General features: G+C 32.9%; 11 protein-coding genes across 12 annotated transcripts in view; 5 read left to right on the top strand and 6 right to left on the bottom strand.

Annotated features, from left to right (window-relative positions):
- The window catches only part of LOC128181127 (intraflagellar transport protein 80 homolog), a 10,985-nt gene extending 2,063 nt beyond the window's left edge, over positions 1-8,922 (bottom strand). Inside the window, exons 1-18 of the mRNA XM_052849396.1 lie at positions 8,811-8,922; positions 8,208-8,436; positions 7,816-7,926; positions 7,495-7,563; positions 6,978-7,087; positions 6,742-6,831; positions 6,482-6,619; positions 6,024-6,148; positions 5,643-5,816; positions 5,193-5,267; positions 4,889-5,052; positions 4,652-4,716; positions 4,410-4,545; positions 3,953-4,100; positions 2,663-2,834; positions 1,966-2,055; positions 1,581-1,753; positions 1,230-1,353 (exon numbers count right to left, since the gene is read on the bottom strand). Coding sequence (XP_052705356.1) covers positions 1,230-1,353; positions 1,581-1,753; positions 1,966-2,055; positions 2,663-2,834; positions 3,953-4,100; positions 4,410-4,545; positions 4,652-4,716; positions 4,889-5,052; positions 5,193-5,267; positions 5,643-5,816; positions 6,024-6,148; positions 6,482-6,619; positions 6,742-6,831; positions 6,978-7,087; positions 7,495-7,563; positions 7,816-7,926; positions 8,208-8,436; positions 8,811-8,846 — 2,229 coding nt within the window. The 5' untranslated portion in view covers positions 8,847-8,922. The remainder of the gene's footprint in view (positions 1-1,229; positions 1,354-1,580; positions 1,754-1,965; positions 2,056-2,662; positions 2,835-3,952; positions 4,101-4,409; positions 4,546-4,651; positions 4,717-4,888; positions 5,053-5,192; positions 5,268-5,642; positions 5,817-6,023; positions 6,149-6,481; positions 6,620-6,741; positions 6,832-6,977; positions 7,088-7,494; positions 7,564-7,815; positions 7,927-8,207; positions 8,437-8,810) is intronic.
- A 24-nt stretch (positions 8,923-8,946) lies between these two features.
- Positions 8,947-17,632, top strand: LOC128181125 (uncharacterized protein CXorf58-like). Of its 2 annotated transcripts, XM_052849393.1 has the most exons (11): positions 8,947-9,132; positions 9,402-9,701; positions 9,958-10,057; positions 10,157-10,251; positions 10,779-10,890; positions 14,283-14,414; positions 14,934-15,009; positions 15,772-15,925; positions 16,168-16,312; positions 16,470-16,490; positions 17,151-17,632. In XM_052849393.1, the coding sequence occupies exons 2-11, from the start codon at positions 9,427-9,429 to the stop codon at positions 17,355-17,357; spliced, it is 1,317 nt and encodes a 438-aa protein (XP_052705353.1). In that variant the 5' UTR covers positions 8,947-9,132; positions 9,402-9,426; the 3' UTR covers positions 17,358-17,632. The 2 variants fall into 2 exon arrangements, with proteins under 2 accessions (XP_052705353.1, XP_052705355.1); XM_052849395.1 differs by lacking the exon at positions 16,470-16,490.
- A 2,991-nt stretch (positions 17,633-20,623) lies between these two features.
- On the top strand, positions 20,624-22,027 carry LOC128181260 (extracellular tyrosine-protein kinase PKDCC-like). Its single transcript, XM_052849596.1, has one exon. The coding sequence runs from the start codon at positions 20,914-20,916 to the stop codon at positions 22,009-22,011; it is 1,098 nt and encodes a 365-aa protein (XP_052705556.1). The 5' UTR covers positions 20,624-20,913; the 3' UTR covers positions 22,012-22,027.
- A 535-nt stretch (positions 22,028-22,562) lies between these two features.
- LOC128181261 (uncharacterized) lies at positions 22,563-24,025 on the bottom strand. The gene is made up of 2 exons (XM_052849597.1): positions 23,614-24,025; positions 22,563-23,268 (listed from the first exon to the last, which is right to left on the bottom strand). Exons 1-2 carry the CDS (start codon positions 23,758-23,760, stop codon positions 22,570-22,572), a joined length of 846 nt encoding a protein of 281 aa, XP_052705557.1. The 5' UTR covers positions 23,761-24,025; the 3' UTR covers positions 22,563-22,569.
- Positions 24,026-26,709: 2,684 nt separating this feature from the next.
- On the top strand, positions 26,710-32,504 carry LOC128181834 (thioredoxin reductase-like selenoprotein T1b). Its single transcript, XM_052850375.1, has 5 exons — positions 26,710-26,914; positions 29,027-29,264; positions 30,473-30,560; positions 30,710-30,835; positions 31,326-32,504. The coding sequence occupies exons 1-4, from the start codon at positions 26,751-26,753 to the stop codon at positions 30,814-30,816; spliced, it is 597 nt and encodes a 198-aa protein (XP_052706335.1). The 5' UTR covers positions 26,710-26,750; the 3' UTR covers positions 30,817-30,835; positions 31,326-32,504.
- Positions 32,505-34,959: 2,455 nt separating this feature from the next.
- On the top strand, positions 34,960-36,858 carry LOC128181537 (ctenidin-3-like). Its single transcript, XM_052849973.1, has 3 exons — positions 34,960-35,105; positions 36,043-36,603; positions 36,752-36,858. The coding sequence occupies exons 1-3, from the start codon at positions 35,075-35,077 to the stop codon at positions 36,769-36,771; spliced, it is 612 nt and encodes a 203-aa protein (XP_052705933.1). The 5' UTR covers positions 34,960-35,074; the 3' UTR covers positions 36,772-36,858.
- A 3,431-nt stretch (positions 36,859-40,289) lies between these two features.
- Positions 40,290-42,232, top strand: LOC128182274 (uncharacterized). The gene is made up of 3 exons (XM_052850862.1): positions 40,290-40,664; positions 41,638-42,119; positions 42,219-42,232. Exons 1-3 carry the CDS (start codon positions 40,315-40,317, stop codon positions 42,230-42,232), a joined length of 846 nt encoding a protein of 281 aa, XP_052706822.1. The 5' UTR covers positions 40,290-40,314.
- A 6,639-nt stretch (positions 42,233-48,871) lies between these two features.
- Positions 48,872-49,286, bottom strand: LOC128179643 (uncharacterized). Its single transcript, XM_052847145.1, has one exon. The coding sequence runs from the start codon at positions 49,256-49,258 to the stop codon at positions 48,872-48,874; it is 387 nt and encodes a 128-aa protein (XP_052703105.1). The 5' UTR covers positions 49,259-49,286.
- Positions 49,287-50,093: 807 nt separating this feature from the next.
- On the bottom strand, positions 50,094-55,857 carry LOC128179282 (uncharacterized). The gene is made up of 5 exons (XM_052846669.1): positions 55,527-55,857; positions 53,387-53,571; positions 51,679-51,839; positions 50,358-50,545; positions 50,094-50,223 (listed from the first exon to the last, which is right to left on the bottom strand). Exons 1-5 carry the CDS (start codon positions 55,855-55,857, stop codon positions 50,177-50,179), a joined length of 912 nt encoding a protein of 303 aa, XP_052702629.1. The 3' UTR covers positions 50,094-50,176.
- Positions 55,858-59,891: 4,034 nt separating this feature from the next.
- Positions 59,892-62,735, bottom strand: LOC128182522 (shematrin-like protein 1). Its single transcript, XM_052851200.1, has 3 exons — positions 62,718-62,735; positions 60,157-60,791; positions 59,892-59,986 (listed from the first exon to the last, which is right to left on the bottom strand). The coding sequence occupies exons 2-3, from the start codon at positions 60,782-60,784 to the stop codon at positions 59,973-59,975; spliced, it is 642 nt and encodes a 213-aa protein (XP_052707160.1). The 5' UTR covers positions 60,785-60,791; positions 62,718-62,735; the 3' UTR covers positions 59,892-59,972.
- A 4,937-nt stretch (positions 62,736-67,672) lies between these two features.
- LOC128182273 (uncharacterized) lies at positions 67,673-68,323 on the bottom strand. The gene has a single exon (XM_052850861.1). It carries the CDS (start codon positions 68,321-68,323, stop codon positions 67,673-67,675), a length of 651 nt encoding a protein of 216 aa, XP_052706821.1.
- Between the last annotated feature and the right edge of the window lie 2,341 nt (positions 68,324-70,664).

The raw sequence follows: 70,664 nt of genomic DNA, 5'->3' as shown, positions 1-70,664 counted from the left end.
CAACATTTAATTTAATCCACAACTTCAGAAATCAGTAAATACACATAATTGCTGGGGTATTTATTTTGTCGCAACTTTATGGGGGAGGAGTCAGGGAAACATTAAAGGCCGTCAAGGGCACTGGCTTAACCTGGTTGTCTCTGCTCATCTGCATAAAGCATGAGGGGGTCTCATGGCGGTGTGTTAACATGGAAGTTAAATGCCATTGAGCAAATGTGTGTAATGTGTTCCTAGACTGCTTGGGGTCTGCAGCATTTCAGTGCTCAGACCCCCTCTACCTCTATAAAAAGGAGGAGAGGCTACAAGCTGGTGGTGTTAAAAAGTTAAACCAGGTAGCAAGCCAGAGGCAGGGTGTAAAAGCTGTGCAGCTTGTGTGCCTAGCCACCATGCGTGTCAGGCATGGGGTTTCATGGCACTCGCATAAGCGAGGCCACTAGCTTGCCCATTTTGTTAAGGTATCCTAGTTGTCTCCCTTGACTCCTGCAAAATTTGCGGCCATTTCAATCCAACTATTATGTATGTGTTTTTTTATGGTTGTTTCAGTAATAAATATCTAAACATACTATTGGTGTTATTAATTACTATTGGCTGGAAGTCAATCAGGAAGAAGAAATGGCAATGGCAAAGAATGTAGTTGGCTGCAATATTCAATTAATAAACGATAACATCAGATACTGTGGAATAATTTATATTCGTGGGGGGCCAATTTTCGTGGATTATGACTTTTTTGCTCATTCGGGGGGATGTTATTTCGTGGATGCGTCGGTTACTGTTTCAGTAACAAAGATAACTCTTTCTAAAATTGTTTTCGTTGAGGATTGTAATTCGTGGGGGAGGGCTACCCAGGAATACCATGAAAGTTGAGCTACCACGAATTCTAATGATTCCACAGTACATTTGTAAAATACAATTTTACTGTTACTCATTCTTTTCATAATAATTGATAGTTACAGTTATTGATTATTTTAAAACACATCATGTTTTGAATTTCTTTTAGACTAATCATAACACATTACTTATTTTAATGAATTGTCATTTGAATTTTGAATTTCTTGTAGATTAATCATGTAACGTCTTTGTAACAATTCATTTTGCAGCACAACTTTCTCTCTGATTGTTGCTGTGTTTGAAAAATGTTCATGAACATAGAGTTTTTAAATGATCAAGTCCTAAGATTTTTTTATGAGTACATTTCAATAAAAATCTAAGTAAAGGGCTTAGACACCTACCCCTTCACTGTACTGTAAGAACCGCTTGTTTTTCTCCTTTTTGTCAAACCTCTCAAGGTATCTCTGTCGGTATCCCAGTACTGTGTCTACATGGGTTTTGTGCTTTACTGCTAACTCCAAAGCCCTGTGAATAAGCAAGTCATAGCATATATAGCCATTAGATTTACCTGTACCTACTATTTCTTACCTCAATACAAAACAGAACATAGCACCAAATGTCAAAATTGTGAGAGATAAACATGCATATGAATTTATTTATTTTTTTATCTCATTCAAAACTATTTCTATTTAAAAATGAGCATAAATGTAGAAAAATTCTTCAAGTAATCCAATCATATCTTTGTCTGTTACCTGTCCCAGTTGTAGAGTTGAATGTTGAGCATGATTGCCCTGAAGATGAGTCCAGCAGTCAGTAAGATGGACTCGGCATCCTGGGGGCTCCCACACAGGAGGGCCATCTCAGCATTTCGTGCCTCCTTCACTGGAATGTCCTTAATGTTGACTATAAACTGCACCTTCTCAGCCTGCATGTAGGACATATATACTTATCATTTAATAAATAGATACATGTTTTATGATGTCAATTTACATGGGTAAGATTAGAAATAAAAGATTGTGTGAGTTCACAGAAATGTCCTTAATTCTTGATTTTGAATTTTAAGCATGCAAATGAGCCTTTTAAAGCTAGTACTTGGGTTAGATGAGCATATTTCACCAATCAAGAAGACTGACATACCTCTTTGATAGAAGCATAGGCTATTTCTGCTGTATTTAACTCCTTGGCATAGGCAGACATGGCAGCCAAACAACACCACAACACATCATCCTGTACAGTACACACAAAAGTTTAACATGTATATATATGCAAACATTTTAAAAATATATATACATATATATATATACATGTATGGTCAATGTTATGTTACAGTCAAAAGTGAAATTACTTCATTTTTAAACAAGAGATGTGTGTGAAACACTTATGTCCATCTCCCTTGGAAACATCCATGAGAAAAATGAACGGAAACTACAAATAATTGGAATTTTTCTAAGTTAAAGGGGCACAACTCTGTCGAAAATTGCTTGATTGTAACCAAAATCAAATTTAACCTATACATTATTGTGGTAAATCTGTATACCGAATTTCATTTCAATATGTGCAACCTCTACAAAGAAAATGAATGGAAACTGCAAATAAGCGGAATTATTTTTAGTCCAAGAGAATAACTCTGTCGAATATTGATCGATCGTACCCAAAATTGAACTTGACCTGGATATATTATTATATCGAATTTCATTTCAATACGTGCAACCTCTGCGAAGAAAATGAACGGAAACTATTGGTGGACCGACCCTTCTTCAAAGGGGGGCATAATTATGAAAAGATTATTATCTTTATAGAGCAAAATTTATTAAGAGAAAGAATACATGACTACCTTCACAAATCGACATAGCCGTACAGCATCATCCCAGCGAGAGCTTTGTACATAGCTGTGTAAGATGGCCGGGTATGGAGAGATTCCTGTGCCTACTAGCGAACCCTCTGCTCGACGAATGATGATGTGGTTTCCAATGAAGTTTAATAACTGTGGATTTTTACCAAATTCACTAAAAATATAAACATTAGTGCATAAACATAGGAGGTTTTTTTCTAACTTTTAAAAGAGAGGATTATCTACTGGTAAATTATATCTACAACAGTCACTATCTTATTACTAAAAGTTAACTCCCTTTATCTGTGAAAAAGTTTAATTTGTCACTTAACCTATTGATACTAAATTTTTATTTGCTCTGTGTTACTGCGAATGAATGAGACAGTACAAGAAATAACCCAAAATTGATCTCATAAAGATCAAGAGATAACATTTGATCTCTTGGGAGACATTTTTATATCATGATCATTTTCTTTCTCTCATGTGCTATGAGAAGCAATGGATTTGTTTATATTCATTTCACATGTAAAAAAAAAAATAAAATTTTTTTTTAAAGGTACATGTATTAGCAATTTTCATAAATTATGAAATAAAAAATAACCATGCATTCTTATTTAAAACAAAGATTTAAACTATATCCTAAAAGACATGCAAAGCACTATATTGTATATAAAATATATTTTTAAAGACACAAAAATAATGTTCAAACTAAATTTGAATAATCAATCAGTGTCATCAACATACATGTACATACAATGTTATCAAATTACCTTTAGATACCGATCAATGAGTGAATCTAATGTATATCATTGACAGATATTTAGAAACTAAATGAACACTGTAGATGTCACCTTTTCCAATGTGCTATATTTGTATTACAATAAAACAACCCACTAGGATTCCCAGAGTATAGAAGAATATTAAATCAGGATTGGAAGATACCATGTAACCTTGTGCAGCCTTTGGTGACTGAAAACTATGTACCATAGAACCAACAGAAAAGTGTACATATATAAGTTATTCATGTACCAGTATATGTAATGGTATTGATACAAATCTATTCTATTTCCTAGTTTTCAAATGAGAGCAGCTAAACAACTAATAATATGTGATTAAATGAGCTAAAGTGAATTTATCTTACCTCTTACTGATGAAGAGCAGATTTAAATGTTAACATTTGGTTAGCATTGTAAGTTAAATACACACAAGTTTTATATTACACATTAACATGATGAAGAATTCAGAATACTTTCTATAATCATGATGAGATACAGATGCCGTTATAATTCATACCTTGCTTCCTTCTCAAACACAGTGCGGCTGGCTAGGTCTCTGTCCACGTAGATCGTGTTGGGGTAATACCACACGGTGAATTTCCCATCGGCTAGAGCAGCTAACATGTTGGCCGAGTCATTCCAACACAGGGACTGTATCATGTTTCCTGTATAACAACAAGTATTCTCACCTATCAAACAATTACACTCATAGATGGATGACTTCCGATGTCAAAACTCCCTGTCCAATCAAAATGTACACGTTCATAGGTTAAAACCTCACCCTTGTTTCAAACAATTCTGTGTATACCTGGTACATTTCCTTTTACTTACTGATTTTTGGAAGGGGGAGTTTCATTTTAAAAATTTGTCAGTAAAATAATTATTATTGATACATAGCAAAAAAAAAAAAATAATCGCAACCCGTCCACCATGATGTATGGTATTCTACAATGTTCATAAACAACAACCCCTACCTAACTTGTTGGACTTCCTCTCGGAGCCGAACACTCTGACAGAGGTCAGGTACAGGTCTCTGTTTTTGTCAATGATGGCCAGTCTCCTCTCTGTTGCCGGTCCACACTGGTCCAGAGCGATCTCCATCACCTCCAACTGTAAAACAACGACCAGTGATGAGACATATAGAGCATAGAGACAAATCTCACTGACCGTTTCTGAAGCTTAAAGGAAACACTATGACAGTGATGTGGTAATGTACTTTGTGTGTAATAGGTTTTCCGTCTCCCAATGGTTTTCCATTTTGTGCATCAAAGACGTAAATTACTACAAAGAAAAACGATTGTCTTCTAAACAGTTCATAGGAACAGTATTTGCCTATTTAATAATCAATTTTTAATGAAAAAATTACTATGGAGCATTATTTTTCTTAAGCTTAAACTTTAAAAATAAGATACATTTCTCATGATATAATCTTTTATAAAGGGTGTGCTGGTACCTTTTTCGTCTGTTTTGTCTCTAATTGCTACTGTGTCATTACTCAGAGATACTGTTTGATAATTCAATATATCTGCCCTCATTCCCGGATACTTAGGAGAGCAGACCATCCGACCATCATAGGAGTAGATGTACACATTGGAGCTGTCCACCAGCATAAAGTGTCTAAAATAAAAGAATATACATGTTTTCTCTATTGTTTATATGTTGTAAGAAGAGCTTTCATCTTTGACTTAAGAAATGAGAAATGAAATAAAAACAACACACACTTATACATAATGAGTAAAAGTTTTATGGAAAATTACTTCTCTGCTTGAAGAATCAGTGATATGTTGCCTTCCTTCAAATCAAAAATCATAGGAGTATTCCAATTCTTTGTGCTGAAGTGAAGATAAAAATCTCTGGTAAGTACTGTATAGATTGAAAATCTTTTTTCTCATGCATGAACATTTTTTATTTTGATAACTTGTGATACATTATGTTGAAGGATTTATTTTTCTCAATTTCAAATGATATTTTTTGTACATTTTTTAAGTATCTTTTTTATGTAGCAAATTTAATAAAGCATGCATAATTATATCTAGAATTCTGAACTATACCCCCCCCCCCCAAAAAAGTGAAATTACAAAAAGTGACATGTACAAATAAAAATATTATTTACTTTGCTCTTGCAAATTTTGAAAACTGGGAAAAAACCCTCATATTTTGTTTTGTGTTTATATACACAAACTCAATCAGTAAAGAATAAAACACACTTGTAAATGTAGCACTGTGACGCTGTGGCCACCACAAGATGATTGAAACACAGCGAGACTTTGATGACCCGGTCTCTGAAGTCCAGTTTTTCCAAAGCTTCATTCATCACATTTCTGACATGGATTTGTTTGCTGCTTACAACCACTGCCTCATAATTTTTCCATTCCAGTCTCCTACAATACACAAACAAAGATTAACCTGAAGCACTGAAATTGCACAACTGTATGACAAAAGTTCACACAATAACTGAATAATGGTTTTTTAGGAGTATAACTTAAGTTACACATGTGCCAAGTAGCTACTGACATTGAAATATAATTTTTTCTTTATAGTAGCTTATAGTCACACATGTGCTGTAGTAGTTACTGCTTAATACTTACTTTTCAATGACATTGGCTATCAGTACCTGTCCATTGCCACAAGCACCTGCTACCTGTGTTCCATCACTGGACCATGCCAATTTGAACAGGCTACCAGTGTTTGGTTTCTCCAGAGAGTAGGACCACTACAACATTAAAATAATACACAGGTACTAAATCACAAATACTTATACAACTGTATCCAGTAATTAGACTTTAAAGATAACTGCAAAATGCTCTTTAGAAGAGCAATTCAATTCAGTTTGGCATAGTTTTAGATGGCACATATTAAAATTATGTTTATCAAACAATATCATATTTTACCAGAGCAATACATGTACTGCAACTATTTTAAAGCATTTTATAAAATTCTCACATTTCATCTCAATAACAACTCTTTCTAAATTTGCAAATGATAGCAATGAAACACTGAGCACAACTCTAGAATGATTAACAGTACCAATTGTTTGATTACTCACCCCTGCCTGATCACAGAGTCTAAGTGTGTTGAAGGAGCCGACAGCAAATAGTTCTCCATTGGGTGTCCAGGCTAATGAGGTGATTGGGTAGTCATGGGCAGCACTGCTGTACATAATGCGCCCGTATGTGTCCCAGACCTTAACAAAAGGACCAGTGTATGAACAGAAAAGATTGCAAATCTAAACCTAAAGAAGCACATTTACTGAATAAGACTAAATCATATACTGTTCATGAAAAATGGGACAGTTCAGTAACAAACCTTGTATCTACAATCTTCTCCTCCTGACAAAATGAGGTTGTTTACAGGGTTCCAGTCAACATTTAATATGACACCTTCATGGGCTTTCCACTGAGGAGAAAAAAAAACCTCAAGTGACCGACAATAACATATAAATGACTTTGTTTGGAAGTTATATATCCCACCTTTGAGATCAGGTACATAAAGGATGATGATTTATGAAGTACACAGCTTTAGTTGTTAATTAAACAACTTACCATTGTGGGTTTAGCATTTGCCTGCAGTGACTTGATGACAAGTTGTCTCCCATTGGTAAATAGAACTTGATCAGAGTCTGGTCCCCATGCAACACCATACACTGTGTTACCTGCAGTTAAATAGGTATACATAATTTAGCAACCTCCTCACTTGTTACACCAGCTCTCAGACATTGAATACTGGCATCAGTTACTACTTACTGTTCTGTGTTAGAGTAGCTCACAGCTCTCAGACACTGAATACTGTAATCAGTTACTACTTACTGTTCTGTGTTAGAGTAGCTTGCAACTCTCAGACACTTAATACTATGATCAGTTAACTACTTACTGTTCTGTGTTAGAGAAGCTCACAGCTCTCAGACATTGAATACTGTGATTAGTTACAACTTACTGTTCTGTGTTAGATTAGCTTGCAGCTCTCAGACATTGAATACTGTGATCAGTAACTACTTACTGTTCTGTGTTAGAGTAGCTCACAGCTCTCAGACACTGAATATTGTGATCAGTAACTACTTACTGTTCTGTGTTAGAGTAGACCTCAACATGCCACTTCTAGACCAGATTTTTACTTGTCCATCTTCACCCGCTACAATGGTAAATACAAGTGGTTACACATATAAGATATTCGAAATGTTATTAAATTTATACAACAGTTACTTATAAGCTAATCATTATCAATAACCTGCAGTAAATCACATCTATACTTGTTGGTATATATTCATCATTGAAAACAAGACCCCAATTAACAATTCAATCATAAAGTAAATTTTGTAAAACATTTTTTTGTAAAGTGGCAGTGACTGTAGTTATAAAGGATTTTATCTTCATTATGACATACCTGTAACCAGGGCAGTTCCATCCCAACTCCAACGGCCAGACAAAACAGCTCCTTTATGAGCATCAATGCTTTTCTCTACTCTTCCAGATCTGCTGATCAAATGGAACTTTCCTACAAAGATATAGTGAATCGAAACTATTTGTAGGTCAATGAACATCAAAAACATTTGCAAACAATGACATGCAATTACCATTATCAAACAAGTATCAGGATAAAATAGAAAAGTACTTATAACTGTCAAAGTTTTGATCTTTTTCTATAGAGTGGGCAAACAAAAACATCAACAGTTAGTATACATTTCTATAGATCCATGCACAATTAATATATTAATCAAAGTTTCTGTCAAATCCTGAAAAAGGTTAAAAACCCAACAGAAATTTTATTAGAATTACCATCAGTAGAAGTGAGCACAAACAGGTCTGATCCCTTTTTGCCAGCCCCTCCCCCTGCCGCTGATTTCGGGAACCAGTGCATATCTGTCGGGAACACATCTTCTGGCAGTTTGACTAATGTTGTTGTTTCATTTGAATTCAGATTCCACTTCAAAACAAGGTGGTCGTCTGCTCCAGAGTAACATTCATCTGGTGTTGTCCATCCAACACAACTAACAAGTTCTGAATGTGCTATGGTGTTAAGGAATGCAGCGTTAAAATGAAATAGGTCTTAAATTTCAACATAAACATCTACTTTATATACATGAGACATAAACAAGCAGTAACATATTATGTTAAGTCCTCAGAGTTTTGTAATTTTACAGACTCTTTACAAAATCCCCAAAATAACACACATGATATTACAAGCAAAATCCACTAAAATTTTTAGTGGATTTTGCTTGTAATATCATGTGTGTTATTTTGGGGATTTTGTAAAGAGTTTTTAGTAAAAACTTCACCACTTTTTAACACCATGTCATTTTTTTTTCACCAGATCAAAGTTATTATACAATTATAAATACATTTCTACATTAAACAATAGTTGTTGGAAAAAAGGATATGCTTTGCTTCTTTCTGTAACGAAGTTTTCAATCTCATTTTCCGGCAGCATAAAATCCTCACACTAGTTACAGAACATCAAAACATTCGCCGTCTGGAATTTTGTATCTACGCATGCGCACTATCTGAAAATATTGTATTATGGGACAGGTTTCTACGGAAGCTCTCGCAAATGTTTATAATAGAAACGCTAAAATATCAGTAATCAATCATGTCATTGCTTAAATCTTTGCTATTTTGAATGGGGAATACCACAACATGAAGTTTTATATAGATACCTAGAACTTTTGCCTATTTTGTTATGGTAAAGAACATCGAAATTGTGGTAAGCAACAATCCCGAATTTCCTCGATTGATTATGTTCACGCAGTTGTGTTATTCATATATGCACACGTGAAATAAAATGTATTGATTTCTTGCTTCTAGAAAGTCAGTAATCTGTACGAAACCAGTAATTGTTGATTGTCATTCATGTTTGAATGGGAGTGATATTTGTACAAGATGCATCAATATCAACAGTCATTATTATTTGATGCCTCATAAACATATGATTGCGTAAAAAAGTAAATGCAAAACAATTTTTCTCTATTGAAGAAATAAAAGAAACATTGCTTCAAAGATGTCTGAATCGGGGAGTGAAACAAAGAGTCCAGATGCCAAGAGCATGACCAGCAGGACTTCCATAAATGTAAAAATCCCATCAGCAGCAAGTAAAAGAGGTGGAACCCCCTCCAAAAGCCCTGGACTGGATGTTCCTGGACAGGATGATGTGGGGAATAGAGCACTGACAACAACGCCTATTAGTTCAAAGGATTATCAAGCTGGAAGCCGCTCAAATCTAAATCAAAGCACTTTAAGCAAAGGTCTTCGCCAGCCTCAGAAATCAGAAATGGAGTAAGACTATCTTTTCATGAATTCTGTAAAGATCCACAAACATTGAATGAACTGAGTAAAATATGTTGGGTTATTTTACATTTCTACAGAGGGTGTCAAAACTTTTTTTATGTTTTTATTTTTTGGAGTATTCAAGCTCACACATTAATATAAATCCTCTTGTCTCACACTAAAGTATTTTTTTTTAACTTTTTCTCAGCTTGACTTTGTGTAAACAATATGTTTTATCTATCATGCTTTAAACAATTTTGAACAGACTGATAAGGCAAGCTGCTGCTACCATAATAGAGAGACAGTGGATCGCTTACAGAGACAAACAAATGTTCCGATTGTTGAAACATGCTGTATGTGCAGCAGTGAGTATAGTTATATACATATTCAAAACTTTTCTGGTATACGTGCACATAAGGATTTTGATGTATAAATTCTTTAAATATAAAAATTGTCAATTTTAGGAAAATTCTTTATCTAAAGAGATCTTGAGGAAAGTTTGTCCCAAGGAGGCTGAACTTCTTGTTGACAAAGTTCAACAAGTCAGAGTTAGATTCAGGTAAATGACACACTTCATTGTCTTAATGACACACTCCACTGTCTTGATGGTACATGTATTTCAGCTCTGTTATTTCAGGGTACCTCAGAAAAAATGTTTTGTTTAGTCAAACATTAAGGCTTATCTTGGAGTAATATCCTGTCCCTCTTTGTGAAAAAATGTCTTAAGGGGTTAATTTCTTTATAAAAAATTAAAGACCCTTGAATTCTTATATTGAAGAGGAATTTGTTATTGCATTATGTGCTCCCCTCTAATGAATTATACAGTTGAGTTCTTTTAGATACTACATGTATGATATATTATTTAAGTGTTTAGATGAACACTGCAAATATAATTATTTTATATTTTCACAAATATATTTTCATTCATAGAAGTTGTGATTTTGCTTCAATTTGAAGAGAAAAGTTTATTGAAACTAGCTGTTTAAATTTTTTATCGATCATTTGTTTTCAAATGTTTGTACAAGTAGTAGTCGATTTTCTTGTTGACTAAATCTATCAATACTTGTCCCATATTCCCATACACAGATTTGGTGGACAAGAATTTCCTCCCATGATTTTCTTCAAGATATTTATTCACACAGAGGGAAAAGGTGTGAAATACCTAAGTGGAAAACGAGTGATCAAACCAGCCTCTGAGGTATGCATGACAGTTCTCTCTCTCTCTCTCTCTCTCTCTCTCTCTCTCTCTCTCTCTCTCTCTCTCTCTCTCTCTGTTGTGAGGTACATGTGTAGATAGGTATTTACTACACCAGCATAAGGATTGATTTTCACTTGCACAATGCTTTTTAGCTCACCGAGACAAAGTCAGGGGGAGCTTATGCTATACCCTCGGCGTCGGCGTCCGGACCTGGTTAAAGTTTTTGTTGCAGGTCCTGTATCTAAGCTATTACTTGTCCTATCTTCACCAAACTTGCATGGATGATGTATCTGGACCTACTAATGGACTTGAAACACTTGGATGCTTAATCTGAGTCCTAAATTTCAGATGATGGAGGAGGTTAAGGTTGTTGGACCAGGTTAAAGTTTTTGTTGCAGGTGCCCTTTGATAGCAATATCTAAGTTACTGCAGGTCCGTACTTCACTAAACTTGCATGGATGGTGTGTCTTATGATACTGATGCACCAGACAGGCTTGAGTGCTGAATCTGAGCTATAGGTTTCAGATTCTGGAGGAGGTTAAGGTTTTTGGAGCAGGTTAAAGTTTTTGTTACAGGTGCCCTTTGATAGCAATATCTAAGTTACTGCTGGTCTGTACTTCACCAAACTTGCATGGATGGTGTGTCTTATGATACTGATGCACCAGACAGGCTTGGGTGCTGAATCTGAGGTATAGGTTACAGATGCTGAAGGAGGTTAAGGTTTTTATAGCTGGTTAAAGTTTTTGTTGCAGGTGCCCTCTGATGATTATATCTTAGTTACTTCTTGTCCTAACTTCACCAGTTTCCGTGGATGGTGCGTCTTATGATACTGATGCACCAGACAGGCTTGAATGCTGAATATGAGCCATAGGTTTCGGATGATGGAGGAGGTTAAGGTTTTTAGAGCTGGTTAAAGTTATTGAAACAGATGCCCTCTGATGATTATATCTTAGTTATTACTTGTCCTAACTTCACCAAACTTCCATGGATAATGCGTCTTATGATACTGATGCACCTGACAGGCTTGAATGCTGAGTCTGGACCATAGGTTTCAGATGCTGGATATGGTTAAGTTTTTTGGAACAGGTCACATTTTTAATAGATAATAGTACTATTTCAAACTTGCATAGTTGATTAAACTGTAATATGAATGAATCACAGAGGAAGCTTCTGATGTAGAGCTTGATCTCCATTATCAAGGATGCTAAAAAATATATCTTAGTTATTACAAGTCCTAACTTCACCAAACTTGAATGGATGGTGTGTCTTATGATACAGATGCACCTGACAGGCATGGATGTTGAATCTGAGCCATAGGTTGCGGATGCTTGAGCAGGTTAAGGTTTTAATTGCTAGTGCCCTCTGATGATGATATCTTAGTTATTACTGGTCTGAACTTCACCAAACTTGCATTGAGATGCATCTTATGTATACTGATGCACCTGACAGGCTTGAATGCTGAATCTGAGCCATAGGTTTCGGATGCTGGATGAAGTTTAGTTTTTTTGGAACAGGTCACATGTTTTATAGATGATAGCTTGCATAGTTGATTAAACTATATTATAAATGAAAGGCAGAGGTTGCTTCAGATGCAAAGCCTGATCTCCATTATCAAGGATGCTAAAGAAATCTCCTACCTCACTCAAACCTGCTCGATAGATAGATAAATGATATAACATGATTCCTAAGATATAGTATTGTATGGTATGAAACAATATTGTTTAATATGATACAGTATAATATCATAAGTAATATTATAAAAAGTTATATGATACGATATGATATTGTATAAATTTTTTTATATTTTATGTTAAGATATTGTATCATGATATCGTTATGTATAGTATTGTGTATTATGATACAATATTGTATAATATTGTATTATTATATTGAATTATTAATTTATTATTTTATCACATTGTACTATTACATAAGATATTGCAAAATATAATATTGTATCCTATGATACAATATTGTATATTCTATAATATTGTGTCATACGATATTGTATAATATGATATTAGTTTCTGTAATATAGAATTATATCACATGAAATTGTATAATATGATACTGTTATATTATATAATATTGTATCATACGATATTGTATAATATGGTATTGCTTTATAATATGATATATTGTATGATATTGTAAAATATATTATTGTATCATATGATACAATATGTATTATATAATATTGTAATTTATTTAATATTTTACTTTATCACATAATATTGTATCATTTGATATGATTCAATGTTGTATCAAATTATATGGTATCATATGATACAATATCATATTATTTAAGAAATGAACCCAAATGAAGCGGATTATAAAAAAGCGTAAATTGCTCCAACCCAGGTTATACGAGTATAACTTGGGAAGATATTGAGTTCATTCCTTATAATTTAATTTTCTGGAATTTGCTGTACAAATTGAGTCCGTTTTCCTTTTAAAAATGATATAAATCTGTTCAAAATTCAAACGTAACGTCAAGTGAATTAGTACGTTGGTGCATTGTGACGTGTCTTGTGACGTGCAAACCAGGTTATACAAATTTAACTAAATTTTTCTATCCAATCAAATGCCGCGTTACAACCAGAATTAAATTATGTATCAATAATGATACAGTATCATACAGTATCATACTATATTATACAATATAATATCATATGTTTCTATGTTATGATGTATTATGATATTGTAATATAATACTATATTGTTTTATATATTATGATATTGTATTATGTGATCAAATACAATAACGTATCAGGATACAATACAATGTCATATCATACATTACAAAATCATATCTCATCATTGTTTATTATGGTATTTTATTGTATTATATGATATATGTTGTAAATATGATAGGATGCAATATTTAATTTTATATTATTGTATTGATTAACATATGAACATATGATTATCATACAATTTTTTAACAGATGATATACGATATTGAGTCAAAACAGAATCCATGAATATCCAAGATCATAAAGTATGATTTTCATTTTTATTAATATGATAAAGGTGGTATCATAAAGATGAAGTCTCATAAGGGTGATGTCTTGTCTCGGTGAGCTTTGTAATCTGTGATTACCTATGTTTGATAATGTGAAACATGCTTCATCATATTATTAATTTTTACATTTATATTATTTATTGTAAAGTTAATTGCGTAAAAATTTTTAAAAAAATTATTACTCAAAGCATGTTGATCTGACCACATCAAACTTAATTGAAGTGTTTATCATTTTTTGTATCTTTTAGAAATTATAGCAAATCTTCTTTTATTAAAATCATATTTAGATTCAATAATTGTGGTATCATCCAATGGATGATTGAAATTTTAATAAATCCTAATGATGTATAACAAATTCCTATGACAGGCCTCTGAAGACTCTTTGAGACACATGGGGAACAGGAGATTCTATGATCAGATGCTACAGGATGCCATGTATAACCAACAGTACAGAGTCACCGATGAAATTGATGTCACGACTTTAAAGGATTACATGCAGGTATAAAAATCTTTCAAGGGAAGCAACTTCTTAAGGGTCCTCAACACACCTGGAAAAAATTCTGCCTACAAGCCCATTCTTCAAAATTACCTAAAGATATGGATTTTTAGTATGTGTTTGACTTGAGAATGACCAAAAAAAATTCACTGTTTCAGGAAAAAAATCATTTTTTAAAATTTTACTGCTATTCATGAAAATAAAAATCCATGCAGTATTCGAACTAGTGACCTGCGGGTTGGTAGACCGAAGCAACATCCACTGCGCCACAGAGATACACAACAAAGTCTGGTGGTATAAACTGTTTCACAATGCGCTAAAATCGCCTTGTTGTGAAGTACTCTTATTAAAAGTAGAAGTCACGGGGTGTCGAGGATCCTTGAATCCATTCTTAAACAAAAACTTAAAAAATACAAAGTTGATTACAAAGTTGTAAACAACTCAAATGACCTTTAACTCTACACAAATGTAAGGATATCATGTAGGCCTTAACATTGATAAAGTGAATGCTTCTATTTTCAGTACCTTGCTAATGTTGATGAAGCTCCGGCATCACTGGGAGGCAAAGAAAACTACTGGAGAAAACTCACATTAGACAGTATGTAAAGTTCACTAAAAGTCCATGAGCAATATCTTAAAATAATAAAATGGAAAGACTTTAATCAAAAGGTTAAAATTTATCCTTAATCATAATCACATTCCATGGTAATATTTTTTTTGGGGGGGTGGGGGGGGGGGTGGTTATATTAGAATCACCGGCCATGTCCGTCCATTTGAATTTGGCACCTCATAAAAAAACTTTTATGATTAAACTATAAGCAGAACCTATACAGTTGACATAAAGGTTCTTTGAGGGTTGGAATGGGGAGAGGTTGTCATAACCCTAATCTGAGGTCATTGGCCAAGGTCAAGTTCACATAAATGCTGTGGAATCATTAATTTTCGTGGGGGTCAATTTTCGTGGATTGCTAGAATTTTACAGGTTCGTGGAGACGTAATTTCGTGTATTCTCTTATATCTACAAAAGGAAACATTACTTTATTACTTCAATTTATTTATTCGTGGAGGATGTAAATTCGTGAATAAGAGGTACCCACGAATTCCACGAAAATTGAGCCACCACGAAATCTAATGATTCCACAGTATAGCAATTCTAATTCTTAGAAAAAGGCCTGGCAGGTATATAAGACTATAAGTCCTTGTTTCTTGTTAAACAGTTTTTATTTTAAAATCTAATTTAGCAATCAACTTTAATTGAAAAAAAATACCAATATTTTAAATACCAGTAGCAACACAATAAACTAAGTTGCATTGTAAATAGCAGAAAGTTTTTAAAACCAACAAATTTTTTTATTCAAAGTTCTCTCGAGACGGACCATATTCTATGATGTGATTGACTACTTGTACAATCAGAGAATCACCCCCAGGCTACGGCAGGAAATTCCTATCTTGGTTCAAAGGCCTGTGTCACAAGAGATCAAAGTTCAACATATACGGGCCATTTCTACTCTCCGGTAGGTTATGGTTTCAGTGAAAAGTATCAACTTTAAGTATTACTGAACAGCTGGCAATTTTTATACTCTAATAATAATTGCATATTAAATGATACAGTAATTTAAACAACAAAAAATTTTGAATAAAATTGCTTAACAAAAGTTCATGTTCTATTAATACTTGTATTTTTACGCATGCACCTTAAAAATCAAACTTACATGTTTAATGATACGGCCTGATGTAATTGCTTATATAAAAACAGGTCAGAGTCCATACCTGTAGGAGCCCCTCTAACTACACCCAAATCCAAAATGTCTGGCTATGGAAGTCATCCCATCTCAAGTCGGCGGTCCCGGCAGGCTAAAGCTCGAGCCTCCAAACTCAGGAAGATGTACGGTCTAGATCGAGTAAGTCTTATCATTCTCTGTTTTTCTAACACGTGATCAGAAGTTTGGTATTGCAACTCAATTTATCACATTGTATCACTGGTTATGAGAAATATCTCTGTTACAATTATCAATAAAAGACCATGTAACAAAGAGGACTTGATTGCCTTTCTTCTAGAGTTCAACTGAAACGAGTTCGGTAAGAATGTAGAGATGTGTTTCCTGCAATGTTACCGCTTGTATATAATGTTTTATATATTATTTATTGATGGACAAAAGCTGATAAGTTGATTATTATTATTTCATACATTCTTTTTTATCTTTATTTATATGACATGCATTTATTAGCAATCCTTGCAGTCCAATTAGTTTTTTCATGCTTCTATGATCGTGATCTCCATATCATTTTTGTTATTTCGTATAGCATATTATTTGTGCCATGATATTTTATTTGCAAACTATTTTCTTGATAGAAAGGAGTGATTTTTTTTTTTTCAGTTTGCATAGAAGATCTATTGACATATCAAATATTTCTGATAAAAGTTTCCTGCTACTCTAATGAAATTAAACACACATCTAAATGCATTTGTACATGTACAATATATATACATATGTATATTCATTCAGAAATATTTTTCCTCTAAATGACAGCCCCATAAAAAAATATTGACCAAGTTTTAGATAAATTTTATTATTTGCTATATTCCTGCCCTTGCAATATCTTATGCCATGTGTTGAAACTCCTATGAATTTCTTTGCTGTGCTTTATTTTGTTGTAGTTCAGTTGCATCTTTCTCATTTTTGAAAAAGAAAATATGGGTCTACAGGATTGTAACTGTCAAGCAATGTTTCCTTTCAGGAGGGGAGTAAACTCTTGGACTCGCGTGAGCCGACAGCAGTGTCCGAGGAGCCAGATGATTACTTTGATAAGTACGGGATCACGGGAGAGGATGGTGAGGAGGGTGAGGAATGGGAGAGGGAGGCCAGCAAACTGTACGAGTGGACCCAGGAACTCTCCTTCAATGACGACCTGATAGCCACACCCAGACTACCCATACAGATCTAGGGCAGGTCAAGGGTCAAAGTTTATAATGGGCAGATGTGAAACACTAATAAAGCACATAATTGGAAAAGGATGTTTTAATGAACTGAATGTTTTTATGGACCAAACACTTGCTTCCAGTGTTTTTGCATTTAGATATTTGTTAAGGAACTATATACTACACGGAATCATATATGTGTACACTAAACCATTTGTATGCATGTATATGTTTTTTACTGGATTTTTTTTACCATTTTATGTTTTTCTTGTTTATAATAAAATACAGAAGAAAAAGTGATTATGATGGGGTTTTTTAATAACAGAAAAAGTTGTACAGTAAAACATGGTTATAGCGAACACCCTTATAATGAATTGATGCTAACAGTGAAGTGATTTTCATTCCCTGTGACTTTATTTTATGATGTAAACTTTAAGAATATAATGAATTACGCTTATAACAAAGTAAAATCAGACATCCTTGGCACTTTGTTATAAGTATGTTATACTGTATAGTATTTTTATCTTCCTTACCATCCCTCCTTAAACTTTTACCAACTATACACATAACAACTTTCCTCCTGCAGAAAGCCCACGTTTATTCTTCACTGAACCAAAAAAAATTTATGTGAGATTAAGATACAGTGGAATTACACATTTTTTTTCTCCATGTGACATTGTGGCATAATCAATCAAGGTAACTGAATAGGACGACCATATTCAATTCAAATCGATGCAGTTTGCACATTCTACTACCGGTATTTACCCCATTTTCTATTATACTGGTATTTTACTCTGATAGATACTATAATCATATAGAAATACTTAAACAATAAAATGCTTTCTTTGGTGATTTAATGCGGGAAATGAAGGTTATCAAGTTATGTAATTTTTTTTTCTGCAATGATTGCTACTTTTATAACCCGCATGAACCATTAAAGAAAGCATTCTAATGTTTCTATTTACATTTTTCTCTAAACAAATTAATAAATTGATCATGACTGTAAAACTAAATTTTTGATAATGTACATCAGTACTATACGTTATGGAACAGTATTTCTTGGTCGATTGAAACTTTTGATGACATTTATTTCTGTTTCTCTCAAATGTTTCAGCTAAGCGCATACAATAGCTGGTCCATGTTGACATTTGAAACTGCATTGTGAAACAAACAAGCCAAAAATAAATAAAACAATAAATAAATGCATAAATAAAATAAAACAACCATTACACCAACTAGTAAAAGTGTGACGATTCATTTATGATGAAGATTTAAGATCTAACTTCATTCAAATAAGTTTGAAATAACTTAAGTTTTCTTGTCCTTTTTATCGATTTTGATAGTTTAAATGCCAGGAAACCGTCAGAACCGGTGCCATTACGAAAACTTGAAATCCAGCGCCTCTAATTGGAAGCGGCATTCTAGGCTCGATTTTAAATAAATGTATATTTAAACTCAATAATTCACTGCACATTTTGATAATCACACTGATAAACAATAGTTTTTTTTTGCATGTAAAATATCAAAATCGTAAAAGAAAGCCAGGGCATCGTCAGGTATTTCGGACAAATACAATATACATCGTTCTTAAACTTGGATTTGAGTTCAATCAACTTGAAAAATAACGAAATTTAAATGATTTACTAGTGCTGAAAGTTTTTGAAGTTAACAGTATTAAAATTGACCTTATTTTTCGTAAGAATTAATATTTTTTTACAATCTGATATACCCAGTTCTCCGTTGTACTTTTTGTATTTAATGATTTGATAAAATCGTCTGGTATTCATAACGGGTAACATGTATATTGTTAATTTGTTATAATTTCTATAACAAATTCATTATAGGCGAAAAATATAAATTTGTTGTACGCGGAAATTATATCTAGCGAATTTCGGATAAAGAAAAACCCAAGGACTCTCCATAATCAAGTTTTACTGTATTGCATTGCGGTATGTCTTTTAATAGTGCATCTTTGTTTAAAGTACATAGTTTTATTTCTGATAATAGCAATACAAGAAGAAAGATGTCATATAATGTTTGCATTAAATGACTGGTAATCAAATATCAAATGTCTATTTTCTTCCGGCGTGACCAATTCTGTATGACTGCATGTAACATGCCTTCAATAAAGTTTTCTCAGTTAGTAATGCAACCTGGAGAACAATATAGCGTGAATTAAAGGAATGCTCCCTCTGCAGTATGTAATTACAGTCAACCCTGGCTGTTTCCCTATGGTGAAGTGCCGTATATATACACATGTAATTAGTAAATGGTATGAATGTCATACATCAAACAGCCTGTGGGTTAACCTTATACAGTATATACAGCTTAGCGTGCGGTATCCCGTAGCGGCTTTTCCAATAACGATTACAAGAAAAGATTTTGTTCTTGTATTTTATGGTTTACAGCATGGTAAAGAAAGTCAATAAAAAGTTTTTATAATAATGTACAACATGTACGTACAATTCTAAGTACAATTCTCAATGTCCTCTCAGCAACATGAAGAGACGGAAACAAGGACAAATGAAGTTAAACTACAAATACTTACACTGTAAAGTATCATGATAAAGTTTTCATAATGCATAATATTTTATTTGATTTCTTTACCGTTAATTCGATACAAACCAATTCATTTTTTTACAATCCTTACACTCCACATCGTCCGATTGTATAGAGGGTTTGAGCTATATCAGACTCATGAGATTTATAAAGAGCAAATGAGCAATTGGTTGATCTTTTTTTCTTCGGTACTGAAATCAAATTACAAATAATTCAAGATTTCCAAATAAGACTTCGGGATATTAGTTCAGTGTTGGTCTATATAGTTCAGGCAACGGGCGCCAGAATGGTGTTCTGTGATCTCGCATATCCTGACAAGAAATTGAATAATGAACACGTATCACAAAAGTTGACAATGTTATAAAATAATGATATCCCCGTAAAAGCCAATAAAGCTGTTTAACCCGTGGACTCCGCTACATCTATCAGCGTTTCCCAATACTAAATCTCGGGAGTATGACTATGGTATTATTATGCATAATTTAGATAGACAATATTAATAATTTGGTAAATACAAAAAAGAAGAAATATTTGGAAAATTAATGCCGATCGATCCGCCTATTTTGGTGGACACCTCTTCCACAGCGCTGCGTGGCTGTCGCCTATAGTGAGGGGATCATAATTGCATTAAGTATCGCTCGCGACTTTCTTTCTTGAAGTTAATCAACGAGAGCATCGAACATTGATATCCACAGTCAGACAAATGGCCCGATGTTTGTCACAGGGGGAATCTAGGACATTTGATTGCATTTGGAGATCTTGATAAAATACCGCGCCAATTCGCAGATCCTCGTTTGTTGGTGCTTGGTAAATATCCTAACAGTTTTCATTTCTTCTTGTTGTTTCCTACATCTGCGACAAAAACGTTGTTTTTAAAAGTATTTCACCATTTAGTGTTGGATTGAAGCTCTTTTGAATTGTTATATTTATATATATATATATATGGAACTTCAGAGTTTATGACAAAGAATGTGAGTATAAAACTTTGCTGTTTCACTCCGGATTTTTTAAAATGCACGCGCAATGACGAGGAGAAGTATATTACACTGTACAATGTTAGTTATACCCTTTATGTTATATATGTACTTTGCCATTATATTTGACCTTATTACAAATGTTCCGGATCACGAAGAAAATGGTATCACCGGAGATAGTTTTCCCACTTTGAAAGCAAATTTTTCAAACTTTGAAAGAGCTGGTTCTGTTGACTTTCTTGTAAATAATTCAACCACATATTATTGTAAGGAATATGAATCTAAGTGCCAAAACAACATTAAATTTAACTGTCAAAATATCAAACAAATCAAACTGTTGGAAAAGATTGGACATGGAGTTACGAAACAAGCGTTTCTTGGACTTTACAAAGGCGAGGAAGTGGTGGTTAAAATGGTGACGCGACACCAGAAAGAGGCTCGGGAGTGTTTGAATGGGTTACTCGGTAGTGATTCCTCTGATGTAGTAAAACGCTCGAAGTGTTTTGTGTTTCCAACGATGAAACTAATGAAGGAAATTCTAATGCTACACCAGCTTAAACACGAAGGTTTCTTACGACTGTTAGGATTCTGTGCTCGTAGCGAGGAATCCGACAGTACGGACTTGTCAGAACATGGCGTGATCGCGGTCTACGAGAGGGGCACCATTCTCTCAGTGGGAAAATTAAAAAGCCTTTCGACGGAGAATAAAGTTCGCCAGTCTCTTCATCTCGTTTCATTTTTTCAATATTTAGCCACCTCCCCTCTCGGGTCACTGAGAGTGAGAGACTTTAAAATGGAACATTTCTTGATGGTAAACAGTACAATAAAGATGATTGACTTAGATGACGTAGATAATATAGAACCCTCCTGTGATGCGTACTCTATCGAGAGCAACACACAGAAACCCCCCTGCTCCTACAACTTGAAGTGCGAAATGGGACTGTGTAACGGGCATAATGCAAAGCGAAATATAGAAAAAGCAAACGAATTATTCTTCACGAATCTATTAACACCCGATGCCTTTCCTGGCGAGTGTTTTAAAATGTTACAACACATTCATCACAGTCTGAGAGAATTGTCAGTGAATTATGGCGATTTACAGAGATCGTTGAAGGAGCTATTGGACTCTGTCATTTATCTGCATTAACGCTTGCTTCAGAAAGCCGCTTTTATGGAGTTTACTCCATTATTTATTCCATGTATAGCCCTGTTGGTTAGGGTTCATTTTTTGTAGGCTTTTAAAAGCAGATCCACGATCGGCACGCATGCAGCGTCTACATGTACATCTGAAATTAAAACTGTTTTAATGATTTCAGCATCAGGAATATGTTGAACAACTTTTTTCTATTACAATTTATTTGTTATAATATTTTTGAAAAGAAATGCATGATTGAAAACATTTTGTAGAATGTGACACTAAGTACTAAGTTGTATCTAGCACAACCCTTTAAAAAATTAATCTTTCTTCTTTTAAATGTACCTTGATAAATTGTATAATTAACACGATGAACATAAAATCTTACATAAGTATTTGCGATGAATTTTTTAAAAACTTTATATATGATATTTAAAATGTGATGCATGTACATGCAATGAAAATATATTAATAAATTGGATACAATGCATATATATGTGTTGATCGGAGGAACAACTGCTGTACACGACTACATCATAAATACATGTATATTCAAGGCTTTCTTAATCATCAATCTCTTTCGTTCGTTCGCCATTCAATGTTGTGTTCATTGACTTTGACAGAATTCCACGGAACTCCGTGCAAATAGTCCAGCCTATTGCGCACCATGACGCCAGAGGGCGCCGATTTCAGGAGCTGTCCCGCCTCGTGGTGGATGGACTGGAGTCGTCTGCTGATGTCGTAGATGGCCTGTTGGTTTTTGTTCAGATGGCGCTGTTCGTTGACGTTCTTCTCCAAGATGTCCTTGATCGCCTGCTCTTCCTGTTTGAGGATGGACAGTGTACTCCCAATCTGTAGCCGCCTCTCCTCAAACACGCGGTGAAGATTCTGAACCTGTCCCGGAACCTCCGCTATTTTCGTAGGTTGAGGGAGTGTATGAAACAGGCCGTACTCTTTTTTGTTTCTTTGTGGTTCAGGGGGTGTTTTTGGTCGTTTTGGTTTGGTTTCTTCTTTTATGACCGGTTTCTTAACTGGTTGTAAGATTGGTTCGGGAGTAGGGGGGCCGCATACTCTGATGATGTAATCACTAAGTGTCCTCTCGTCTGTGAGAATGTATTTACTGAGTATCCGAAGGTCGGTACACAATATCTTGTCTGCAATCCAACCATCTAATGAATCTTTGAGAATGTGCAGAAACTTGGCCAAAGTTCGAATTCCACGGCGACGAAGAATGTCAATTACAAGAGTGACTTGGACATCTGAGGAAACCTATTGGGGACAATCACGAAATATCTTCTCATTATCACTGATAGCTGGCCTTTTTGCATGCTAAGATAGATTATCAATGCCAATATTTATCGAGCATTGGGACAAATCGTTGCCCAACCCCGCAATAACTTTATGAAAAACGATAATTGGAAATCATTGATTTAGGAATATTTTTGTTAGCACGCATTACACCTTAAATCGCCAATGGTCATGAAGTATATTTCCTTACAAAACTTTGGTTCATTATACAGTTATATATTCAAATTTTGATTTAAATTAATGAACATTTTAATTCTGTAGTACATGTTCTTGATTAAATTTTAATTAAACCCTTTGTTAATGTACCTTGTTTAGCCTCTCTGTGGTGCTGTTCGTAATGACGAACCTTTGTCGGAGCTTGTCGACGACGTCCGGCGAGAGAACAAGATGGCGCCGGAGAAATCCCTCGTGTTTGTCCAGAACAGCGTGAATGATACGGTTTTCCAGAGACATGGTTTCACACTCTGGACCCAGAGGCTGCCAGCTCGCGCGGAATCCCCCGATGATGATGAAAAATTACTGGATGTTTCGAGACCGACAGAGGCTTAAAGTTAATTCAAAACACGACCATTTACTTTTCAGACCAGTTTATGAAAGCGATATACCTGTAACAGCTATAAATATTGGTATATGATGTTTGTATATACATGTCAAGATACTGAAATAATTGTTGTTTGATAATGAAAAAAATTCTCAACCAAAAGCACTCTTTGACAAGCGGTCGTACAAGCAAATACACACTTCCGGTGCGTCGAGAAACCATATAGATCTAAAACCCATGTTGACACCTTTTGTAGACTTTGTTTGGGTAGACTAAAGTTTAAATCACATACGACTGCTTTCATTTACAGGCACGTAGCATCAGGGGGGGGGGGGGGCCCACTTTTTCTCGCAGCAACAATTTTTTTAAAATTTACATATAAAAAAAATGAATTATAATGGAGTTGGCCCCCCCACTTTTTTGGAAGTAAGTAAAAAATTGAGATGAAGTTAAGGAAATGGTTTCACACCATTAAAGGTGTCAAATTGAAGTTACCTCCCCCCCCCCCCCCCCCCCCCCACGGATTAGGAATTTCATGATTTGCAGGGGGAAAAAATTTGGTAGGGATGATTTTTTTTTTTTGGAAGTAAAGTATACCCCCCCCTCCCCCCCCCCCACGGATTAGGATTTTGAAGATTTTGGAAACTTTTTTTTTTTGATTGTCAAGATTTTTTGGATGGGTCTGCCCCCCCCCCCCCCCATTTCAAAAACGATGCTACGTGCCTGATTTATAAAAGTGAACCATCAGGGGATTCCACTGTGTGCCCGTGGAAAAGTTGTCAACATTAACTAATTCATCAGAAATTTAAACGACATTGCAGATCATTACTTTCGATCAAAGAAGACTAAGACAAGCACCAGATGTATATTTTATATATTAAAAAGTATAAACCCTCTATATGTATTATTTAGTATGGGGACTGTTTTATTATTTTAAGAAAATCTCAAAATGTCGTTCAGGTGCCTATGGACTAAGAGTGAGTATTTCTATGTCGGATATAAGATTATATATAGGTGTCATAGAGAGCAAAATGGGGAATTATTGAAACCCAATTACAACTTTCACATATTGAGTGTTATTAGTGCAGCTGTCTGGCCACAACTGGAGTTAACGTTAACTAGGATATATTAAGTTATCAAGTTAAATGAACGCTTACAACTGCATTTTTTCGTTGTAGATATGATTATGCGTTGTATTATTAGTTTCATGCGGTTATGAAGGTGGCCACAATGCAGAAAAAATACATAACCCGCGTTTGCGGGTTGAGTAATTTTCCTGCAATGATCGCTACTTTCATAATCCGCATGGCATGAATCTACCAAAGAAAGCATTTTATTGTTTATATTTACATCTGTTTTAACAAATTAAAACATAAATCGCAAAAAGTAAGAGAGATTAACTTTATTAATGTCATTGTACATCAGTATGTTGGACAAAAAAAATACATTTAATACGTGCAAACAAACCTTGCATTCATTTACAAAATGTGTACATGTGTTGAAGCATGGTAAAAAAAAAATTAAACTGAAGATTGTTCATTCGGCCTTATGTATATGTACATCTATTTGTATTAAAAAAAACCAACAACAACAACAAAAGAAAAAAACCACAAAAAAAAAAAATAAAAAAAAATAGAAGCTGTCTTTACATTTGGTAAATAGAAGTAGAGAAAACTCAATGAATTTATGGAGTAAAAACTGAAGTATACTAATTAATGAATATAGAAGCGGGTGTTTCAGAACAATGAGAATGAACTACAAGATGGCTTTTGTGTTGAGAAAGGAAAAGACATTTCCAAAAATCGATACTTTTTAACTTGAAGTTTATGCAAAATAACTGAAATTTCAAAAGATTTTCAAGCTTCAAGCAAAGAACGTAAATTTTTTCAACAGACCAAGCTGGACATCTAGAGCAATTCCCGCAGGTATTAGTCAGTGATATCTGCGAAAGGCCATGCATGGGTGCGACTGATCTCCTAGGTACTTACTTTTTACTTTAATTTATTTTTCCAATTAATATAGGAGGCTGGGTTATCAACAAATTACACATCAGATCTGCCGTTAAACTAATATAAGATTTTTTGTCATAAATTCTATTTAGAAGGGAAAAACCCCTGTGTTAATTTAATTGCTTGAACATTTAAGAATTTTTTTCCCCTTATTATCTGTTACACCGACCTCTTTGTTTCGGTGAGTTTTTTATGGTCTAAATTCGTTCATGACCATTTATACAACCTCTTTATGCAAGCTCTTGTAGACTGAAGAAAGTAATTAAAAATGAAAGTACTGGAATTGCTGATTGAAGCTGATTTTAAATGAATCAATTTTAGATGTGCTACGTAACATACAAATACAATTGAAATTTTAGAAATTTATTTTCTTTGTCTGCAACAAGTTGTTTTTTTGAAAATGGACATAATTAAATCAAATTTTCCCAGAGATCATCATTTTCATTAATCTTCATGCGTGCCCACACATGGCAAAATTTTAACATATCGGATCGAAATTTGTGTAAAAACCCCATTCAAGAAATTGTTTTATACTCCTCCATTTTTCTCTTTATTAGTATTTCATTTAGATTTTATATCAATTGAAAAAAATGTATATTTCTAAACGTTTGTCCTAATTATAATAAATTCAGTGAGATGAAATTTAATTGAAGTATTGACTCAATATATACTTATTTTCATAGATAACGTCAGGTATTATATGAAAATATTCTATGTATTTTTTTATGTGTTTACACCTACAATTTTTTATATCTCAGTTATTATGTGTTTTTTTTGTTTATTTAAAAAAAACCTATTATCTGTGAATTTTTTTTTATCTATCTTCATTATCGTTTCAGTTTTCCATGCCTTTTGGGTAATTATGCCTTCCCGCGTCACACTTCCGGCCAGTAATGGCTGACAGAATGGGTCAACTAGCCATGGTATTCGTGTTTTCGGCGCTTATATTCTTAACATGGAGAGATTTAAGTCATACTGAACAAACTAACATAGAAAAGGACATCAAGGCACCTAAACTGTCCAAATTCGCTGGACCGACCCTCAAATTTATGTTTTGGTAAGGATAGTAATGTTCACGAAACTTCTACAGTGTATAGTTAGACATTAGAAAGCCAATATAGTGTATAGGAAGAAGTGAAAATAAAAACTCCCATCTTGTTTTATTAATGATAAGATAAGGTACTGCTGTTATTCTACTCTTTACGAGTTTTATACCTACTCTTCACATACAGTAAATGTAGGCAGATGTTACTGTTTTTGACCTTTGTACAACAAAAAAGCCAAAATATTGATTTTTGTTCAAAAGGTGAATTCCACATAACACATACTTTCAACTAACTTAACATGAATTAACTTTAAAATTTCACTGTTTGTTGATTGATCTGTAATTTTAAGAATTTACCTTTTATGACAGCAGTATTTTTTATGTTGAAGTAGTGAGCATTGCAGAACCATAATCTGCTAGCAGTTAATGCAATTATTTTCTGCAGTGATTGCTACAAATACATCTGTAGCCCATATGAAGCACCAAAGAAATCTGTTTTCATAAAATATTTATCTCTCTTTCTTTGAGTCTTTCTTCAGTATATTATAATTACTTTATCTAAACTATATTATAAGATATTGAGATTTTATCAATGCTAGTAAAAGCCTGGCAGTATTATACCTATTACACGTCACAGTTGCACAGAAATAACGGCTAACTTCCCATCAGGGATGGGGTAATGGTAATTTGTAATGGTAATTGAGTGTAATTAATTACAAATTTTGATGTAATTGAAAGTAATGTGTAATTGGCCAAATTTTCAATTACATGTAATGGTAATTTAATTAATTACTTTCAAAAAAGGCATGTAATTCCAATTACTTTTCAATTACTTTCAATTACACACTGATGTTCATATAAATATGAAGCTGTCCACTACCCATTGTTCCCCACACTATCAATGGTACACGGTCAAGTTAGGAAGAGTAGTTAAACTATTATTATATATATCATACTAAATATTTTTCCAAATTAATTTTTTCAGTGATTCAATATTTAATTAACAGTTTCCCAAATTTAATTAAGTACATGTATTTGATGATTTGTTTGATCTCTTTTTTCTTAAAAAAATACTTATTTTCCTTCTTATTAGAAAAATTAGTGTGTCAATTATCATCGAGTTAGATTGAAACATCACTGTTTAATTTACTAACAAAATCAGTGTTATATAAACTATCAAGTCATGCAGCCTAAAATACATAGAGCTAAATTGCATGGCTTCAAATGGGTTTTAAGTTTAAGATGCCAAACATGTCCACAGGGTGTGTTCCCTGCTTGCAAACATTTGATAATTAGGTAGAGAACAATAGGTGTGAATTGTGTTTTGATAACAATTATAGTATGCCCTCTGCGTGAGATTAACCTGTACTTTGGCATTGTATTTATAAAGAAAACAAAATAGTCTATAAAAATGCAAAAGAGAAAGTTTTCATTTAATAGTTTTGCATGCAGGAAATACTTGAGTTGACATGATAGGTGTAGGTTAGGGGATATGACTTTTAAATGTTTATTGAATATTAAGGTGGTATGAGACACCTCCATATTGTGACTACCGGTACCTGCGTTTTGAACTAAACAATAAAACCAAATTTATATTTTTTCTTTCTAAAAATTGTTTTTTTTTTATCAAAGTAGTAAGCAAATTCTCAAACAGTGAAAGTATTTTGATTATGACAAAATTTTATTCACATTTTAGACATACCTCCTTAAATGTTTATGTATTGTAGATAAATCATAGTTTTATTAAATTTTTATGAATTTCAAAATGTAATTTGTAATTTAATTAATTACATTTGCAAAGTAATTGTAATTTAATTAATTACATTTGAAAACTCTAGTAATGGTAATGGTAATTTAATTGAAGAATTTTAGGAAGTAATTGTAATTTAATTAATTACTTTCCATTGTAATTGACCCCATCCCTGCTTCCCATATATTGAAGGTCTGTCACAACCCCCCCCCCCCCCCCCATTCATACCTCATACTGACTTGGCTTTGTCAGTGACTATATGAATAAGATCTAATTACAATGTATGTAGAAAGAATGGATAATACTCAATAGATCCATGCAACCACATAATGAGAAAGATTGAATATAAATGTTTTAAAATTTTTTCTTTACAGCTTCTCCTGAGGGTACAGGAAGGTCTTTGACCAATATGCCCAGCTTCTCCACGAGCGATTCCCAGCGCTTGACATCCAGGGTGACAATTATCCCCCACCCTCGGGTCGCGCTGCTGTTGCTCAATTCCTTAGCATCTTTAAACTTTTTGTCATTGTTATGATCGTCAGTGGTCAAAACCCATTTCCTCATTTAAATATGGAGACACCCAGTTTATTCAATTGGGCCACAGAAAATAAGGTACTTAATAAATATTACATTCATATCAAAATTTACAACAAGAGTGTTAAATCTTTGGAATTTATATATACAGCTTACTCCACTTATATTGAACTCGCTTATTTTGAAATTCCGCTTATTTTGAAATAAAAATAAATCCCCAGATTTTACCTCTCATATTCTTTGCATTGATTTCACGGATATAATGAAATCGGTTATTTTGAAATATCGCTTATATTGAAGCCACTGATCGGTCCCCAAAGGTGATAATTAGTTGTTTTTATAACGGTTATATTGAAGTTCTCCCTGGCGGCTGTCGTCACGGTTGGTGACAGTAATTATGCCAGACTGACCGGTTGATATACAAAGGTGTGAATTGATAAGTTTCTCTTCATATGTGTTTTTATACTTTTATTAAAAAGTAAAATTTATTTACTGTTTAATTTTTTTGTTTTTACGAATACGGATGTATTGAGGCTAGACGTAATATGGATACCCCACGGAAAAGAAATACCTTATATCCGGACGCTCAATACAAACTAGTTATGTCTATTGATGAAAGAACAAAGCCTCAATTCGAAATAGCTAGTAAGGTTTTTGAGATTATCGCGTGTACACTTACGATGATATACAAGCAGCGTTCAGCAACATTTGAAGCGTTTGAGTGTGGTGATTTTTCTCTAACGTTTTTCTAAAACGTAAAAGAATACGATCCGAGATTATGATGAGGTTTAATATAGTAACAAAACGAAACTTACAAAACTTTCGGATATAATTTTAATCAAACTTCCAAGGACTAATGTTCCATGTAATCCGTTTATTGTAATAAATAAATGATGATCTAATAATTTGTTCGGGTTTGGTTTTCTATGCTTACATCGGGATTGAACTTTCCAAAATGGCGGCTTCACGTCAGTCAATTTCGCTTATATTGAAATACGGATATATTGAAATAATTTGCATGGTCCCCTGAATTTCAATATATCCGGAGTAGGCTGTATATGTTAATTTTCTGATGATAAATATTTTGGTTTTTTTTTTCCGCAATCACTTTCACATTGCAAAAAATACAATATACTGAATTATATCCTGTTTTGTGTGCTATTAGAGACTTTTTGATTCCTTAAAATGACTAAAATCAAAATTATGGTAGATATTGGCAACTTCATTTCATTTGAAGGACAACTTTGTACTGTACCTATTAAAATTTATCTAATTCTTCTTTGCAGATTTATGCATGTCTCATGGTGTTTTTCATCAGTAATGCCATTGAAGGGCAAATGATTTCAACTGGTGCCTTTGAGGTCACTTTTAATGGTAATGACTCCAAACAGTTGTACATTTCTATATTATACTGGTATTCGTAATTATATAATGATATATATCAATGATGAATATTAAATAGTACATGTAATTTAAAGCTGTTCCTATGTTTGCTCAGTTTAAATGTAAAAATTTTCTTGTAGATGTTCCTGTGTGGTCAAAATTAGAAACGGGGAGAATACCTCAACCGAATGAGATGTTTCAGATCATTGAAAACCACATGCGTTTATACACAAATCCTGGGCAATAAAAGTCTACAGACATGCTAGGTAAACTATCATTTGTGGACTTTATTTTTATATTTATAAACAGTTATTTGAAATAACACTATTATCCCTCTTCAAGAAGAGTCAATGAGTTATCTATAATCTATAAGTTATTCATTTCTTTAACTCAAGTTTCCCAAATGTCATGAATCTTCTTATACTTTCAATTAAGGTTTTTGATAGCATCATTTATTTCTGAATGATCAGATGCAGAATAATTTCATTAGGAAAGTGATGAATTGTTTTATAACCATGTAGATTTATTAATGATGATTAATGTATTACTCTTAAGTTAATTCTGACCTTTAAATCTCGGTTATACTGTACATTTGAGCATTTTTGTTCATCTAGTGCAAGTTGGAAATGTATATCTGTTCTGTTTATCTTTAAAGACTTTTGCAGTGTATTGGAGAACTTCAATATGGCAACAACCAATACAATTAGAATTAATATTTAAATACAAATTAAATTGGATTTTACTTTTGTTTTTCAGTCCTCAAGTAACAACATTGCCTGATTCACTAACAGTAGTAGAAGAGCAGAAACTGAACTAATGAAGACCTTCATTACAAACAGCATTGCTGTCAATGAAGTGTTGGATGACCAATCAGAGGCCGCCTTCTATAAGTGTTAACCAATCAGTAGTGATGTCTTATCTGATGACTTTCATGTCTTATACAACAATGTAGTACATGTATGTGTGATAAAGACTCTTTGAACTATTGAAAGACTGAAGAAAACTTTCAGAGAGAGAGAGAGAGAGAGAGAGAGAGAGAGAGAGAGAGAGAGAGAGAGAGAGAGAGATTGTGTATGATTAATATAATTATAGAAATCATGTAGAATAGAGACAAAGTGAGTTTTGAATGGAAATTTGGTAAAATGTAAGTTGTGAAATTTTATTGTGACGTGTTGGTGTGAAGAGATGATGAATATAAATGCAGTAAATAATGTGTCTTTCTAATCAATCTTTTAGAAATATTCATTTTAATGAACAAAGATCAAATAAATAATTTTGGAAAATTATTGGACAAGACACATTATTCTGAATTTCTTACTTGTGTTGTTATGTAGGTCTTTCATCAGTGTTTCTGTAACCAGTTCATTTTGTAATGATTTCATTCTTAGACCATTTGAGCAAATAGAGAGGGACATCTAGGTCTTGACTTAGATTAGATTGACTCACTTCTCGTATAACTACACATATAATTTAGAAATTATTTTAAGAGAACCCAATGGTTTAATTGACAATTATTTTATTCTTATTTCCATTATTTTCTGTCCAACATGAATGCAATGCAACTTGGAGAAAATAGTGTAATCTTGATTCTTTTAATAATTACATATATCTGCATGTATTGAATTCTGAAATTATAAGAGATAAAAACCTTTGCTATTAAAGGTGCATAACAATAATGGTAATAAGGCTATTGAAACAATAATTTTACATTTATGCCAGATTTTAGAATGTAATGCATGTAAGAGGTTGTATTGATGACTATCTGATATACCATATTAACATACATGTATGGCGAATATTCCGTAAAATCAGAATAATTTACAGACTGTCTGTGTAATGTCAAGTTTTATCCAACCCTGGCACCTTTTGATTCTTTAGGATTTGTGATAACCAGAAAACTCTGCATTCTTTGAAATAAATGTGATTTTGTTTTTATATGTGTTCTGTCATTTTTAAATTCATTAAGTTATTTATTTAATTGCATATTGTTTGATAACGCAATAGTTGAGTAAAAAGGCTAAAAATAAGAAACCGAGAAAACAAACTTTACACCTTCCATGTACATGTATCTGTTTTGTTTTGTCGTGTGATAATTCTTGTAACTGGTACTACCAATACCATATTTAAGATTGGGAAATTGCATAGCTCATGTTGATGCAATATCTAAACTGTTTTACTGAAAATATAAGAAGATTTATTTGGTAAAGTTACAGTTGTGAGACGTCACTGACCAAATGAGTCAACAACATCTTGTTTTGAATATGGGATTTTGATGTCGGTCGTCAGATTAGAATCTATTTGAATAAATCATAAAATTCTAAATATAATATAGATTTATGTAATCCATATCAAACTACGACCACAGAACCTCAAATTGAGGATACGCATAGAATGGCTATTGGTTACTATGGTAAGGAAACGCACTGTACGGGGAAATTTATGCATAAGTGATGTATATTCATTGCTTTCCTGAAAATTCATCACAGAAGGACACAAAGTCCGGGATGAATGGTCATGACATCTCGACATGATGGCTGTGTGTAGAAAGGCCACAATCCCACGCCGACGGCGGGTCTTTCCCATGGAGTCCTCTTGTTACCCGGAAATACGCACATACATGTAAAGTTAGTTAAACTTGATCCTCTTGTTTTAAGATTTGATGCTTTCGTAAGGAAGATCCAGGGTGCCATACTGATTAGTTATAATGTCGACTCGACAGAGTTTCGAAAGAGATAAAAAGGAACTCTATTTTACTGGAGACACACCCCCTCCCTCGAATTTAGAATGATAATAACAGAAATGTAGCAAATTCCTGAAAGTAATTGAAGGGGGGGGGGGGTCAGAACAGTTAGGACCTCTCGACCTTTGGAGAGAGAGAGAGAGAGAGAGAGAGAGAGAGAGAGAGAGAGAGAGAGAGAGAGAGAGAGAGGATGGTAATTGGTAATTAATTTCCTGAGACATGAAATATTTCCTGTAAGCAGGGGGATAAATATAAGAAATGTTGACCCAGATCATCAATAATTATTGACAGTATTTCTTTGTACTAAACTGAATAAAAAGATTACAAAATGCTCTTTAATGTTATAATACAAAGCAAATAAGTGTTATTAGTGTCGTTAACTTAGTATTGTTTGTTCGACTTTTGACTGATTTTACATGAGCGTTAATTATATTATCTATAATATGTCATGAGTGTATTTGCTATGATCTAGATAAATAACTATATATATCAATAATAGATATCCTACGGCAAATTGATTGATAAGTAACAAATATTGATCCATCAAGTGAACCTTTCAACAAAACAATGTTCATTAGAAATATTGATGATAACCCCCTCCCCCCCCCCCCCCCCGTAACTCTTCAGCAATTTTTTAAGTGTGCATTCAATCACCATTTATATTTTACGAACAACAGTGTTCTCTTAAAGTTCATTGCTATTAAAATCGTGGCCTGGTCCCCGTCCTAGATGCAGGACTGACCGGATTGTTTGATTTGTAATTTTGTTGCTATGACGTTAGGTTGTCATTGGTGTGCTTTACATGTATGTCTTGCCCTTGAATGATCCAACAAGTTTTTTTCTTTCGGCTAAAATGCAAACATGAGTAAACAAAGCTTCGTGTTTAGGCTTTCGTGTTTATTTTCATTTAAAAAAACAACACAAAAAACCCAACCAACAACAACAACCAAAAAACAACAACACACCAAGCATTGAGTAACACAAACGTATGTACATGCATTAAACAAAATTAAAAAAAAAATTAGAATGCTTTCAAAACATAAAAAACTTAATAATTGTCTATCAAATTAGAAAAAAAATCGCTTTCAATGTTGGACGCTGCTTCGTTAAACTCACGGGATAACTGAATGCCGTAGATTCACGTTCAAAAAGGACGATGTTGTTTTCATAGGCCTACCTTTGCATGTTATTGGTATAGCACAGCCTATCACTAGCTGGCTAGTATTATGTAGTTAGAACCTTTTTTTTAAATTGATAATCCGGCAATTCTCGAGTATACCTCGTCCTTATGATTTATTTACATATCGTTTCTTTTCACTGTTCCTTCTCCAAATGATGACCCATACCATGTACAAAATGTGGAGAACACAAGATAAGCTAATTAGATTATATAAAAAATGCATTATTGCGCATGTTCTCTAGATGTACCGTCTATAAGAAGAGATATTACATTTTTCACAATTTAGATAATAATTAAGAAAACATTACTCTTTCTAAAAACAATTATCGTATAATGTAACAACATAAATCTAGCGGTCAGCTGACATGGCCACTATGCTCTAAGTACTACGAGTTGTTGATAATAATGGCGCAGGTCATATAACTGTCAAAAACTTTAGAGCCCGTCAAAAGAGACCCGCCATCTTATCCGAGAAAACAGGTGTATTGTATCATTAGACTAACGACCTACCCATCAATCAGAAGTTACCGCGGGAAGGAACGAAAGCGGACCCCCTCTATATAAGCGCGCCAAAACCGGGACTTTATGCAGACGGCCAAAGAACTTGGAAAGAAAGGTACGTACCAACAACTCAGTTCTATAGGAAACCAACTCTAGTATAAATATATTTTCGATAAGACCGTATTTAATTATTCCAGTATATATTAATGGTGATAATTCCATTGAACAAAAATACGATCGACTTTTGAGGGAAAAAACCTTGTTTTACTTTTTGATGTTTATACACTGATAGAGTTTGTTTCTTTTTTATTCTAAGAAATATTATATTTCTTTAAAAAGTCATTCATAAATTATAAATCGGCTATGGAATTACCGTATAGAAGATGTATACGCAGTTTATAACTTGCATACTTGTCAAAATAGAAAAAAAAAAACAAATCATCAAACCAGTATTAGGTAAAAATCTTATTTCAATATCTTCCGTAATCATAAATTAGTATCTTTGATACTAGATAAGTACAAACAATGGCAAACATGTACCACAACAAAGAAGGTCATGTTCGGACAGTGTCGTGCATTAATTGTGGCCGTGTAATTAACATTCCGACATGCAATAATTGTCGTTTTTTAGTCGCTGGTAATGGATTATGATTGTGCATTCGGTATTTCCGAGCATATATTGGTCAGGGTTTTGGCCATTAACACTTCGTGAAGACAATTAACACGATGTTAATAACCAGATAAACATTTGCCGTTATACATTTCATTCCTTTGATTAAAAAAGTAATTATAAAGAAATAGTGTTACAAATAAATAAATAAATAAATACATGTAAATATATAAATAGATTAACTAAATGATGAATAGATATGAATATTTGAATCAAATAGATATAAATATGAATAAATACCAAAAAAGATAAATAAATAGAGATAAGTAAGAACAAATAAGTGTGACAAATTTAGTATACATCTGATGGTAGATTTTAATACCTCGACTGGAAAGAATCACTTATAATATGCATGATAACAACGAGGTTAATTATCTTTCAGAACTGCAGAACACAATGTCTTCCTCCATCATATTCCTTTGCTGCTTGTTGGGTGTAGCAGTAGCGACCCCTGGGTATTACGGCGGCGGATGGGGCGGCTACAACGATTGGGACGATGATGACTACTACAGAGGAGGATACATCGGAATCCAGGGACCTTACGGCGGAAGTGGGGTCATCGGAGGATACGGATACGGAAGTCCCGGATACGGAAGAGGAGCAATCGGCGGTGCGTACTACAACCCTTACTCCGGCCGTGGAGGAATTGGCGGTGTAAGATATGGATACGGAAGTGCTGGATATCCAATGGGAGGTAACATTGGAGGATATGGCGGTGGATACACTCCCGGATATGGCGGCGGATACGGAGGATATGGTAGAGGGCTTGGCGGAGGATACGGCGGTGGAATTGGAGGATATGCTAGATATGGCGGATATGGACCTAACTATGGATATTCCGGATTTAGAGGAGGAGCCGTGGGGCCACGTGGCGGTTCTATCTATGCTAGCGGTATCCGAGGGGGATTCCGTGGTTACCCCAGTTACAGACCAAACTACAAAGGTACTTCATGTAACTTATTTATGGTAAAAAAAAACCAAAATTTAAAAAGTTTTACGACGTTGTTTTCTGTATAAGCCCTATCAACTGCCAAAATTTGTCTTTTTTGATTTGTCGTGATAAATCTTAATTGTTCCTATCCTCTTTTCAGGAAAGAAGAACGTCTACTAAATAATCAACAAGTTTACACAGGACTCACAGATTTATTTATTGATATTTATATGATTTCCACTGAAATAAATTTTAAAGTAAACATGTTTTATGTCTCCAAGATTCATGTACGTGAAAGTTGTTATAAAATATCACAATGAGGTGCTTTTATAGAGATATTGTTCATATTTTCCAAGCATATACATAATACAAAATATCAGGACAATGTAGAATAAAACATGTTTATCCTGTATAAAGAAAACTCCATTTCCTCCTGGATAATCTTGTGTTTATAACCAAGCCCTTTTTCTATCAGGTTGATTTTGTAGTCATATCACATGTTCAGCATTGCAGTTCTCAAAAAGATCCTAAATAATTGTTTATAGATGGGATATAAACCAACATCAAACTCTGAACCCGTTGTGAGGCCCAAGAATAATCCAAGGGCCAAAGTCTAAACAATTTAAAAGAATCAGCAATATGGCAAAATGCTTGCATATAAGTAAAACCATATATTATAACATTTAAGTTTTTGTGAACAGTTAAAATGTTTTCCTTTTTAAATTAGATCCTCAACCCACCCAACTCCCCAAGATTTTGATTTTGACAAATTTAGATCTACATTTCCTGATGTTGCTTTCTCTACAGTTACAGCTTTTTTAGGGAAATTGTTTTTATACGAAGATTTATCTCTAAATATTCTAATGTAAAAAAAGTGCCCCCCGGTTGTGGCCCCACCCTACCCCGGGTGACTTGAATCTACCATGCATTAGGATGCTTCTCCGCACAAGTTACAGCTTTCCTGGCTGATTGTTTTTTTGAGAAGAAGATTTTTAAAGATATACTGTGGTAAATTCCTATGAAAGAATTCGACCCCCCCCCCCCGCCATCGTGGCCCCACCCTAGCCCCGATTTTCACAATTTTTAATCTACACTACCTGAAAATGCTTCCACACCAGTTTTTAGCTTTCCTGACCAAAAATAGTTCTTGAGAAGAAGATTTTTGAAAATTTCTCATAAGGCTTGGTCCTTAATTTTGAATCCCCTTTGCCAAGGGATGCTTTGTGCCAATTCGTTTTTGAATTTGAAATTGACCAAGTGGTTGTGATGTTAAAAATGTGAAAAATTTACGGACAGACTGACAGACGGACGACAGACAAAATTTGATCAGAAAAGCTCACTTGTGTTTTGAGCTCACAGTTAAATGTTTAAGAATAAAATCTTACGGATTAATTATGCTATCCTCCTCATTAGACTACATGTACGAGTTAAAATCAATTGTCCGATTACTTAGTATACAAGGAGCTGCATGGCTTTTTATGCAACAACTTTGAGTACAATGAAGCATTTCTTAAATTAAATGACAAATAAATAGAAAATCCCATTAAGGCATTAATTGTTTTTGCCAAAGAGTTCATTATTCGTCATATATAACCAGTAGAGCATTGAATGATTTATTTTTGATGTCGTCGTGTCAATAACTGCCGTCAGGTGAGCAGAAAGATTGAAGAACGCGCGTTAGCGCTTTATGATAATTTTTCTGCTCAATTGACAGCAGTGATTTATCATTTGATGCTTATATTTACATTCGCTCACCGATGAAATCAATTATCTATGAAATAAATCGACGCAAATTGCAGATCACGGAGAGAGTAAATTAGTACCAGGAAGAACAACTGTTTTATAAAAACCATTTTAAACTGGTTACCACATACACTGTTGAGATGAGCATGACAATATAATCCATGAAAAATAACTCTTGAAATTTTGCTTTTGACAACAAAATGAACTTTCTTATTGAATAATTGTAAAAAATGGTGTTTTGACAACATGTTTGAAATATATTTTTAAACCGATAACATAGAAATCAATGTTTTGGAACTACATGTACTTATGTAAATTACATGTAAATTTATTAGGTTGTTGCATTTGGACGCATTTAAAGATCACAAAACTTTATGGAAAAACATAGTAGAATGTATATATCATGTAATACAAATAATCACAAAACAACTCGTTAACAGTATTGCTATGCATTTCTTTATTTTCCAAATTGATTATTATCATAAATGTCAAACATGACTTTTAATAATTTAATATACAAATCATACTTCCTCGACCAACACAATTTACCTTTAAATCTGACGAAACATAACCATCATTAATTGTAACGAATAGAAAATATTAAATGGGCATTTTAATGAACTAATATTGTTTCTTATAAATGTACCTTCATTGCAACAGGAAAATTTTCAATAATGTTATGACAGAATGAAAAAGACCTATTTACATGTAGGTGATAACTAAGTATTTTAAATCTTAGTTTTCTTTGGTTGAGAATTTGTTCTTTTATATAATTGCAATGGAATAGGGCAAGAGTTGAGGAACCTTCCCTACAATTAAGGTGGTATGGGACACCTCCATGTTATGACGTACTTCCCTTGAGTATCGAAATAATTAAAAAAAAAATTGGTCATGGACTGTAAAATTTTAAAATTCTAAATCGATGAAAGTATTTTGATTATTTAATATACTTTTATCCACATTTATATCTACAGGTGTCCTATACCACCTTAATGGCAGACAGATTTTGTAGGCGATCGAAAGGCCATATATGTAATTAACAATAAAGTTTTTATAAGCACACATTCATAATCGTGTAAAGTAAAGCTCGTTTGTATAATCTTTTAGATTTTGGATAGCTAAAACAAAATACATTTTTCAATAATTTTATTCATATTAAAACGCACCCATAATTTACATTCAGGAAATAATAACAATTGAATTCAAGTACTTTAAAATATTTCTTTGCCAATTGTACGTTCAAGCAATAATTACAAACAAGTAAATTAGCTTCTAGTCATGCGAATATCCAGGAATCCCTTTGAAGGATTTTTTGTTTGTAGCGGGTAGCAGTGTTGAGTCCAAGGCTTATTTTTGGTAATCATAATAAAAAAATCTAAAGGTCTGAACTTTTTAGGGTGTGGGGGATGAAGGGGGTATGTATGGACTGCCTAAAATACCACTCTAGATAGGTGCACTATACAACTTATAACAGATTAACATTTTGAAATCCAATAATCTTAAATGCCAAAATACAAATAAAAAAACAAAACAACCAAAAAAAAAAAAAAAAAAAAAAAACCAACCATAAAAACTCTTTCAAGCTCGAGCTATACTCAGTTTTTAGATGTTAAATTCTCATTATGACCAGTGATTAATAACGCAACCATTAAATTTGTTAATTAACACGAAAACGCAAGTACAAAAACACCCAAAACATCAGCCAAACGACTTGTATTATTTTTTCCTGATAGAAGAAAATTATCCAAAGAAACCCCCGGCAAAAACCAGTTCTCTTGATCACATTAACCAAAACCTATCCTGCTCTTATTCTTAATTAATTACAGAAGAGCTGATTACAATATATATAAAAAAAAGAACACGGGACATTAAAAAAAATAGCCGACTATCTATATCTATAGACAGATAGATTATAACCTAACCACACCACATTCGGTATAAATTGAATAAACGCAGTGTGTTAGATTTCTACCATAAAGGATGAGTTGTTTGGGAGGTACTCGGGTTTTCTTGCTGTGTGTTCTTTGTTCATGCAATGCTTTGCTAGGAGAGCATACCAACACCATTTCTGGCCAATTTTCAGAACAACTCGGAACCCACAGTAGTGATGTGGGATTCGGATACTCTCCAGAAACTTCCTTTAATGGATTTTCATTAGGTGTTGGATCTCTTACTGATTTTTCATCTCCAGGGATAAACCACAACTCGTATGCTGTTGCCCAGCCTGGGTCCTTCTACGATAGCTTCTTTCCTTACTCTCAAGGAATTTCTACTCAAGTGGCCAGAATGCCACTCGCTGATACAAACAATTTCGGTGGTGGATCTTTTAGGTAAAAAAAAATAGGTGCATATTTTTTTTGATAAAACGTTTGCTCCTTTTGTGTAAGATTATAGTAAATAGTTTGGTGAATACAATGAATCAAAATAAATTTATGAAGCAGAGAATTTTAAAACTCTATGTTTCATTTTAAAAAAAACATTAACATTTTGATTAAAGTGAGAGTTCAATTTTTATGGAATTCTATTTATTCAATGAGAGAGAGAGAGAGAGAGAGAGAGAGAGAGAGAGAGAGAGAGAGAGAGAGAGAGAGAGAGAGAGAGAGAGTATGTAAGTTTCGTGTTACAGAGTCACAGGTACTCGATCTTGAACACTAGTTGGAAGTTCTCTAGAAATGTGATTGAACATGTATAAAATTCAAGAACATATGCATATATATTCTTTTGTGTAAGATCATAGGAAATAGTTTGATGAATACCGTCATGTTGAAAATTGAATTTACTGGGTGGGTGTATGTTTCATTTAAAAAACATTAACATTTTGATTAAGGTAAGAGTTCAATTTTTATTAATAAAGCAATACATATATTTCTTTCAATTTAGTATGTCGCACATTTTTATTGCAAATTGTGAATAACATTTTCGATGAAAAAATATTATGGGTTAAGTTCAGTGAAGTTTTGGAAAAAGGAATTTTAAAAAAGGCTCTGAATTAAGTAAAGTTATATTTAATTTTATGAATTCTCGTCTCGTACAAACATTGTTTGCTATATATTCCGTTGTGTGTGTGTATATATATATATATATATATATATATATATATATATATATATATATATATATATATATATATATATATATATATATATATATATATATATATATATCTTTCTTCTAATTAAATTGAATCATAAATGATAATGTAGCATGCAAAAATTATTGAAAAGCACTTGTTAAATCCTGCAGAGAAAAAATACAGATCAAATTGCTTTAAAACTGATTTTATATCTCTATGTAAATTTTCAGCACTAGTTTTGGTGGAACAGAAATCCGTGAATTGACTCAGACAGGCAGTTTTGGAAACAATCCGATTGCCCCTTCTGGTTTTTTAAACTCATTCCATGAAACTAGCCACATGGCACCACCTTTGGGATTTACCTTTAACAATCGTTTCACTGGAAATTCCCTTAGTTCCGGTATCCTCGGATCTTCTCTCGCACCTGAGAACCGTGTCAACAGTCACAATTTCGGGCTTGGAGAAACCTTTTCAGACAGACAATTTACTGACAATTTTCCTGGTTCTACCGTGAACAATAGAATTGGGACAGGCAATTTGAGAGCCGCAATTGATGATATAACATCTGCTCTCTTGCACGGGTTTGGTTCAACAGTGAGCAGCAGTACCCCGGCCATTAACAATGGCGTAGACGTTCTGACGTCACCTCTTGTATCACCAGACCCTGGGTTATTCGGAGGATCAACGTTAATGACAGAGAGTCAAAACACAGGTATATTTAACATGCGTATGTCATATATCAAATTAAAATAAACTACTTGTTGTTTAATGGGACCATCCTTCTAAGTTCCTTTCTTTTCATTTTTTCCAGGTTTTCCCGGTTAAAATGTTTTGATTGGTCGCCGTCCACAAGCCGAGGAAGGATACCATTCTGACTAACATCTGAAGATTAACAAAATAAACTTAATCCAAACTAACATACTCAACAATGAATATGCTATTAATCATAACCATAAAATTTGACGCACTCTTGACATTTTAAAAACATGAATCAACACTATAAAAATTAACATTTATATACAGTGTATTGGGAAAGAAATATTTATCAAGAAACAAATATACTCGTAACGAGCTCTTTTATTTATGTCGACTCTTTATCCTCTATTATGTGATTTTGATAAAAATGAAATAAAATTTGTATGAATGTTTTCATTTTACACTCATAGGTACTGTGTATACTAGTTTGTCAAACAAATAAAATTAAAGTATTCCATTACTTTTCAGTAGGCATGGATCATTAAATTAAAAAAAAACACCAAGAAGATAATGTAGAGAAGGTTATATTCGCCAGTGTTGTTTTCGCCGATCTACACATGCAAGCGGGTTTGCTCCATCTTGAATTCCCCAACGCACAGAAAGAAAGAAATACTCGTTCTAATTAACAGTTATTAAAAAAATTATTTAGAATTCTCTCAGTCCTAAATTCGGCCGCTGACAACGAGGGGGAATGGACGAATATAAAACAGGGACAAAGATTGCCTTGTATACAGTAATCACCATCAATACGAATAAACAGTGTCAAGTTTAAAAGTTCATCAGCATACGCATTTAATCCTACCCTTCAAATAATTTAAATCAAAGATGTAATAATCAATAAAAACAAGTCTACATGTATTATTTATTCATTTATATACATACCGATTGATAAATTTATGAATCATTATAATAACAATTCTGCCTCCACAGGGAATCATTCAAAAGCCCCCCCCCCCCTCCTCCCCAAAAAAGAACACCTCTGATAATTTCTGTTGGATAGTCTTTTAAAAGGATAATTTCCATAGTTATTGCCCCTAATTAACTCTTGGCATCCAGTAGTCAATCCAGTAAGAGACCTAGCACCAAACAGCCTGTTATACGAATAACTGATTCCGTACGTTGGATAGATGATGTATTATCTGAAATCAAGATAGTAGGGCCCAGTTCTTCCAAAATCAATAAAGTACTCAGCTAGTTTGAATGGACCATGAAATGTACATTAAGCATGGCCATGGAGGAGACATAAGGAAAGACCTTTATACTGAACAAGTACCTTATCTACAATTATAGATCTATAAATTGAAAAAGGCCTAATACAATTCGTTAGCAGTTCAAGCATCGTGAAAGACAACAATCTTTAATTAGACACACACTTACTGAATTTTAAGAAAATGATGATATAAGCGCGTCAGATTCAATTTATAGGGCACCAATACGAGTTGCATTTGCTGTTAGGTGACATTAGGTTAACTGGAGGTTAAACAAAACGTGAAGTTGTATATTAGTTGTTAAATGCTTTATTTAACTTCCTCATTATTCGTCCGAACAACTTAAAACATGCACTATTTAACGGCAAAAGGTAAAGGATCCACCATCTGAATTTATATAGCCTAGTTATTATTGATGATTGATGTTGCAAAACCATGGCGTCGATGTCCGACCATGTTTATGTTTGATTTGCTTGTTGGGAGGTGCCTATTAATAATTTTAAGGATTGCATCTTCATTTGGAATTTATTATTTGTGTTAATGTTTTGTAAAACCCGTTTATTGTTTTTAACGGTAAAAAAGGAAATAAAGAAATAAAGGCGTAGTGGTGTTTCAATTTACCAACCAATGAAATAAAAAAAATCAAAGTACTGAAAAGCGCTAACCTAGCTTGGTTCAAAGAAAATTTACTGTGTGCAAGCGTAGGCGGAAATGAGCCTTATTGAAATTTTGGTTTATGTTTAATGAATATCAATTTAAAGTATCGAAGGCCAGATTTCTTTAAATATATGTTACTTTCTGAAGATGATGTGAATTAAAGCTGAACACGACTTGTTTATGGATACTTGCCTGAAAAAAGATATGTTAAAATCACAAATTATACCTTTTGAACAGTAATTTATCACAGTTTTTGACATATTCTTGCAAAGAATCGATTTTATTTTTCTATATTTTAGCTTCTGAATACGCACTATATTTTTTCATCACTGCGTAGCATCCCGTGCTGATGTACGTAAGCCCCGCAAGCCAATCGTATCTACTCGGCCATTTCCGTCACCCAGATAACTGGTTCCCTATAACTCTAACCAGTTTAAATGATTATATTTCTGCCCATAGAGGGCAGTTATTCCTTGCACCGGAAATAGAAGTCTAACGACAATAAAGCGTTGAGCTATGCTTAGCGCTTTAATGAAAAGAAGCTTTAGAAAATCTAATCAGAAGTGTCGTACTGGTAATTTAGTTTGACGCAAGTATTAGAACTTGAACCAATTTCCAAGATATACTAAGATAAGCTTTACCTTTTAAATAGAATACCATGATGCATACACGACTGCAAACTATTGTCTTAAAAGTCCTTCTTTTAAAAATTTGCACACTTTGTTTGGATGACGAAACGTTCTACTGCCTATACGTATTTGATATACAAGCAAAAACATCAGGAAATAATTTCACACACTACCACGCGAGGACATGACCAAACATATTGTAAATGCAAATGTTTGTGGAGGATGTTTTGCGTAAGAATATAGTTGATTATTTGAATTTGTACCACTTGTTCGATAGAAAAATGGCTCCATACATTTAAATTTAAGCTGCTTGGTCCGATTTTATATTAAATTTTATGCACGCTTTTAAACGATGGTTATGCTAAGTATATGTATAATAATAGGCATTGCAGTAGTTTTCCTAGTCATTTAAGCCAAATTTCAAAGAAGAAAAATACGTACATTTGCTAACAAAACAAACGACATAAAAGGGTACCTCGTTATTTCGCCTCATGTTAAAGTTCACCCCTGACGACGAGACGTCTATGGTTGTATTACGACTTTGAAATCGCTTTCAATAAAGGTCGAAATGATCAGACAAATTACAAATAAACATGAGAACGTTTTGTTCGCAAATATATCTGAAGTTTGCTTTCTTTACAATCGATGAATAGCATGCGGGTTGAATAACCCAATTATTCGGGGGACGAAACCAAACGGTTTCCTTTTCTAAACATTCCCGTGATGCATTTTGGTTTGTTTTTTCGTTTGCCCAAAAAGAAATGATTTTTATTTACTTTGAATATTTCTAACTTTGAAAGGAGACTGATTCTGCTGGTGTAAATAGGAGAAAGTGCATAACTTTCTAAAATGAATGGTTTGTATAGAAAAAAAAATTAAATACTGTAATAACGAAAAATCGGACCAAGCAGCTTTAAAACCATCATAAATCGTATTGTTGAAAACATTGAAGTAGAGTATACCAATTACGATGCAGAAAATATTAAGACTAGATTTATTTTTAAACGTTTTTATACAATTATTCGTAGAAACGATTCATGCCCTCCAATAATCTAAAAAAAAAAGGAAAAAAAGTTTTAGTACAAATTTAGTACAATATAGTAGGCATATATTATAATTAATAAACTAAAGTACTTAGCATGAAAAATAAGCAATTGCAAGTTTATATATACCCTAGACCAATCCTTTCTATCCAAATTATGATTAATATAAGTAACTCCATACTCGTACAATTCTCTGATGAAAGTTGAAATCATAACTGAATACAACTAAATAAACTTAAATTTCATCAATTATTAGAAAAAATATACATGAAATCACACTTCTTGAGATGTCAGATAAACATGACCTAAAGCGTATTTTAGGATCAGAAAACCGGACTTTTTTGTTAAAAAGTAAAATCTTTGTAGGCAGAAACTTGTTTATCTTTTCTAATTTTATTGTTAACTGTGTTAGAAAACTAAAACTACAAACACATTTTAAAATTGGTTGTTGGGATTAGAAAAATTATAGCATTTAGACATACAACTGAGAGAAAAGTCAGAAAAAGAGTTATTTCCCCTTAGCATAGATGAAATGTATAAAAAATTGTAAATTTAGGATAGAATTAAGCTGCAAATATATCTTGAACTTAACAGTATTCTAATTACATCCATGTGATTATATTCACATAAAATTGATAACACTATCTTGCACAAATTTTAAAGAATTCAAAGTTTTACAATAAAGTATGACATCACAGAAAACTGGATCTACTTTAAGGTTGCCTGTATACTTACGTCCATGGGGTCCTCCTAAAAGACCACCTCCGACGTTTCCCGTAGGATGGCCTCTAAAAGGATAACCTTCATATTTATTGCCAATTAAACCTACGCTTCCACTGGTCAATCCACCAAAGAGAGACCCACCATCAAACAGCCTGTTATACGTATTACTGATTCCGTATGTTGGATAAATGGACCACACGTGACCATCGTAGCAAAAACCAGGGAAGATGGAACAAACAAATCCAAAGAGGAGACTCACGGAAAGTAGGCCACTCATTCTGATAGTTTTTATACCCAATTTTACCGATCTAAATATCAAATATAAATATGGAATGAAACAAGCTGTTGGCAGCAATCAATGAGAAAGACCCAAGTCAAGAATAAAACACACATCTACTCACCGCTTAGAGAATTATTGGCACTGGAGATACGCACGTTTCAGAATTGATTTATATGGTACCGTTGCGAGTTGCATTCGCATTTTAGTGACACATTTTAACGACACAAGGAACACGGAAGGTAAAAAATATGCGCAGCTGTACAATAGTCGTCAAATATTTGATCTAACCTCCTCATAAATTGTAAGTAAACCTAAAAAACGTTCAATACATGACGGCAATTCGGCATTTAAATAAATATATATTACAGTTGGATATTCAAAGATAAGGATTATGTGAGGTCAAACAATCCCGCATGTGTTCATCAGTTGACAAATAATTAACCCTATTATTCTTACGTAAAGCTTAAAAACGTGCATTACTTGTGCTTTATTGTTTTTTGGGAGTTGGCATACTTCTGCACTTTGGACGAAAGTTGTTTTTCTACTAAATATAACGAAATACAAGATAAATATGTTTACAGACAAGATAGTTATATGTATGAGCAGCGGAATGGGTTAAAAAAAAGTTAATGCGAAAGGGACAACTAATTTTTAAAAACATATTGAAATACGAAACAGACAAGCTTAAAACAAAATTAACAGACTCGTCTGCATAATCAACAGACACCGATGTAAAACCAACAATTATTCACTGGATTGACGCTAGATAGCGCGCAAGTCTCTACGTCATCAATAAATGTGTATTTTCATAGAAAGTTAAGGCATTACCGTTTTTTTTTACCCCTTCAAACGCCTATAGTTATGCCATAATGCACAACAATTATGTTGACATGCAAGAAATTTTGCATTCATATGAAATTAAAAATGCCCTAAAAACATCAAATATTGCCCGCATGTGATTTCCAACATGCTTATTGCTACTTGTTTATGTAGACATGCGAAATAGATATGTTGACATGCAACTTACCTATGTCAACAAGATGCATGTCGACATACTGATCACGCAAGTCAATATCACGAATTTGCATGATATCATAAAGTTGCAAGTCAACATAATTAAGTTGCATGCAAACAGGAATAAGTTGTACACGTATGTAAACATAAATAAGTTACTTGTAAACATATTTTTCTCGCATGTCCACGTAAAATAAGCAGCATCTACCATGTTTGAAGTCGCATGTGGGCGATAATTGGTTTTTTTTTTTTGGATTTTAGACAATTTTGATTTGATTGTAATCAAATGTTATGTTGCTTGTTGATATAATTAAATTGATTGTCAACGTATGTTGATTTATTTGATAGAAAAAAACTTCGTACAAAGGGTCACCATGCCTATCATTTCCTGTAAATTCATCATTTTACTCGAGTTTTAAATTCCACAATTCCGCTTATTGAATCAAATCGCGGACACATAATCACGAGCATCAATCTTTTCGTTAATATTTTCTGTCTTAAAAATACAAGCGCAATTTTAAAGTACTCGAGGGCCGCTTTTTGGGATTTTACGCGGATATTTATTCCTCGCAATTGATAAGGAATCCTCTGTATTTTAAGGTTTAATATTAATTTGAAACTTATTATTTATATTAGTGTTTTATTCAACCTGTTTATTTTTCTTAACAAAAAAAAGTTAAAGGGGATGTTGTGTTTCAGTTTATTACTTCTTATTTATTGAAAGGTAAAACGTTGTTTAAGTATGTCTTGGAACTTCTGTTAATGTTCCAATTTTCCGTCAAACATTTGTAGTGGATCCGTTGCTTAAGAATAAATGTGAATATTTGAATTTGCGCAAATCTTTAAATAAAACATTGGCTCATTATTTTCAAAATTATGATAATTTTTTTTGGCAAAAACACCATATTAGAGTATGTCAATTAAAATGCAGAAACACTAAAACTAAATTAGTTTTTAAACGTTTATTCAAATCATTTTTAAAAAATTCAACCATGCCGTTTATCTGAAACAAATTGAAAACAAACAACTTCAGTACTCTTAAAAAATCATAGATTATAATAACAAACTTAGATGGTCACCATACATTAAAGTAAATAAGCAATATTAAGTTTGCAAAAAAAATCCCTTCCATCCAAATATTGATTTTTGTCATTTTACTTACGTCCAAAAGGTCTCCCTAAAAGACCACCTCCGATATTTCCCGTCGGATAGCCTCCAAAGGGATAACCTCCATAATTATTGCCCCCAATTAACCCAAAAGGAGACCCACTACCAAACAGCCTGTTATACGTATTACTGATTCCGTATGTTGGATAGATGGTGTATCCTCTGTGACTGTTACCAAGATAGTAGGGCCCGGTTCTTCCCAGATCCACGTAGTTCTCGCCTGGTCTGAAAGGGTTTCCGTGGGGAAAGGTCATAGTGAGAGAGGTGATTCTTGGGGGTAGGGACTGCACATAGCCGGGACCTCCATAGTAAGAACCAGGAAAGGTGGCAGAGGCAATGCCAAGGAGAAGACTAACGAGAAGTAGGTCCTTCATTTTGAAGAAACTTTAATACTCGATTTCACAAATCTAGAAATTAAAATAAAAGATTCTGATAGTTTTTATACCCAATTTTACAGATCTAAATATCAAATATAAATATGGAATGAAACAAGCTGTTGACAGCATTCAATGAAAAGACACAAGTCTAGAATAAAACGCACATCTACTCACCGCTTAGAGAATGATGGACACTGGAGATACGCACGCCTAAGAATTGATTTATATGCACCGACAAAAGTTGCATTCATTGTCTGGTGCCAGCAGGATCGTAGGAAATGATGAAAGTGCAGTTGTACAACAGTTGTCCGAATATGTTTTAACCACCTCGTTTTTCGATTGTACAACTTGTAAAAGTGGATTACATAACAGTTACTCGGTTAATGATCAATCATCGAAAGTTCAATAACCTAATAATCGTTGCAAACAAGGTCGCGAAACAATAATGTCAACGTTAAACTTTGCATAGGTTCATACGATTTATTGAAAACTGCATGTTGATATTTTTTAAGGATAACTACATATTGAAATAACTTCACTTTATTAATGTATTGTTCAGTCCCTATTAATTTTAATTTCAAAACGAGATTAGGTTAAGACGGAAGTGGTGTGTGATTCAATTAAACACTGCTTAATTGTCACCTTTGTGTATTAATGTAACGAAGATTCCTCAGCTATAGAGCATAATACCATACAGTCGGAATTGTGGTAGGGGTAGTTGAATTTAGCATAGGACATAAAACATTTTTACAATTTCTAAAAAATTCTGAAATAAAACTTTATCTTTTTATTAGAATCTCAAGATTTATACAAGACTACAAAATTTCCATCGTTTAAGAAACGGCTCATTTTGCTAAAAAGTCCATCGTTTAAGAAACGGCTCATTTTGCTATTGTGGTAAGAAATGTTAACTGTTTATTCGTATTTGACATACAAAGCCAAAACATCAGCAAAACCAACATCTAAAATAGAACAAACACAAATCAGAAAACCTAGTATTACATTTGTCAATCATATTCATCTGAATCACTTTCATTTCTAATTGCTCGCAAATAAAAAGCAGATTTGGATGTATGTATCAATATGTAATTCTTACGTCCGTCTTGGAACGTTGTCATGTTGTCATCCATCGAATAAACAAACTTTGGTTTTTCGGGAAGGTCGCTCCATTTACAGCAATCTGGAGGCGTTAAGATCGGGTCAAGGACAACGAACCATCCAGTGTCCTTGACACACTCCCCATAACTCTGCTGTATCAGAAACACACAGGAGCAGTAGGAGTCGCTTAAACAAAGAGCGTATTGTTTCTTAAGACTACATCCGGTCATTTTTTGCAAAAACATATAATCACTTTCACTTCGCAAAAACTACAATGAATTGTAAGCTGTTATAATACTCTTAAATCGTACAAATAACATGCGTCTCCTCCCTAAGATTTACCCAATTTTACAAATAATGTGATCCCTTTACATAATTATGTCAGCGGCCTCTTTTTTTCAAATAAGAATGTAGAAAATGACACATTCTGATTATGTTTTAAGCTTGAATTGTTTTATTGTAATGATTGACGCATTTCCGATGAAAGGACTATATATAATAAGGGCCTAAAATGGCCCCCTAAAATGAACATCATCATTTTACTATCATTCTTTGTTTTCCTAGTACGGATATGTATGTGATGTGTTTACATAATATTCATTTTGGTTCAAGTGCCCACAATTAAGAAATATGACATTGTAAAGACAACCTTTTCCCGCCATTTTTTGCATTTTTAGCGTAAAACAGCTTGTTTTCAAGCAGTTTTTCCTTCCGAAAACATAGAGCGCATTCTTGAACAAATAAAATATTTTAATTGGAGATGTATCTAGCCAAGACTAATAAGTGACGAAAAATTTTTCCTTGTTCAAGCATGCGCTCTATATTTCCCATTCGTAAATAGATAATTAAAATGTCAATTGTTGGCTGATTTTGATTGAATTATAGAAATGGCGTCACTTCTGACGTCATATACTGCCAGTGAGTGCAAATAAATCAAATAAATAGATGAAAAATATATTTTATAACAAGTCTTCTAAAAAATTAGTTAACATTTTATTTTACCCGAAACACTTAAAAAATGGCAAATTATGGGGGCCAAATTTAACTCTTATCATATATAGTTCTTTAGACCAAAAACTAGTAAATTTTGTTCTAGTTTATGACTCTGCCCTTTCAATTATTAAAAATAAATAGAATGGGTTAACCCTAGAACAAAAGTGGATATGTATATATAATTATATATATATATATATATATATATATATATATATATATATATTCTTATATCCTCATATTTACATGTTATACTTCTTTTGTTAGGATGTTCGGTTGTACGATGAATATTAGAATGTAAGATTATGGGTTAAACCTGTATATACCCTGTAAGAGAAAAGTACGTGAAATGTGCATCCAAAGAAAGTTTTGTCCAACTGCTCGACAGAAGTCTTGAGGGAGACATCCAATTCTCTATGTTGGAGGCTGTGCCATTGAATGTCATAAACATGACCAGTGATCCTTCTTTATATAGCTCCAAGAAAACCTAAAACCCATGCAAACAGGCGCAATTATTAATGACTAAGAGGCAACTAAAAACAAGCATTCTGAGAGTATTGCATAAGCAATACACGTCCCCTACCGGTTTGTGGAAATTGTGAAAAAATGCACTGTTATGCAGAATATCGAACCCGAACATTAAAAAATTGGAATGTAAAAAATTAATTTTCTCGAATATATGTCAAACAGAAGCTACAAAAGTGTAAACTTGATCTGTAGTTTGACATTTTGAAGCTGTTCAGCAAATTTCATATTATTCCTCAAACGCAAAAAGAAAAAAAGTGTGGAAAACTGAAGTGGGACAGACAGACGGACGGACAGACAGACGGACGGACGGACAGACAGACGGACGGACGGACTGACGGACGCAGAGGAAAGCTATAGTCCCCTCCGGTGAAAACCGGTAGGGGACTAAAAAGGATCCATTAGTCACAACCATTGATCTAGGTTACCACTGACTTTTATTCATTAGTCTCTTTTACATCCTCTATAAATATTATTGATATACATATCATATGAATTCATTTTCTATAAAGCTTTTCTGCATGACTATTTGACATATATTTGCTCAATATAACTTAAACCTGTTTACACAACATTTAAATGGAATTCATTGATCAAAGCCATATACTGAATCCATCCTGCAAAATTCTCCGATCCTCGGCCTAAAAGTATTATCTCATCATAAAAATCTTACTTTTCCTTCAAATTTTCAAATTTAAAAAAAATTAATTTTTTTGGTATTCATGTATTTTACATATGTATTGCATATTTTAATTTTGATGGATATAATGGAATAAGTATAGAAGTTGAGATACAAAAAAGGCAATAACGGTCCATCGCGATCGGCGGCTCGAACCTACTTACCTACATCTATATAATGTAGATCTCCGTGGATCCACTAAGCCAAGCATTTTGTTCAGTAATTTACCATAATACTAGCGCTAGAAGAAAAATTAGATTTGTCAATATAAAAGGCAGATTTATGGTACGAATGAAAAAAAAAAGATCCGGTTAAGCTATCGAACCTGGCTGAGGATCGGAAATCGTTAATCGGAAGAGCTTTTATACGTAAAACTAGATCCTAAATATGGCTTTTCTACATTTCAGGAGTTATGATATAAATAAAAACATTCTCTATACCTTTTTGCTTTTTTGCCTTCATGTTAATTTCATAAGTAATTGCTTCCCATTCATTTCTTAATAAGATGAACTTAATAAAAATATTTTATTCAACTTAAAGGTAATTATAATGTAGCAGAAAATTAACTGACATGTGACTGAATGTTGTATCTCAGTCAGTTATTCACCTGTCCAGACATTTCAGTTAACATTGAGTTAAATGACTGGCAATGCTTCATATTGTAAATTATTGGAACCCCCTCCGCCAATCCCGCGTGATTCAAATATACAAAAATGTTCATCTTGTCAACATTCTACAAGTTTTAGCCACTAAATTCTTTGAAGAAAACCAGCTTCAACTTTAGGCCTTTAGTCAAATTTTAAAATAACGTTTTAAATCAAATCATGAACCTGAACTATAGGAAGAGTGTTCCACAGATCGATCTTTGGATTCCGATAGTGTGTAGAGCAAGCTCCAGTTGCCATAGAGATACACGCGTCTTCGGCAGGAGGTGGTTTGGTTGTTCCTAACCATGTGTCTCTGACGCTGATTCCATTTCCGGCAGTTGCGCGAAGCATTAGCTCCCTATCCTCGGCTAAAGAAATTAACAAATTTATCTGATGTGGCATTATGTGTAAAAGTTGTTCTTTGTGCTTTTTTGTGTCCCTTTTATCTTATATCAAGAGAAAAATAACATTTTTCTACAAATAGCACACAGGAGGAGTTGGTCAAAAAGTAATGTCACAAAACAATTTTCGGGCGTTGTGATTTTAAAAAAGGATGAAAATATTTGCAAAATCAAAATTGTTATTTTATCTCAAAATTATGTTAATAAGATAACATTAAACATAATTATATGTCATCAACTGATGTCTAGTTTCACATTTTTATATCAGAAAAAACAACAAAAGATGTTTTTAATGGAAACTGACCAGGGATAATACAATTTTTGATCTATTAGGTACTAAATTTTAAGTTAATGTAAATGTCAGAACTTAATTACAAAAGTAAAATATTGGACATTATACAAACAATGAGACAATAAAACTTAAGGAAATTAACTCCAATTATAAGAATAGTTGTACTAAAAACTTTAATTTCACCCAAAATGAATCATTTGGTTTCAACTTTACCAAACCCTGACCATGAATTTTTACAAAAGTTTGATAAAGTATCATTCAAGAACAAATCTGTGTTGCTATAACAGACTTATTTGCATATGTGACACTACTTTCGGATCAACCTTCGTTTACGCTCAACTGAAATTGGTAAGGCCATACGTATAGCCAGTATTAACATCTACTTAATCAGCATTCTAGATAAACAAGGGCATTTATCATTACTGTTTTGCATATAAATTAATGTCTTTGTTCAAAAAACAAATGTAACGAATGCGCAAAATCACGCAAAATCGGCGTAAAGCAACAACAATTCGTTCTGTGAAAACATTTACCTAATTTAATTCATTTTAATGCATAACATAAATTACTTCTATACAAGTATCGTCGCCATCTGCCGGAAATTTTTTTCCAGACATCAATTTCCAATACATTTTCTAACGATTTATCCAAACAAGAAAATAATGTATTGCATCTTTTTTGCATCTCTGACCTTTTTGTTCTTTGACATATGATATGAAAATCACCGTGTAGTAACCATTATAAACAACTACTGTTATGAAAATTAATAGCGTACTTGCTATATTTGTTTTCAAAGTCCCTATGGTATGATGTTTTATCAAAGTTTAAAGGTGTCATTTAAAAGAAAACCACAAACAAAACGTTGATTTACTAATATATCGCGTCAATATAACATGTTTATAAAGTTTAGGACATTTATAACACTTTTATTACTAAACAAACTTAAACTAGATATCTAGATAACTATGATGTGATTAGTCAAAATTTTATACCATATGTAGTACGAATCATTGTTTGACATTACTTTAGGATCAACCCTTAACAAATATTTGTCAATCATTGGTTTGTAATACTCCGGCGCCATCTAACATATATAATTTTAATTCCAAAGTCCCTATTGTATGAGGTTTCATCAAAATTTAAAGGTGTAATTTACAATAAAACCTCAAACAAAACGTTGATTTACTAATATATTTTGAGGACATTCATATCACTTTTACTACTAAACAAACTTAAATAATAAAACTAGATAACTATAATGTGATTCTTCAAATTTTGATAATCATTTTTTTGAAATACCATGTGTAGTACGATCATTGTATGACATTACTTTTGGATCAACCCTTAAAAAGATATTTGTCAATCATTAGCTTGCAATACTCCGGCGCCACCTAACATATATAATTTTTAGATGACAGATGACACCTATTAAAATGACTAATTGCGTAGCTCATTTATTTAAAGCTATATTTTTCATATTTTTTTATAATATTTCTTGATGGTGACGTCTCAATTTACACCAAAATTTCCGGGACATTAAATATAAAAATATTTATCAAAAGTGAGGGTCACTTTAGCATTACAATTAAAGAAAAAACTAAAACCACGTTAAAGATAACACGCTACTTACCATTGGGTTTGTAATATAAAACCCATGATTGATTAACTTCCGTTTTGACCCCGTGACTTTGGGGTCCGAAAAAGTTTATTTCACACCTTCCATCCCGCATGTCAAAGTTTACACTTTTGCAACCTGTGTATTGAAGGCATCTCAAACAGCACTGGGTCTCCTTGAACAAGGAAAACGACAGCTGATGAGGGCTTCTTAGGCGAAGTCGACTCAGCTGTAAGAAGTATCCATCCTCTTGTAATAAAATGCAGGGTTTGGGGAAAGTAACTAAACTTAATAGGAAAAGAAATAAGCGCTTTCCTTTATAAATAGTAGACTGACTAAGAACCATATTTAAAAAGAGTTCAAGCTTTAAACATTGGATGCTTTTTATAGTTTTGTGCATAAGTTGGTAGAAAATCCAGGGATTGCTTTTATAACAAACGATTTAATCATTGTGTTTACCTTAAACTTAGTTATTCAAATTGTTTACAAACTTGATTAACTCTCTGTCATTGACTGATTGAAGCGATATCTTTTTGTTTAAATTTGAAAATGTTTATTTCCAGAACATAATACACATTCGCTGAACTTATAAAATTTAAATATCTAAAACGCATTATTATTAAAAAAAAATGGTTTATCGTTATTTATGGATATACAAAAATCAATATCATGGTCGATTTCATTTAAGTTTGCTATACATTGCATTTGCTGCGTGCAAGATTCTGGCTGTATAAAAAATACAAAACTCATTATGGTTTTTTACACGTCCACATTAGAATCTAATCGGAACATAGCATGATGCTGAATAAACAATGCATGATTAAGTACAATGGGACATGCATGGTATTTAAATTGCAAAGTACGGTAAAGATGGATATCTACATCAAATAAGTGTAGGAGAATTTTTTTTGCATGCATTTGTTACTAATTATAGGTACAGTATTCAACAATAATAGATATCAAAGTACAATACAGTAGAGAATTTTTAAAATATCAGTCTGGTTCAAGATATAGAGGATATCTATATTGTGTGATTTTATATTTGCTTTATCCAACGAGTTGAAATGGTGTATATATTCGCGAGGCTTGCCGAGCGAATATAACCATTTCAACGAGTTGGATAAAGCAAATATAAAATCACACAATAATAGATGTTCTATTTATCTCATATAATTTGATTTATATTATGAAGCTTTTGAGACAGTCCCTTGTGTGACCCAAATTGGTTTTTTTCAAAGATTAAAAACGATGATGCAACGTTGTGTTATGCGGCTATAATTGTGACCTTGCGCAATACAATTTAGTACGTCATTCCTGAGATAAATCTAACTGTTTTAATGTAAAGTTTCAATGAAATAAACCTTAAAATAATTTTTTAGCTCTAGATAACTTTTCTTAGAGCTTATTCACTTGATTAAATGGAAATTCCGATTAGAAGACTTGAATAATCAAGTTTGTTGACATACACGAAGTTGCGAATGCTCGTTAGTTTGAATTGACTCGAACGAGAAACAGTTGTTGATGCATGATGTTTAATAAAACAAACACTAGGCTAGCCTTATGATTTAAAATTGAAAATAGTGAATAAGGATGCTTACTGGTGGTGGAATAAAAGTCTCATGAAACATTATTTCGGTAAGTTCTCGTATATAAAAACAAACAGAGCGCTCTGTTTTCATCGCGTGGTCAGGATGAACTCCTTGATAGTTAACGTAATTTGTAGTTTTATAAACTTCACAAAGCAAATTGAAAGTTGGAAGTGGGCTAACTTTATCAAAAATCTTGACAAACAAGAAAAAAAGGGTCTTGTGGTTACGGTTATGAATAACTTTGCTAAAAAGGTCGGGGGGGGGGCAACCCCCCCCCCCACTCACAATAGCCCCCCCGGTTCCGACGCCTGTTCTACGCAGTTATGTGTTTTCCTTCATATTTGTAATTTAAATCTTTGACAAAATCAATTTTATATTAATTTTTGTAGTAGTTATGTTGAAAGTACTAGCAAATCTTCGAAAATAGGTCACTGAAGCGTTGAACTGAGGGGCTGTGTCAAAAGTAGTTCCGACCGGAAGTATTTGATATAGCATCACCCGTGTGATATAGCAAAGGTTTATCACACGGGTAATATACACCACACGTATGAGATAAAACCCATTATTTGTCAACCCTTTAAACATTTCTGTTTTAAAATTCTTATGAAAGTGAAATGTTGTAGATTTTAGAAATGAAAAAAAAAACAAACAACATAATAACTATATCTAAATATGAAACTAAAATAAAAAAAATCTTTTAAGGCAAACTGCTGAAATCCAACAAAAATCAAAATGTATATACAATATTCGTAGGTTAATGAGATGAAAAAGAGAAAAACTGAAATATTGCAAAAATCTTGATATGAAAGATTTCGAATGAAAGATCCTGTTTCGGAGTTGTCTTTCTTCATTATATATTGTCTCAAATATCTTGGCACCAATTTTTATTTAATAAAAATCAAGAAGAAAAAGTAACAAGTCTATGCTAAATATGTATATATAAGGTAAGTAGTGCTTATGATAATGTTTGGAATCTCAAAAATTACATTTTTTGATGAATGCATTATATATATCTAAAATTTTAAAACAAAATGTAAGTAGTTAAATTACCTTTTATTTTTTTTTTTAAATATACAATAGCAATTATAAACCACAACTATAATACATACATTATATGTCCATAGTGATACACATGTATATGTGGTAGTGAAAAACATGCTCCTTTTCAGAATTCTGTCGGGTCATCATTTGGCTTGCAAATTCGGGCTTTATACTGTTTTCGCTACCTAGCTATATCTATTTTGATTAAAATACATTAGTTTAAAGTTAAACTTTCAATGCAAGTCTTTTACCGCAAACGTTTTACATCGGGAAAGTTAGGATCAATTTAAGAGATCGTACTACAGTACTTCAGTATAACATTCATCCTACATATAATTATAGTTTAAGTGAAAATATTATCTTCTTACCTTAATCGATAATCCGTCATATATGTATGATCGTCTGTTGCAGATGACATTACAAAAATGTTTTGCCAATAGCAGGGAAACAGTATATCATTTAGATTTCACGTTTTCCGTACAAAACAGCTGATAATCAATGTTAGTTGAAAGCTTAAACCTCTCAAAAAATTGACTTAGTTTCTAAGCGTTTTGGTGATTTCTTTCCTATTTCATCTCCCTCATTAGAGGAGTTCATTTAAATGGTGTATAGCTATTTTGTACCCCGACATATTGTTATCAATCCGGAAGAAAATGGCGTTGCAAACGGATGTCGGACATGTTGTGACGATGTAGCCTTCCACCTTAATTTTTTTTCAGGTAGATTAAATACATGGCCTAAGGTTTGTTCGCAGTCTTAAAACAAGCTGCTCCTAGTGACGTAACTGTAAAGAGTATCTGTAAAACGGTTATCCCTGTTTATAGCTATACTAATACCAAGTAATGTAGCAAGAATAAGTCTTGAACTCTTGCAATCCTATGTAAGGTCAAAACCACATATAAGATGAAGCAAAGTAAGTATTATATCAGCTGCTGCTGGTACATCCACTTAAAATACATCAATGTGTACTTGTGTTTTTGTTAAAGTGGTAAAAGATATCACTTTATACATTTGTAACAACACACTGAAGTTAAAACTGTATATTTACATTCTACTGTGTTTTCCCATTAAATTCCGTGATGTTTAAATGCCTCTAAATGCAACACCTATTCACTGCGTATGAATTAACGAGTAATTTACATAAGTAGTTCTCAAACAGAGATTTCTATGTTATCAGTTAAAAAATGTATTTCATGAATGTTGTCAAAACACCATGTTTTATAATTATTCAACAAAAAAGTTGACTTTATTGTTAAAAGCAACATTTCAAGAGTTATTTATCATGGATTATATTTTCATGCTCGTCGATCTCATCTCAACAGTCTATGTGAAAACCAGTTTAAACCGGTTTTACAAAACAGCTGTTCTTGCTGTTACTTATTCACTCCCTCCGTGATCTGCACTTTATATCGATTTATTTAAGTAAACAATTGATTTCTTCAGTAAGGGAATGTAAATATAAGCATTGAATGATTTATTTTTGACGTCGTCGTGTCAATAACTTCCGTCAGGTGAGCAGACAAATTATCATAACGCGCTAACGCGCGTTATTCGATTTGTCTGCTCACCTGACGGCAGTTATTGACACGACGACGTCAAAAATAAATCATTCAATGCTATAAAAGAAAACAAAATACCAAATAAAATGTAGCTTAAAGTAATAGCCGGATCAATACACGAAGCCCAATGTGTGTTTTCCCCAAATGTATATTTTCCGACGGGTATGGGTATATTGATACAACTAAGGCAACACCTTTGAACTAATTTATTCTACACGTCGTATAAAAGTATAACAAAACTTCACAGCGTCTTCCATTGGTTTCGGTCTTCCTCAATATATTTTTTCTAAAAGAGAAAGACATTTGTTGATTAATTTCATTAATTTAAAAAAACCTTCTGTATTTATATATCTTGGTGTTAATTATCTAAAAAGGAAGCTTCTGTCTGAAGAAAATGTTTACATTTTTTCTGAACTTATAAAATGATCAACAGTTTTTAGAAAAATAGTTACTTACTTCTGTGGATTTGTCCTCCTAGATTTCCGGTCGGATAATATCCCCCAACTCCTGTTCCGGGATATCCGTAGTTTCCGAATCCGAGATTTCCTGTGAATGTGTTGTATGAAGGTCTTAGTCCGAAGTTGTAACCAGTTGGAAACCCAGCGGTGGGGAATCCCGTTAACCCATTATTGAGAAATCCGCCAGTGGGATAGCCTAAAGAACTTCCAAATGTTTCATATGTTCCTGGGAAAGTGGTGCTTCCAAATCCAGTTCCAAGTCCTCCATAATATCCCAAGTACCAAGGATAGGGGTTTACTCTCAGATCAATAAAGTTCCTACCTGGTTGCCATGGATTTCCAGCGGGAAAGTACAAATAATGGCTGACCACAGTTGGATAGGAAGCAGTGTTGAATAGGTAGGTTGATGATGGGTAATATCCATTGCCAAATGTGTTGTACGTGCTTGGAAAATAGGTTTGTAATCCCACATTTCCTATCCCACCAGTTGAATAAGGGAGGGTTTGGATTCCTAGACCCTGGGTTCCCGCTGCTGTATAAGGAAGATATGATCCACTTGTGGTGTAAGTTGGATAGGTGGCACAGGTCAGCCCAAGGAGGGTAGCAAAGTGTAAGAGGGAAATCATTTTGTTCCTTAAAGTAAAAGAAATATTTACTATTTCAGGTGATGCTTCACATACATTCACTTATGCTAGAAAAGAGAGTTCCTGTTATAGATAAATGTATAGTGTTACAGATCTATCATCATTATTACTATCAATTTTTTTTCAGTTACAGTTAATTACCATTCTCTGACAAAAATAAATGATAAATGCTTGAAAATGAATCTGTATAAATTGAATTATGAACATTGAAACGTGCTGATGTTGAAAAGTTGATGTTGATTTGAAACCTGTGCTGAGATTTATCGTGCTATGTACTTGAGAGGGAAAATATAGCCTAAATTTAACTGAAAATGAGTTTCAACGAAGTTTTAGTGTATTTGATATTTTTTGTGTGGGTTTTTTACCCTCAGCCTCAAAGTATTTTTCATAAATAAAATGTTATTTACTTTATATTAAACTCTATATGTGAAATGACATAATAAGAAGTATATTGATGATACGCATGTATTTTTAAAAATAATTACAAATTTGCCCAGTATTGATATAATGAAATAGATGTACAAGTTTGAGATCAAATTAAAAAAAAAACTGCACTGGTGCATCGGTGACTGCCTTTACCTTTATGGTTTAGATCTTCGTGGAACTAGAAGCCAAACATTTCGTTGAAAAATTGGATGTAGATGTGTTTTTAATTAAAAAGTAATAAATAAGAATAAAATATATTTAAGTTTGAATTCTTCCTGCTACTAACAAGTATTAAGTGAGAGCTTTCCACACAGTGTAAAAATCTACACACACATTCATACATTTTACATTCATTGGTTGATATCAAAACTTAGGAATCTCTTGTTTTATTGGTCAGGAGTTTTCATTGTCTTGTGAACAGTATTCAAGTAGAACACGTTTTGATTTCTAAGAGAGAAGTTGTTTTTTTATGATCTATTCTGAAGACTTAAAGACATCCAGACAATGTAAGTTTCTATTTTAGCCATTTACCAGCATTATAGAAAGGTGCGTTTATTTTTAAAAAAAACTATCAGGAAGAAATTATTTTGTAAATATGGTATTTATCAGATCTAGATAAATCTGATAAGTAAAAGTGCATTCTTCATTATTTCAGACGTAGATAATTCTGTTGGACAAGATTAGTAAATGCAGCCTAATATATTGTAGGAAATGTTTCTAAGGAAATGTTTAAGTGTTTTATATTGTGAATAGGAAATGTATGTAACGAACAAGTATTTAAATATATCTTTAATATTCTGATGAATTAACATCAAAAGTAGAAGATAATTGACCAGTGTTTGGAACCCGACTTTTGATAAGAGCTTTCTGATTTTGGAAAGAATGTAAATTGTATGTATATGGGAATAATGGAATGTATATATATCAGTGGACAAGTATTTTTTTAAAGATAATTCTATCGTTATAATGTATAGATGTATCTGATGACTTGATATCATACAATTATGTTATATTCATTTTATCATATTATCATATTATATTACATAGTCTAGAAATGTATATCATTAACGAAATCTGGTAAAAGTGACTGTCTTTATTCATTGCCAGCCCATTTAAAGTAAAAGACTAACAGAATTTGGAGGAATATGGTACGAATAAACAAATCCGGATAATACAGAATTACCGATAATGGAATTTTAACACTTTTTATAAGTATTCTTTAAGACTTCAAATATTCTTTACTTTAGAGTTTTCAGTTTTTTAAAGATATTCAGTGTAAAACTATTTAATTTATCAGAATGCAATCAATGACCACGAAGCATAATATTTTGATATATTCATTATATTTCATTAAGTACCTTAAGCTTTGGTTATTAAATTAAAACTCTAATTTTATACTGTTATAAAATAGATTGCATGGTTTTAGATTAAAAAAATATTAAAAGGAATTTATCTACAATATAATTTCAGTTAAAAAGAATTACTTTACCTGCTTTGAAAATCTCCGATAAAGCATGTTTCATTCAACTTTAAACTGGTTTATATACCATTTCAACAGTGCAACTCAATGTTCCTTGTGATGAGACGATGATCTATGAGGTGGTAGAATGATTTAAATGATGGTAGGTTTAATAATTTGTGCGGTAGGCAAAACAAAAATGACATATGTTCACAACATAGTTTAAAATATGAACAATGAAATGTCCTTTTCTCAATCACGGTTTCGATATTTTGTGGGTTTGTTAACCCATTCATCAATAAATCATTTGTTAATACATTTATGTCTAAAAATGCTTTTTGTGTAAAGCACATGTAGAAACATTTACACGAGATCAATCGCATTTTCAAAGTGGGCCAAATGGCTATGTTTAGACTTTACTTATCTTCTTGAGACGAAGAGTTCTGTAAAAAGATATATGAAGTATTCAAAGGATAATGTTTGATACGGCCTCTCAGTAAATTGGCGAGAAAATAAATTTTAGATCTTCTCTTTTTGTTTTGCATATACTCAATTTTTGGGAGTTGATTTTAATCAACTCTCCTATGCTGTCACTCTGGCAAACCGAAAGTGAAACAGTTTGGACCTAAGCACAAATCATCATCGCTGACAAGTCTTAGTTCTCGAATATAATAGAAAAATTCGACGTAATGTATGCTGAAGCATTGTTTTTCAAGGAAACTTATCTATAAATACTTTGAAAATAGTAAGATTTTATATAATACGAACAATTTAGATATTTATGTAGTCTCATGTATTCCTACGCCAGAGTTTAATATAGTCTCGTTCAACCAAATGTTCGACTGTCTCCGTAAATCACCGACAAACTGAGAGGCTCTCTTGCTTGTCGGAGATTAACGGAGACAGCTGAGCAACTGGTTGAACGAGACTGGAGTTCAATATCAATAGTGCTTCGATTCATACAATTTTTAGAATTGTTTCGATTACTAATACATAGTTTGAAATCTATCTTTAAATATTACACAACATGATTCATATGGGGTTTCTCTAAATTCGTGTCTGAAAAGTCTAATTAAAATTCATTTTATAAAAAGTGCGTAATTTAAATACAGACTAGAAACTAATTGCAACGCAAGATAAGTTGATTTTAGAATATATGATAATAGATAAAATCAACTCCCGTCAGTACTTCAGTACTTTGATTGATACATGCACTCTTCAAGACTCCCTTTCTTACCTCACCCCCTAAAAAATCAATCAAATGGGAGAAATAAATCAATATTTATATAATCATTATTTATCATTATTTATGGTAGGGGTACACTTTTTACAATCCCGGTAGACTTTCAGATCCGCCTCACATTTATAAGCATTTAAACTACACGGGCGCATTTAGGTACATTTTTTTCCTTTAACTTGTCAATGCATTTTGTCAGAATCTATCTTTTTATGAAAGGCGAAAAATGGGGCGTCACGTGAGACAGATTAATGTAAGCGTGTTTGACGTGACTTTAAATGCCATTTACCTTCATTTCTGACAATACATTACATGTATTTTGTAAGTTGTATTATCGAATCTAGTTTCTGATCGGTATTTCACCCATTCACCTGTTGAGAATTTGGCTATAAATTAAATCACCTGATATGTACACAAGTCTCATATTCACATTATCTATTGTACCCATTCTATTATTTTTCATTCATTGGAAGGACAGGGTCACTATTCAGACCGAAATTCACTGTACTACGGTGTACAACAAATTTTAAGGCAAACCTGTGTAATCTGTTAAATAATTTACCATAACTTTTGATTTTAAAGAGTATTATTTACCATCTTTTTGTACTTGAATATCACTTCAATGATTGCTGTATTATTTCGATTGAAAACTGAGTTTAAACAGTCCATCAGTAGCTTAATGACCAACATTATACCTATATTTGTGATTGAATGTTAGTATGAAATAATGTTTACTCCATGTTTAATTCTCATATATTTACATGAGAAGTAACATATGGCATAACCTATATTTACAATGTGATTTGGCACTAGTTCTAACACGTACGTAAGTAGCTCTCTTCTTAATAAGATAATATTCCGGTCACAATTTGGACTCTTGTTAATAAAAAAAAGTGAGTTACTGAATTTTAATGTTTAGGTCTGGGATAAAATATATAAGATTATTTATATTGTGAAATATGTAATAGAGAAAATCAAAGTAAACGAGAAAAGGAGAGTTTATTGCAACAAATACACGATTTATTTTGCGGCATGATTTTTAGAAACCTCTATACAATCAATGAAAAATAAAATATAGATAAATGTCCAGAACTCATATACTAAGGGTAAAGTTAACATGTATGATTTTATTGTGGAACCATCCTGATATTAATTTTTTAATTGTTCGTACAGTTACCAATTGATGATACCAGAGGGTGGTTACTCCTCCATTGCACCTGATCTTACCTCTAAATTTTTTAAGAGGTCCATGTTTTCTCTGCTCTTGTTTTGTTTTTCCTTTGGACTTTAAATTTTAAACACTGTTCGTTATCAGCATATGTCATTATATATTTTATGTGGTATGGGACACTTGTTGATAATAATATGGATAAAAGTGCATTATAATCAAGATACTTTTACCAGTTAGAGGTTCAAAATGAAATATTTCACCTCAAAATATCTTTTAAAACTTTTTAGAATGTAAAAATTAAAGAAATATCAGCGGATTTCGAATTCAAGACTTACAGATTTTAAGTGAACGCTCCAACTCTAACTTTGCGCTATACTGTAAGGCGACAATTTTGAGAAAGAAAATACAGTAGAACTCGTTTAGTACGAACACCGATATAGCGAATTCTCGACTATAGCGAATTTTGTTTTGAGTCACCAGTAAAATTTTTAAAGAAAACTTTGCAAAATTTTACGGTTAAAACGAATTCAAATATAACAAATTTACGGATATGGCGAAATGATTTTGAGTCCCATAGAATTGAATAATAACGAAATTTAACACTTTTATAACGAGTTTGTTTACAGTTAAAAAGTTTGCACTACCATATAATTTAATGAATTTATTTTGCATAAATTCTTCGATTTACAATTCGATTTTAAAGGTTTTAATAGAATGTATTTTCTTTCTAAGCCTCAATTAGCAAAAATTGTAGTCTGGTTTATAGAAAACATTGTCCCTAGGTCTTCGCTATAACCGAGTTTTACTGTTTTCAATAAAGTACACTTCATTTTATTGTTTATTTCGAATAATAGTACATCATAATATGGAGGTTTCCCATCACCTTAAAATCTAAATTAACTTGCAAACTATTACTTAGCTCCTTGAGGAGGTTAAAGAATCAATGTAGGTAGGAATGGAAACAGTCTTTAAAACATGCTATTAATAAATCACCATGCTACAATTTGTAAAGTTTTTATTTATATGTATCAATGCATCCTGATATAGTTTTGGATTTTGAAATGTTGAAACAACGATAAGAAAAATAGCAAAAAACATTTTGTATTAATATTTTTGTATTGGTCTTCATAAAGCTGCTTTGATCAAACTACTCGGCCAAATCGCTCAGGTGAGCAATGTGGCCCTCGAGCCTTTTGTTATGTATTTGGACAAAAAAATGCAGGCAACCTATTATCAATAAAGTAGGAACTTTTCAGTGACTGTGATTTTGCAAAACATAATAACGAAATCTACAGTAATATTGCAGATAAAACATCTAAATGAAACTTCAAATTCAGATCATGTATAAAGTTACTGTCAACTTTTGCTGCATAGTGTCCTATACATAGCAGATATACAGCTATTTTACATACTTTGTAGTATTATACGTAAACAAAATAATTCCACTTTATTACATAATTTATAGCATTATAAATCGTACAGTTAGTAAGCAAAAATATTTTCTGGAAGTACAAATTTACTGCATACCTAAGAGTAACATAAATTAAACTTACACAGTTATAGAATACTCACTATTTTTCTAGTTAGACAACTAACTGAAAATGTATTAACATTAGGCCTTTATTTAGTTTCTTCATCATGTTAAGGTGATTGAGGTATTTTGTGTTATGATATGTTCTATTCTAAAATTCCAACTTCCTATGTAAAATAATTAAACCGCTGCGATTCATGAGAAGTGCGATTTGGGTACTGTCGACAGGGAAATATTTGCCCAGTAATAATTTTGCCCCTCTCGCCCTTGTTGTCAGTGAGAAAATTTACTACTGGGTGAATTCCAATGACTCAATTTATCTTTCTTCAAACACAACTTTGCCTAGACGAAACAGTTTGCAAGTGAAAAAGGGCGAAAATAACACTTAGTTCAGAAATAACTCTATGTACAGTATTGATTGCTGAATAAGGAATGAACATTTGTTTGTTTGTTTGTTTTTTGTTTTTTTTTGCAATTATTAAAGTCTGTTTCTGTTTTTAAGGATCTTACGCTATAAAAGTTTGTTGGACACTATGATATAACTAAAACGTTTTATATCGAATCTTATATTGTGTAGACAGTACTGCTCTGTATATTTTAATAAGTCACTTCACACTCGATGCAGTATCATTAATTTTAACAACTAATATGTAAAGTGACAAACTGTGTTTTTGAGACAGTACTTTGCAAAAAGAGTAGTAAACGAAATGATAATTTTTTTTAACTAATTCTATTAATATCTACAACTTTATATATAGTGGGGTTTAATATTTTCTGAGAGGTAAATATTGCATTAAACAGATAATAAAGAAAGAAGAACAAGATACACTGACACTAGTTTATTCTACATATTGTACACAAGTATAACAACATTCCAATGCTCCAGTCTTTCATTTTTCTTTAGTATACTTTCTCTGAAAGATACGACAAATTTGTTATTCTTGTTGAAATTATTATAAAACAAAATAATGAAAAATGCATCAAATCTGAATGTCTAGAAACATATATTCACGACGTTTTTAAAAAAAAGGAATAACACATGTTTTTTAACTACTATCATTGTTTAACAATAAAGTGACCTGAGAATCGCATCGCTTACTTCTATGGATGTTTCCTCCTATATTTCCACCAATTTCGAACCCGAGGCTACCAGTAAGAGTTGAGAAAGACGGATTAAGACCAAAATTGGAACCAGTTGGAAACCCAGCGGTTGGAATATCAGTTAATCCATTAGAAAGAAATCCACCAAAACCAGTCGGGTAGCCCAAAGAACCTCCAAACGTCCCATAACTTCCCGGGAAAGTGGTCCTTCCTAACCCAGTGTCACCAAGTCCTCCATAATATCCCAAGTACCAGGGGTAAGGGTTTACTCTCAGATCAATAAAGTTCCTACCAGGTTTCCATGGGTTTCCACCGGGGAAGTACAGATAATGGCTGACCACAGTTGGATAGGAAGCAGCGTTGAGTAGGTAGGATGATGATGGGTAGTATCCATTGCCAAATGTGTTGTACGTGCTGGAAAAATAGGTTTGTAGGCCAACATTTCCTATTCCAGCGGTGGAATAAGGAAGGGTTTGAAATCCTAGACCCTGGTTTCTACCTGCTGTATAAGGAAGATATGATCCACCTGTGGTGTAAGTTGGATAGGTGGCACAGGTCAGCCCAAGGAGGGTAGCAAAGAGTAAGCGGGAAATCATTTTGGTCCTAAATGATAGAAAAATATCTACATTTTTAACCATTGTCAAGCACTTAATGTGATGCTTGAACAATATTTTTAAAGAAACAATAATTCTTGGTTTGATCTAATGACTGCATTTTATTTTTAAAACTATCTAAAAAATTTTGAATAAAGTTACATTGTGTATAAGTTGGTTTTCAGCTATAATGTCAAATCTAATATCATTTAAAAATATTAAATGGTAAGGACTAAACAGACGTGTAAACCTTTTCTTAATCACTGGAATTCTTTTAAAATGTTAATAATGAAGATGGTGAAAAAAACCCCAAAACGCACATAACATAAACAGGTTGAATATAAAAAATAAAGTGATCATGTTAAGAAACCAAGATCTGAAAATTAAATGCATGTTGATATATGTATATCAAGTATATCAATGTTTAGAAACATTGTGAAAATGGCTTTGAAAAACAGATAAATGAATTAAATTTTAAGAAGCATGTTTAGTTTTGTTTTTTTTTCTAAGAAAAATATAGTGAAAATGAAGTTGAGAACATTTCTTAAAGCTTTGGAGGTTGAAGAATAAGTTTAAAAACCATCTATATTTCAAATTTACCTGCCTTGATATATCTAAAGAACCTGTTGGATCGAAATCAAAGCAGGTTAATATATCAATTCAAACGTACAAATTAATGTTCACTGTGGTGAGGCTAAGTTCAGTGAGGTGTTATAATGATTGAACTTACGATGAGTTTAATGGTTTTGCGGTAGGACGACAAATGTACGTTTGTTTTAAGCATTTATAACTACACAATGAAATGTCCTTTTCTCTTTCAATTGATAAGCTTTACGTTTGGGATGGTAAATACTTATTGATTAATAAATCAACTTGCTCAATGAATGTTTGTACATGTATCTCTTATGTATCTTTCCTAACGCAAGAAGATAAAAAGCCGTCAAAAATGTTATCTGTCATCATAAATTTCAAACTTCTGGCAAACTTTAAGTCGCTTGAAATCGCAATCTAACCAAGGTCGGTGAGTTTAACATTACTTGAAACATTATACTGATGTTTGATCAATTGCATAGCAGCTACTGCAAAACAATGGTGTCTTTGTTAATCCTTTGACATGTATTCATCTTAATATGTTCTTGTTCATCTTGCAGTATTCAAACATTAAATCTAAGAATAGTTAACATATTTACTATGTGTTTTAAACCATTACAATAAAATTGTAGGTGTATCTAAAATTCTGTTCTATTTCATAACGAAAACGGAAGTAAAAATTTATGACTTTCATTATTTAAACACTAAAATGCTGCTTTTTTTGGTGATTCATTCGGGATATGAAGGTAGCGACATTGCAGAAAAAATACATAACCCGCGTTGGCGAGTTTTTAAAAAAAATTTCTGCAATGATCGCTACCTTCATAACCCACATGAATCATCAAAGAAAGCATTTTATTGTTTAAATTAATATCTTTTCTTTCAGCTTATTGATAAATTGATTAAGGAAAGTAAGTACATTTTAATAAATTACTGTTAATGTACGTAAGTACGTAAGCTGAAAGAAACAGCCAATTCGTCTCACGTGTGACTTTGAGTCTGACTTGATCATGATTATTTCGTGCAGTCCGTGATTTTTTCAAGGTCGCTGTAGATTTGGGCCAATCGATAAACAGGGCGTGTCGATATCTGTCCTGTCAGCCTTTTGTCAGTTTCAGCCGCTGCAGCTTTCGACCAATCGATAAACGGGGCGTGTAGATTTCAGTCTGGCTGTTTCTATAGAGCTATGAATTAACTATAAGTTTCCGTAAGACTTAGAGGAGATGTAAATTTATTCAAATTACTGCAATTGCTTATAAAGCCCAACATCATCGATTTAAAGGGTTTGAAGGTAAAAATATTTTAGGTTTAATTCAAAATCAATCGCATTCGAAATTAAGCCAATTTAAAATTGCTAGTAATATTGTTTTTTTTCAACTAATGTTAATAAACAAAAATATTGTAAAACATATAAAATCTACTTTTCTTTTCTCATTTTATATATTTTTAACCTGCCCTTGATTTTTCTTTACCGATATTCGCAGTGGTATTTTTAACCGGGTTTTCCAACGGAAAAATCCGGTTATTAAAATGGTGAAAATGGCGGGCGGGCGGGCGGCTGCCAAAAGGGTACCCTCATTGTACGGATAACTCCTCCTACAGTTTTCAAGATAGGAAGTTGTTCTTTTGCAGATCAATTGTACATATATCAGTGGTGTGCATATTGCTAGGATTTTGATTTCCGATAATTTATGAGAAAAATACCAGCTTTTGAACTTAGTCATTTTTTGGCAAAATATTGCATATAAGGTAC

This window comes from Crassostrea angulata, chromosome 4, assembly GCF_025612915.1.
Source record: "Crassostrea angulata isolate pt1a10 chromosome 4, ASM2561291v2, whole genome shotgun sequence".
NCBI lineage: Eukaryota > Metazoa > Mollusca > Bivalvia > Ostreida > Ostreidae > Magallana > Magallana angulata.
The sequence above is the reverse complement of the archived record's forward strand: the minus strand, read 5'-3'. Positions and strand labels throughout refer to the sequence as shown.

Excerpts from the sequence above, each read along its gene's own strand:
- LOC128181125 (XM_052849393.1), top strand. The coding sequence starts at position 9,427 with ATGTCTGAATCGGGGAGTGAAACAAAGAGTCCAGATGCCAAGAGCATG. Across the intron at positions 10,252-10,778 it reads CAAGTCAGAGTTAGATTCAG|ATTTGGTGGACAAGAATTTC; the intron begins GTAAATGACACA and ends TCCCATACACAG. Across the intron at positions 16,313-16,469 it reads AGATGTACGGTCTAGATCGA|AGTTCAACTGAAACGAGTTC; the intron begins GTAAGTCTTATC and ends CCTTTCTTCTAG.
- LOC128181260 (XM_052849596.1), top strand. The coding sequence starts at position 20,914 with ATGACGAGGAGAAGTATATTACACTGTACAATGTTAGTTATACCCTTT.
- LOC128181261 (XM_052849597.1), bottom strand. The coding sequence starts at position 23,760 with ATGTCTCTGGAAAACCGTATCATTCACGCTGTTCTGGACAAACACGAG. Across the intron at positions 23,269-23,613 it reads CCACAGAGAGGCTAAACAAG|GTTTCCTCAGATGTCCAAGT; the intron begins GTACATTAACAA and ends TGTCCCCAATAG.
- LOC128181537 (XM_052849973.1), top strand. The coding sequence starts at position 35,075 with ATGCAGACGGCCAAAGAACTTGGAAAGAAAG. Across the intron at positions 35,106-36,042 it reads CAAAGAACTTGGAAAGAAAG|AACTGCAGAACACAATGTCT; the intron begins GTACGTACCAAC and ends ATTATCTTTCAG. Across the intron at positions 36,604-36,751 it reads TTACAGACCAAACTACAAAG|GAAAGAAGAACGTCTACTAA; the intron begins GTACTTCATGTA and ends TCCTCTTTTCAG.
- LOC128182274 (XM_052850862.1), top strand. The coding sequence starts at position 40,315 with ATGAGTTGTTTGGGAGGTACTCGGGTTTTCTTGCTGTGTGTTCTTTGT. Across the intron at positions 40,665-41,637 it reads TTCGGTGGTGGATCTTTTAG|CACTAGTTTTGGTGGAACAG; the intron begins GTAAAAAAAAAT and ends GTAAATTTTCAG.
- LOC128179643 (XM_052847145.1), bottom strand. The coding sequence starts at position 49,258 with ATGAAGGACCTACTTCTCGTTAGTCTTCTCCTTGGCATTGCCTCTGCC.
- LOC128179282 (XM_052846669.1), bottom strand. The coding sequence starts at position 55,857 with ATGGTTCTTAGTCAGTCTACTATTTATAAAGGAAAGCGCTTATTTCTT. Across the intron at positions 53,572-55,526 it reads TTTATATTACAAACCCAATG|CCGAGGATAGGGAGCTAATG; the intron begins GTAAGTAGCGTG and ends TAATTTCTTTAG. Across the intron at positions 50,546-51,678 it reads ACGTACTTTTCTCTTACAGG|CGACTCCTACTGCTCCTGTG; the intron begins GTATATACAGGT and ends TCTTTGTTTAAG.
- LOC128182522 (XM_052851200.1), bottom strand. The coding sequence starts at position 60,784 with ATGATTTCCCTCTTACACTTTGCTACCCTCCTTGGGCTGACCTGTGCC.
- LOC128182273 (XM_052850861.1), bottom strand. The coding sequence starts at position 68,323 with ATGATTTCCCGCTTACTCTTTGCTACCCTCCTTGGGCTGACCTGTGCC.